Raw genomic sequence first — 72,089 nt, forward strand, 5'->3', positions numbered from 1 at the left:
ACGTGCCGCCGAGCGACTGGGCCCGTGAGCCGTGGCCGCTGAGCCTGCGCGTCCGGAGCCTGTGCTCTGCAACGGGAGAGGCCGCAGCAGTGAGAGGCCCGCGTACCGCAAAAAAAAAAAACAAAACAAAAGGTCCACTTTGGAAGACTATCTGGCAGGTTCTTACGAAGCTAAACGTAGTCTTCATATAATCCAGCAAAAATCCAAATGAGTTGAAAACTGAGGTCCACACAAAAACTTGCACACAAATGTCTACAACAGCTTTACTCACAATCGCCAAAACCTGGAAGCTACCACGGTGTCCTTCAGTAGGCGAGTGGTAAACAAACTTGGTACATCCAAACAATGGAATATTACTCGGCAGTAAAAAGAGATGAGCTATCAAGCTATAAAAAGACATGAAGGAAACGTCAACGCATATTTCTAGTGAAAGAAGCCAGTCTAAAAAGGCTACATACGGTATGATTCCAACTCTGTGAAATTCTGGAAGAGGCAAAACTATAGACAGTACAGAGATTAGTGGTCGCCTGAGGTCCTGGGGGAAGGAAGGGAGAGATTTTTAGGGCAGTGAAATTCTGTGAATGATACTTGATCCTGCACACATGATGTGATGCAACTGTCAAGACATTTACGACTGTACAAAAGGAGAAGTGATTGCTTAAACTATACACTTCAGTTAATCAGAATGTATCAACACTGGTTGGTTGATTGGGACAAATACAGCACACAAATGCAAGATGTTAATAACGGGAAGCCGTACAGAAACGCTCTGTATTATGTGCTTATAATATATTCAGCGTCAAGGACCGTGGTAAGACAGGCAGGAGTGAAATGTGCATCGAGTAGGACTAAGAATGTTCTTCAGGTAAATTAACATGTTGAATATGTGAGGAGGAAGTAGAGGAGGTTAAACCAGGAAGAACCACTCTGACCCTGCCTCCAGCCCGTCAGCGCAGAGCTCAGAGCCTTGGCCGATGGGCAAACTCAATCTGTGTGAACCAAATGTATTAAGAAGCCATACTTTCCCACCGCTAGTCTCCAAGAATTTGTCTCTGCGGTAATAGTGGGAAAAAACTCCTCCTCAACCAGGAGACAAACTCCAACTACCAGTTCTAGGTTTTGGACACTTTCCCTGTGTGGCAAAGAAGAACACACCTGACTGCATATTGAATCTAAACCTTGTGCTCAGTGGCCTGTGCTCGGTCACGCTGGCTCTGCACCTTTTGTAAAAGAAGGTTGCCTAGAGCCTGAAATATATATGGTACATAATAGCCCTTTCTCAATGCTCTACCTCCCAGGCTTGACCTTTAAAGGTGTAACACTTTCCATTTATGTAGAGGTAAAAAGCGTCAGAACGGAAAATAACAATTCTCTTGCCGGAGGTTTAAAGGAACCCTGTGAACAAAGGATTCTGGCACCAAGAAGTCTACAACAACCCCTCCTCTTTTAGCAAAATCGAAGCCTGAATGCTAACTTGGGTACAATGGTTCTTGGGACACGAGTCCACCATCTTCTCAGTCTGCTGGCTTTCTGAATAAAGTCACCATTCCTTGCCCCAAGACCTTGTCTCTGGATTTAGGTCTGCTGTGCGGGGAGCAGTACGCGCTTGGACTCAGTAGCACCTGCATTGCTCCTACACAGACAAAATATAAGATTTCCCCCCTCATATAAGTGTTTCCCGTTAAATAGCCGGCCCTTCCTGTCTTTGGCTGCCCCTCCTTCGAGATGTGTGGGCGCCATCACCCTCCTTGTCACAATGTTGATGCCTGGATCGCTAAACTATAGCAGCACACAGGAGGCTTCTTTCTTCAGCACGTGGAGAACAGAACACGGCGTGCTCGTTCCAGGCACACCTGTGTCCGCTGTGCAACCCAGCAAAGCAGCCAGACCCAGCTTGTCCTCTCCATGTGCATCTCATTTCCTCTCAGTTCCTTTTGTAAGGCCAACTGGCCCGAGGCAGGGGAACACAATCAGATTCACAGGTTGCATCAGACCGAAATTCTCCGGACCACCCGGTTCCAGGAACTGCCCTGGAGACATTCCGGACCACCCAGTTCCAGGAACTGACCTGGGGACTTTGAACCCAGCCCAGCCTTCCCGCCTTTCGAGGGGCGGGACTAACGGTCCCCCAGGATACCCGAAAAGACCACCGAATAAGGAATACCCTGCGCCCTCCCAGATCCACCACACTCCTTTCCCTTCTTCCCCTGTAAAATCTTGCCCAACCCTCGCCGGGGTGCGACTTCTCTGGCCCCTTTCTCTCGGACCAGTGAACCTCGCCCGGGAGCGCTCCCTAATAAGGCTGACTTGAAGCTTTCCTCTGTTTCGCGGTGCCGTTTGTTAAGATCCGACCTTACACCTTTCTCTTCAGACCATTCCCAGAACATCCAATTCATGTTTTTGAAATTCTAAAATATATTAATCATGCAAGTGTAAGTAGATAGGGTAGGGGGACCCCAGAGAAAGGGAACAGGCATGGTTTTCTAGACATAAGAGAAGCCACTTTTGGCCTGAGCCATTTTGTGATCTAAGCCTGGCCACAATGCTTGCCTTTGAACAGGTCTCACTAATGACTGATCTTAAGGGAAGTGAGGGCCAAAGGAAAAGTAGTCAAGAAACAATAGTTCATGGCTTCCCTGGTGGTGCAGTGGTTGAGAGTCCGCCTGCCGATGCGGGGGACACGGGTTCGTGCCCCGGTCTGGGAGGATCCCACATGCCACGGAGCAGCTGGGCCCGTGAGCCATGGCCGCTGAGCCTGCGCGTCTGGAGCCTGTGCTCCGCAACGGGAGAGGCCGTAATGGTAAGAGGCCCGCGTACCGCAAAAAAATTTTTAAATTTTTAAAAAAAGAAACGATAGTTCATCCATAAAAGAGAGTTCCTCCTCAAGGGGTGTACGTAACGATCCGATACAGTCACTGAGTTCTGCGGAAATTACGGCCCCCGCCAGGTACAGGATGGGATGATGACATTGGCGCTCAAAGAGCATGACTTTGATAAACTAAAGCTTGGACTCTGTCAACCTTCGCCCCAGTTCTCCTCTGCTCAAGCCCCTTCATGAATATGCAAGTACCCTTAGCTTAAAACGTCCCCAACTTTGCTGTTTGGGGAGACACCACTTTGGAAAAGATCCCCAGCGTTCTCCTTACTTGCTGCAAGTACAGGAAGTCCCCTACGTATGAAACTTCAAGTTGCGAACTTTCAAAGATGCAGATGTGCGCTCATAGGTCCAATCACTTTAGTTCACGTGTCTGGCATCATCTGTAAACGTTGGGTACCTAGGCTAACTTCGCTGGAGTTACAAACAAATTGGACTCAACGAACAAGCTCTTGGAATGGAACTCATTCGTATGCAGGAGACTTTCTGTAATAAGTCCTTTCTTCTCCCGCTCTTTGGCTTGGTTGTGTCTTTTGACTCAACACCCACCGAGAGGTGAACCCAGTTTTCAGGTAACATGAGTGCTTACATAAAGGGCACTGGACAGTACTTTGGAAAATGTACTCGGGGTTTTCAGAGAATGCAAACACACTCTACATATGGCAATTTCTTAAGCCCATCTTGAAACAAACAAAAACGCTAGAAGCGTAACTACAAATCACTGACAGCATACTTTTGGGAGTGAGAAAGGTGGGTTATACAAGTTATTGAACCCTTCCCATCCAAGAATGTCACATTCTGATGACGGACAGAACACTCTATCTGGAGGACGGGTGAGGAACATGGTCCTCATAACATCTTCAAATAACAATCATGTCAGCTATGCTTTCTGTCAAGAATTACAAAGTAATAATTGCAAGACTAAGTTTTTAAGCAAATGCCTGCAGAAAAATATTCTGTGTAGCTAAGAAGAAGGACCCATTTCTTTAGGATAGAAAACATGCAGGTAGTAAAACTGTCCTGAAATTTTAAACACTTGGATGGAGGGAAGGAATTTTTAAAATGGGAATTTTTCTTAGATGCTTAAGTTCAATAAAAATACCTTAAAATGGATATAAAGATTAGCAGGCACTGAACTAAGCAGTTCACATACGTATGCCGTCTGAAGCTCACCAGAGCCTTAAGGTGGTAATAATATACCTATTTGTCATTTGAATTCTTCCCATTACAAGTAACAGAAAACAGACTTCAACTGGCTGAAGCATAAAGGGAATCTATTCACTCAGGTAAGTGGAAAGACTCAGAGCTGGGCTACCTTCAGGGCTTAAACTATCTCACCAGGGCTTGGACTCTGTCCAAATCTCTGCCACTTCCTGTATAATCCTCGTTCGGAGGTTCACGATGGCCCCCGACAGCTTCAGGCTCTCACCCTGTAATGACAAGATAGCCAGCACAGCTGCAGTTTCACGTCTTTTCTTGTTTCTACATTCAGTAGGAGGAATTAAAGGAATTTTCCAGTAGCTGCCACAAATATACTGAGTCCATCTGATTAGCCCCACGAGGTCCTATGTGCATTCCAGTTACAGTAAGTCCTCTACATACGAACCTTCAAGTTTCGAACTTTCAGAGATGCGAACGTGCGTTCACACGTCCAATCACGTAAGGTAGTTCACGTGTCTGGCGGACGCTGTCACGTGCGTGCAGCCTCTACAAGGGGCTGTGCTTTTGTGTACTTCACTGTACAGGACTGTATGGAGTGGAGCAGTACAGTACCTTTATTTCTAGCCCAGGATGTCCAGAAGCAAGCGTAACAGCAGCGGTGGTGTAGCTGGTACTGCTAAGAAGAGATTCACGACGCAGGAAATGGCAAGGGGATTTTCTTTATTTGAGGAGGCACTGTGAGTTTTTGAGGGACAGGACCCAGACGTAGAACAGCCCACGAAGGTTGCGGCAGCCCTTCAGAATGCAATCCAGTGCTACCGCGTCACCTATGACGAGAAAAACAGAGCTACTACCCAGACATTACTGGATCATTTTTTCAAGAGGGTAGATAGAATTGAATCCAGCAAGGAACCAGAACCTGTGCCATCAACGTCAGGCGTGAGTGACACTGCAGCTCGCCCTCCATCCCCTATGGATGATCCTTCAGCTCTACCGTCTCCCACCTCCTCTCCCTCCTCCAGTCAGTAACTCTTCTTGCCTGTTCACTGGTTGCCAGGCCCTGTGGGTCACCTGTTGTTCTGTACTACTGTCCTTTTCAAGGTATTGTACTAGAAGATTGAAAACATTTTCTTCATTCTTTGTTTTTTATGTATTCTTTATGTGAAAAGTATTATAAACCTATTACAGCACTATATAGCCGATTGTGTTAGTTGAGTACCTAGGCTAGCTCTGTTGCACTTACGCACTGGACTTACGAACACACTCTCAGAATGGATCTCGTTCATGTGTAGGGGACTTACTGTGAGTCACTATGGCCAGGGCACTGAGATTTTCTGATGAGCTGAAGCTGGGCATATGTTCCATCCCAGGACTGAAGCATCCCCAGGACAATTGGTGGAGAAGGGCTCGTGGATACTGAGGGGAGAAGTAAGAAATGTCCCCTTTACACGTAGAACCCAAAAGTAAGATCTACCTATCTGAATCCAAAGCTTTCCCACTCTTTCCTCTGTGCTCTGAGTCACAAAACAAAAGGTCCTGAGGACTAGTGACCCTTACTTGTCTCCTAGACCCATCACCAACTGGAATGTAAATCAAGATTACAATATTTGTCGGAAAAGTTTGAAATATTATGTGAAAGATTATGAACTTCATTATGAATTTAATTTGGCTTTATCAAAAAAGTTTACCTTGTTTTTAGTCTGTTTCAACAAACTTCCAAATAGGAGTGGCCATCTTAGAAAATTTAATTCCATTAGGAAAAAAAATTATCTTCAATAAAGCTTCAGATTATCTTGTTTCATCAGTATATCATTTACTGCAATGTACATCAAAAACTTTAACTTTTAGGCTTTTAACAATCAATGACGTATTTCCAATCAACTTGGTAACTTCTTTAGACCTCACTTTCAGAGAAGTGAAAAAAAGAAAGGACTATTTGCATTTTGTATTTTTTCTCTGTACTTTCAGCTGAACTTCATTTCAATAAAAGTTTAAATAGCACAGCTGAGTCACTGTCTCAACAAACTTCTATTGGCCTCTGCGTTGGGCCACGATGAAGCGTTAGCGACTGGATTTAAGCTTACCTCCGTCAACTAAAAAATTCAAATATAAGAAACAATGGTTTTCGGACACTGGACAACGGGCAGTGCAGGATATGATGCTTAAAGAAGGGAAAAGAAGTGGGCCAGGCGTGTCCAGGCTACACCCGAGGCAGGGCCAGCGGCCTGGCTGCCTGGGCAGCCAAGGCTCCAGGACCCGCAGCAGGGCGCGCTCCGGGCGCCGAAATCCGACGAGCGCTAAGCCAAGGAAAGCACGGAGCCGGGGAACTCGAGGACGCGCCCCACGTGCGTCCGCGCCCCGCACTCCACACTCCGCCCCCGACACTTGCGCGAGCTCGCGCGGCGGCGAGCATGCGCGGCGCGGCCCTGTGCGGCGCACAGCAGATGAGCATGCGCGGTGTAAAAGCACCGCCCGAGCGATAGAGGCTTCTGTACTGTGTTCAGGGCAGAGCCGGTGAGCATGCGCAGTGTGGCTGCACGAAGGGCGGGACCTGCGAGCATGCGCAGTGTGGCAGAGCCGCAGCGGGCTTCCGGAAAGTGGTGCTCAGCGTGGGGCAGGACTGGGCCGTTGAGCATGCGCGCTGGCGTGTGACCGGAGCGGCGGCGGTTGCTAGGCAACGGCGAGCCGCAGAGGCGGAGGGCGTCGGCCGTCGGCCGTCGGCCGCGGTGTGTGTGCAGAGGGCGGGGTCGGTTCCGCTGCAGGTGCGGCCCGGGGTGGAGTAGGGTGGAGGGGTTGGGATGGGTTGGGGAGGGCAGGGGAGGGGGCGCCCTGGAGGCGGGAGCGGCCGGGACTGTCCTGTGCAGCCCCAAAGGTCCTCGGGTCCCCAGGGCAGCCCGCCTACTCCGTGGCCATCCCTTGGGAGAGCCTAGAACGGTCACTGTCTGAGAACCCAACCAGCCCGTTACTGAAAGGGGGTCCACGGTTAACATATACAGTTGACCCTTGAACGAGGATGTGAACTGCGGGGCCCACCTGCAGGCCATACCCGGATTTTCTTCAGTAAATATGTACCGCAGTGCTACACTCTCCCTGGCGGAGGACGGGGGTCGGGTGGAGGCTGATTCTGGGACTTGAGCATCCTGGGGTTTTGGTGAAAATCGGCGGGTCCTGGAACCAGTCCCACGGATACCCAGGGACAGGAGGACTGTCATTCTACAACTGTTTGTGTGCTTCTGGCCAACCTGGGTGGAATCTCATCAAAAATGTAAAACAAGGAATTCCTAAGTTATAAAACCTGGCAACACATGTGTCCAATTGTCTTTTAAAAACTTTCTCTGGTGTTTCTGTGTTTTTAACTAGCATGTTTATAAATTAGCTTAAAGTCACTTAGACAAATCGGTAACAATTTTGCCACCACAGTGGTATCTTTTTACCAAGCCCTACCTCTTTTAACTAATTGTTAACAATGGAATTTACGAAGAAAAAATATTCCTATTAATTTTAGCTCTTAATACTGGGTAAGGATTAAGTTTCTAACCGTAATGCTGCCACAGACTAATTATATAATTTTGGAGGAGTCAGTAATCTCTGCATATGTTTTATCCTTTTAAAATGAAGTTGGACTAAATAGTTGAAAATAGTTTCTAATGTTGAAATTTAACGACACTATAGGACTTACAAGGGGCACAGTTTTTAACAGCTCTTGATGTTAAGCCCAGTGGCTTACAGTGTAGACACTTGAGATAAAATTGTCGACTGCAGATAGCTAGCTATGACCATTAAACAATTTTTAGGATGATGCAAACTATATTCTGCCAGGTTGTAGGCATTTTGAAAGTAGAAGATTCTGTTAGTGATCTTTCAGCATTTTAAATACCTTCTACCATTTCTTCAGCCTGGACTGTTGTGATGAAATATTAGATGGAAACTCCTTCATTCTCCTCTTGATGCCAGAATTGAAGGGGAACGGGGTTGCCGTAGAAGCTGTCACCTCACTGCTAAGGGGTCTTGGGGATCTCACAGACTCCTTTCCACTGTGCTTGCTTTCCTCATTTTGCACTCACCCCTTAGGAAGCTCATTCTGTGGGACTAACTGAATGTAGGTGTTGATCCTGAGATACATGTTTGGGATTAATTTGTCTCTTGTCCTACAATCAAGCCCTCAGCAGTACTCCCTAATTACTCCAGCAGTTTACTGTTCCTCCCTATCCCAATATATTTTGTACTCTTGTCTTCATAAGATATACCCTTGTCTAAAAACTAAAAGGGCCAATTCTAAATTCTTCCACCAGCTTTGTGTGTGTGTGTGTGTGGCTGCGTTGCTGCGCGCAGGCTTTTCCCTAGTTGCGGCGAGCGGGGGCTACTCTTCGTTGCCGTGTGTGGGCTCCTCATTGTGGCGGCTTCTCTTGTTGCAGAGCACAGGCTCTAGGCGTGTGGGCTTCAGTAGTTGTGACACGTGGGCTCAGTAGTTGTGGTTCGTGAGCTCTAGAGCGCAGGCTCAGTAGTTGTGGCACGTGGGCTTAGTTCCACCACTGCATGTGGGATCTTTCCAGACCAGGGCTTGAACCCATGTCCCCTGCATTGGCAGGAGGATTCTTAACCACTGCGCCACCAGGGAAGCGCCTTTCCATCAGCTTTGAAGGGAACTGGATCAAGCATAACTGTTTACAGAGTATCTTCTGTGTAGAAGGACCTATTTTAGATACTTTACAAAGGTTGTCTCATTTAATCCTAACAGTAACCCTGCAAGGAGAGCGTTATTATATCTGTCTTGAGGTGGGGGAACAGACTCAGATATGCTGCGTATCTTGTATAAACAGGTAGAGCAAGATTAGAAGCCATGTATGTCTCTGTTGTGGACAGAGTGAAGTCAGACAGTATTCCTCTTACATCCCAGAGCGTCCACTGTTCCCTTCTCTAAAACATAAACACCTGCTGAGTTCTGGAGGGCCTGTGCTTTCCTTGTACCTGTGGGGTAGCATATTCATTGCCTGCTCTCTGTCCTTCAAATCCCTGTTCTAATCGTATCCCTTTAAGAGGTATTTCACTTACATTCTCTGGTCTTTGTAGTCTGAAATTTTGTTGTATCCACATATAGTAACATTATATTTAGCAACAGATTGTTCTCATTCATATTAATAGGTTCCCTCCAACTGTCAGGAGAACTGCTTGAGGACAGGTGAATCAAGTCACGGCCGCCTTGAGTTCCTCTGGGATCAGAGCACAGAGCTTAGTGCTGTGCTGGTGTGCGCTCACCACCATCAGTTAGACTCTCCATATTCCTCTTCCCCGTAAACTTCATCAGAGATTTTAGGTACACTCTAACGTTGGCTTTCTGTTGGCTTTTCAACGGTAGAAGAATCAAAGGACTGGGATATGAAATGATGATATAATTTGATATAGCCAAGAAACCACTTCTCCTGGGTCAGCATGTTAAAAAATAAGGTACACAATCCTTTTAAAAACATACACATTGTTTTACTCATGAATATATATATATATATTTTTTGTGTGTGTGTGTGTGTGGTACGCGGGCCTCTCACTGTTGTGGCCTCTCCCGTTGCGGAGCACAGGCTCCAGACGCGCAGGCCCAGCAGCCATGGCTCACGGGCCCAGCCGCTCCGCGGCCTGTGGGATCTTCCCAGACCGGGGCATGAGCCCGTGTCCCCTGCATCGGCAGGCGGACTCTCAACCCCTGCGCCCCCAGGGAAGCCCCACTCATGAATATATTTTAATTCAGCTATTTGACAGTATAAAAAATAGTTTGCAAACCTTGCTTCAGTGAGGAACTGTCAGCTGTAGTACTTGGTGTAAGCATCTCTTAGCTGCATGGAAATTGTATTTTGTATAAGTTTTCACTAAAAAAGCATACACTTAAATGCAAGGTTCTGTTTAATGTAACAGAAGTAAGCTTTGCCTGGAGGCTAATTACAGTGAAACAATGTGCTCAGGCATGCGCACAGCTTATATACGTCAGAATGCATTTATGCATATTACGATTAGGCCTTAGTAATTAAGTGAAAAGATGTTACTATGTCGTTAACATAAATGGTGAGACTGGGCTTTGCTCCCCTGACTTGGGTAACGATGGGTGAAGCGTTCTTTACTACTGGATTTGGTCTGGTATGGCATCAAGGTTGAGTGTTAGAGCATAAGCTTTCTTGTGAATGGTACATTAGATGATGTTCTGCATGTAAGGCTTTTTTCCCCACTTCTAGGGTCATTCATCTAAACAGGATAACTTAGCAGTCACTGCAGTGGCTTTACAAGATCACATGTTACATGATCTTCAACTTCGAAATCTTTCAATAGCAGATCATTCTAAGACAAAGGACAAATGGACAAATGTACACTCTTGGACAGAGAACAGATCCAAGTCTCTAAAAAGAAATACAAAAGCAATAATAGATACTGGACTTAAAAAAACCACACAAGGCCCTAAAGCGGAAGATCCAGAAAAAGAATGCGTTCTTGATCCAAAACCACCACCACTAACTTTAGGTAAGCTAATCTTCATTCATATTTTGACTTATTAGACCTAAAGAATCTGGTTGAGATTAATACTACCATTTTCTCTGGTACAGAAATTATTTTAACTTATGATCTTACAGAAAGATATGTCTGTACTGAAGTTTAAAAGTGATAATGGGGCCAATTTGAGTAAGAAAATGAAGACAGTAATGATAAGTAGAGTAAGAATCGTAAAACAGAATAAAGTAGATATCCATTAATCTACAGTGACATAAACAAATAACTGAAGAAATAAATAAGTAATGGGGAAGGCTCTTTCTTACAGTAGAATGACAACTATAAGTATAGTAGACCAGAACTAGAAATAGAAAATCACCATGTGGTAAAGACCACACTGATAACAACCATCTGAGGACACTGGAACTAGCAGGGGAGTCGCGTTGAGACACAGGTTGGGGCACAGCCTCATGGCATTACCCCAGGGACCAACTCACCACAGGAGAAGCGCCAGCACCTTTACCAAGTGACAAAGTCCAACACCAGGCTCTCAGAAAGACGCAGATCCCTCCTAGGGCATTCTCGCCAAAGATGCATCTCCAAGTGTAACTCTGAGGAAACCTTAGATGACCCAGGTGGAAGGACGTTCTACACAGTTCCTGGCCAGTGCTCTGCAAAAGCGTCAAGAGAAGCAAATAAAGACTGAGGTGCTGTCCCAGATCCTGGGAGGCCAAGGGGACAGGCCAGCTGAGCCCTGTGAGTGATCAGGGTCAGAACAAAACGATGTCAGTGAGACAAGAACGACATCCTGCGGGGAGTATAGATTAATCAAGAGCGTTGGATCAACATAAATTGCTAGATTGGACCACTGCACTCAGGTCGTGTAAAATGTGAACATCTGGGGAGGCCGAGTGCAAGGCACATGAGGATTCTTTACACGGTTTTACAACCGTTTACAAGTCCGAGATTATTTTAAACTGCAAAGTTAGGAAAAGAAAAGGTTTTGATTTTTATTTTTAGCAAGGGAGGCTAGGAAGCAAGGTCCAGCTGTGTGCCCAGGAGGAGGGGAACAGGCTGGTGAACATCAGCTAGCTTCTGCCATAGATTCAAAGGATAAAAAGGGTTTATACCTGTGAAGAACAGAGGAAGAATGTTCTTGATGGAGGAGAAGACAGAGGCAGGGCTCTGAGGCAAGAGATCTGGGGCATTTGAGGAGCTGAAATAAGAACAGAGTGGCAGAGCCTGGTGAGCCAGGGTGGAGGAGACCGGGAGAGCAGGGAAGAAACGCGAGGGGTTGGATGAGGAGAGGGGCTTGGGGTTTTAAAATTTTTGTTGTGGTAAAATATACATTACATCTGCCCACTCTCACCACTATTATTCAACATAGTTTTGGAAGTCTTAGCCACAGCAATCGGAGAAGAAAAATAAAACGAATCCAAATCGGAAAAGAAGAAGTAAAGCTGTCACTGTTTGCAGATGACATGATACTATACATAGAGAATCCTAAAGATGCTACTAGAAAACAAATTTGGGAAAGCAGCAGGATACAAAATTAATGCACAGAAATCCCTTGCATTCATATACACTAAGGATGAAACATCTGAGAGTGAAATTATGGAAACTCTACCATTTACCATTGCAATAAAAATAATAAAATACCTAGGAATAAACCTACCTAAGGAGACAAAAGACCTGTATGCAGAAAATTATAAGACATTGATGGAAGACATTAAAGATGATACAAATAGTTGGAGAGATATACCATGTTCTTGGACTGGAAGAATCAACATTGTGAAAATGACTATACTACCCAAAGCAATCTACAGATTCAATGCAATCCCTATCAAATTACCAATGGCATTTTTCACAGACAAAAACAAAAAATTTCACAATTTGTATGGAAACACAAAAGACCCTGAATAGCCAAAGCAATCTTGAGAAAGAAAAATGGAGCTGGAGGAATCAGGCTCCTGGACTTCAGACTATACTACGAAGCTACAGTCATCAAGACAGTATGGTACTGGCACAAAAACAGAAATATATATCAATGGAACAGGATAGAAAGTCCAGAGATAAACCCACGCACATATGGTCACCTTATCTTTGATAAAAGAGGCAAGAATATACAGTGGAGAAAACACAGCCTCTTCAATAAGTGGTGCTGGGAAAACTGGACAGCTACATGTAAAAGAATGAAACTAGAACACTCCCTAACACCATACACAAAAATAAACTCAAAATGGATTAAAGACCTAAATGTAAGGCCAGAAACTATCAAACTCTTAGAGGAAAACATAGGCAGAACACTCTATGACATAAATCACAGCAAGATTCTTTTCAACCCACCTCCTAGAGAAATGGAAATAAAAACAAAAATAAACAAATGGGACCTAATGAAACTTAAAAGCTTTTGCACAGCAAAGGAAACCATAAACAAGATGAAAAGACATCCCTCAGAATGGGAGAAAATATTTGCAAATGAAGCAACTGACAAAGGATTAATCTCCAAAATTTATAAGCAGTTCATGCAGCTCAATAACAAAAAAACAAACAACCCAATCCAAAAATGGGCAGACCTATATATAGACATTTCTCCAAAGAAGATATACAGACTGCCAACAAACACATGAAAGAATGCTCAACATCATTAATCATTAGAGAAATGCAAATCAAAACTACAATAAGGTATCACCTCACACCGGTCAGAAAGGCCATTGTCAAAAAATCTACAAACAATAAATGCTGGAGAGGGTGTGGAGAAAAGGGAACACTCTTGCACTTTTGGTGGGAATGTAAATTGATACAGCCACTATGGAGAACAGTATGGAGGTTCCTTTAAAAAGTACAAATAGAACTACCATACGACCCAGCAATCCCACTACTGGGCATATACCCTGAGAAAACCATAATTCAAAAAGAGTCATGTACCAAAATGTTCATTGCAGCTCTATTTACAATAGCCAGGAGATGGAAACAACCTAAGTGTCCATCATCGGGTGAATGGATAAAGAAGATGTGGCACATATATACAATGGAATATTACTCAGCCATAAAAAGAAACGAAATTGAGCTATTTGTAATGAGGTGGATGGACCTAGAGTCTGTCATACAGAGTGAAGTAAGTCAGAAAGAGACAGACAAATACCATATGCTAACACATATATATGGAATTTAAGAGAAAAATTGTCATGAATAACCTAGGGGTTAGACAGCAATAAAGACACAGACCTACTGGAGAATGGACTTGAGGATATGGGGAGGGGGAAGGGTAAGCTGTGACAAAGCGATAGAGTGGCATGGACATATATACACTACCAAACGTAAGGTAGATAGCTAGTGGGAAGCAGCCGCATAGCACAGGGAGACCAGCTCGGTGCTTTGTGACCACCTAGAGGGGTGGGATAGGGAGGGTGGGAGGGAGGGAGGTGCAAGAGGGAGGAGATATGGGGATATATGTATATGTATAACTGATTCACTTTGTTATAAAGCAGAAACTAACACACCATTGTAAAGCAATTATACTCCAATAAAGATGTTAAAAAAAGAGAGAAAAAAATATACATAACATCAAATTTACCATTTCAACTTTTTTTTTTTTTTTTTTCAGCACACAGTTGAGTAGCATTAAGCGCATTCCCACTGCTGAGCGACCATCGCCGCTGTCCGTCTCCAGGACGTTTTCGTCTTCCCAAACTCTGTCCCCGCCCCCAGCCTTGGGCAACCGCGAATTCACTTTGTGTCTCTACGAATCTGACTACTTCAGGAGCCGCGTATAAGAGCAGTCATTCGATACTTGTGCTTTTGTGCTTATTGCTTTTAGCATAACAACTCCAAGGTCCGTTCATGTCGTAGCACTACCAGAATTTCATTCTTGTTTAGGATGGAATACCATTCCATTGCCTGCATATAGCACATTCGGTTTATCCATTCCATCAATGGACACTTGTTTCTCCCTTTCGGTTACTGTGAATAATGCTGCTGTGAACATTGGTGTAGAAATACCTGCTTGAGTCCCTGCTTTCAGTTCTTTGGCGAATACACCAAGAGGAGGAGTTGCTGGATCATATGGTAATTCTACATTTAATTTTTTGATGAAGCACCATGAAGTTTTCAGTGATGCTGGGTATGGAAAGTAAGTCTGGCTGGGACCTTGCGTCCGAAGGCAGGTGATGGATGGCAGAGGAGCTGAAGGCCTGTGGGCAGGAGCTGAACCACGAAGAGGGAGCCTGAGGTTGCTGCAGTGCCCAGTGGACACTTTATCATTCTCCCCGGAACTGCTAACAGTGCTAGTTCTGTCCTAGACACGGCATCTCACAAAAGAGGCACAGGCTTGGAGAATGTGACAGTGATCTAGTGACTGTCTTCCATGTGCAGGTACAGTTTACAGAAATGATCAAGCAGCCTCGGAACAGTCACCTGAGCAGGGTAGATGTAAATTAGACATCAGGAAGAGAATCCCAATTTGGAGTAAATGAGTCATTCTTTCAGGAGCTCTTATTTTTAAAATCTAATTATTATGCATATTAGTTACTAATGAGGTTGGACCACATGGTCTTTTTTTTTTTAACGTCTTTATTGGAGTATAACTGCTTTACAATGGTGTCTTAGTTTCTGCTTTATAAAAAAGTGAATCAGCTATACGTATATCCCCATATATCCTCCCTCTTGCATGGTCACAAAGCACTGAGCTGATCTCCCTGTGCTATGCAGCTGCTTCCCACTAGCTATCTACTTTACATTTGGTAGTGTATATATGTCCATGCCACTCTCTCACTTCGTCCCAGCTTACCTTTCCCCCTCCCCACGTCCTCAAGTCCATTCTCTACGTCTGCATCTTTATTGCTGTCCTGCCCCTAGGTTCTTCAGAACCTTTTTTTTTTTTTTTCAGATTCCATATATATGTGTTAGCATACGCTATTTGTTTTTCTCTTTCTGACTTACTTCACTCTGTATGACAGACTCTAGGTCCATCCACCTCACTACAAATAACTCAATTTTATTTCTTTTTATGGCTGAGTAATATTCCATTGTATATATGTGCCACATCTTCTTTATCCATTCATCTGTCATGGACACTTAGGTTGCTTCCATGTCCTGGCTACTGTAAATAGAGCTGCAATGAAGATTGTGGTACATGGCTCTTTTTGAATTATGGTTTTCTCAGGGTATATGCCCAGTAGTGGGATTGCTGGGTCGTATGGTAGTTCTATTTTTAGTTTTTTAAGGAACCTCCATACTGTTCTCCATAGTGGCTGTATCAATTTACATTCCCACCAACAGGGCAAGAGGGTTCCCTTTTCTCCACACCCTGTCCAGCATTTATTGTTTCTAGATTTTTTGACGATGGCCATTCTGACCGGTGTGAGGTGATGCCTCATTGTAGGTTTGATTTGCATTTCTCTAATGATTAGTGATGTTGAGCATTCTTTCATGTGTTTGTTGGCAGTCTGTATATCTTCTTTAGAGAAATGTCTATTCAGGTCTTCTGCCCATTTCTGGATTGCGCCGTTTGTTTTTTTGATATTGAGCTGCATGAGCTGCTTATAAATTTTGGAGATTAATCCTTTGTCAGTTGCTTCATTTGCAAATATTTTCTCCCATTCTGAGGGTTGTCTTTTCATCTTGTTTATGGTTTCCTTTGCTGTGCAAAAGCTTTTAAATTTCGTTAGGTCCCATTTGTTCATTTTTTGCTTTTATTTCCCTTACTCTAGGAGGTGGGTCAAAAAGGATCTTGCTGTGATTTATGTCACAGAGTGCTCTGCCTATGTTTTCCTCTAAGAGTTTGATAGTGCCTGCCCTTACATATAGCTCTTTAATCCATTTTGAGTTTATTTTTGTGTATGGTGTTAGGGAGTGTTCTAATTTCTTTTTCTTTTTCTTTTTTTTTTGCGGTACGCAGGCCTCTCACTGTGGTGGCCTCTCCTGTTGCGGAGCACAGGCTCGGAACACGCAGGCTCAGCAGCCATGGCTCACGGTCCCACCCGCTCCACGGCATGTGAGATCTTCCCGGACCAGGGCACGAACCCATGTCCCCTGCACCGGCAGGCGGACTCTCAACCACTGCGCCATCATTCTTTTACATGTAGTTGTCCAGTCTTCCCAGCACAACTTATTGAAGAGGCTGTCTTTTTTCCATTGTATATTCTTGTGTCCTTTATCAAAGATAAGGTGACCATATGTGTGTGGGTTTATCTCTGGGCTTTCTATCCTGTCCCATTGATCTATATTTCTGTTTTTTGTGCCACTACCATACTGTCTTGATGACTGTAGCTTTGTAGTATAGTCTGAAGTCCAGGAGCTTGATCCCTCCAGCTCTATTTTTCTTTCTCAAGATTGCTTTGGCTATGGGTCTTTTGTGTTTCCATACAAATCATGAAATGTTTTGTTCTAGTTCTGTGAAAAATGCCATTGGTAATTTGATAGGGATTGCATTGAATCTGTAGATTGCTTTGGGTAGTAGCAATCTGCTTTTATCATCTTTAATTTAGTTTATCAGTGTCTAATAGTTTTCTGTATACAGGTCTTTTGTCTCCTTAGGTAGGTTTATTCCTAGGTATTTTATTGTTTTTGTTGCATGGTAAATGGGAGTGTTTCCTTAATTTCTCTTTCAGATTTTTCATTATTAGTGTAGAGGAATGCAAGAGATTTCTGTGCATTAATTTTGTATCCTGCTACTTTACCAAATTCATTGATTAGCTCTAGTATTTTTCTGGTAGCATCTTTAGGATTCTCTATGTATAGTGTCATGTCATCTGCAAATAGTGACAGCTTTACTTCTTCTTTTCCGATATAGATTCCTTTTAGTTCTTTTTTCTTTTCTGATTCCTGTGGCTAAAACTTACAAAATTATGTCAAATAATAGTGGTGAGAGTGGACAGCCTTGTCTTGTTCCTGATCTTAGAGGAAATGGTTTCAGTTTTTCACCATTGAGAATGATGTATCATGTATCATTTAAAGCTTGCGTTTCCTTATTTATTTTCATTTTGCATGATCTGTCCTTTGGTGAAAGTGGGGTGTTAAAGTCCCCTACTGTGACTGTGTTACTGCCGATTTTCCCTTTTATAGCTGTTACCATTTGCCTTATGTATTGAGGTGCTTCCATGTTGGGTACATAAATATTTACAATTGTTATATCTTCTTCTTGGATTCCCTTGATCATTATGTAGTGTCCTTCTTTGTCTCTTGTAATAGTCTTTATTTTAAAGGCTATTTTGTCTGATATGAGAATTGCTACCCCAGCATTCTTTTGATTTCCATTTGCATGGAATATCTTTTTCCATCCCCTCATTTTCAGTCTGTATGTGTCCCTAGGTCTAAAGTAGGTCTCTTGTAGACAGCATATATACGGGTCTTGTTTTCGTATGCATTCAGCCAGTCTATGTCTTTTGGTTGGAGCATTTAATCCATTTACATTTAAGGTAGTTATTGATATGTATGTTCCTATTACCATTTTCTTAATTGTTTTGGGTTTGTTATTGTAGATCTCTTCCTTCTCTTGTGTTTCCTGCCTAGAAAAGTTCCTTTTGCATTTGTTGTAAAGCTGGTTTGGTGGTGCTGAATTCCCTTAGCTTTTGCTTGTCTGTAAAGGTTTTGATTTCTCTGTGGAATCTGAATGAGATCCTTGCTGGGTAGAGTAATCTTGGTTGCAGGTTTTTCTCCTTCATCACTTTAAATATGTCCTGCCAGTCCCTTCTGGCTTGCAGAGTTTCTGCTGAAAGATCAGCTGTTAACCTTATGGGAGTTCCCTTGTATGTTATTTGTTGTTTTTCCCTTGCTGCTTTTAATATTTTTTCTTTGTATTTAATTTTTGATGGTTTTATTAATATGTGTCTTGGCATGTTTCTCCTTGGATTTATCGTGTACGGGACTCTCTATGCTTCCTGGACTTGATTGATTATTTTCTTTCCCATATTAGGGAAGTTTTCAACTATAATCTCTTCAAATATTTTCTCAGTCCCTTTCTTTTTCTCTTCTTTCTCTGGGACCCCCATAATTCGAATGTTGGTGCATTTAATGTTGTCCCAGAGGTCTCTAAGATTGTCCTCAATTCTTTTCATTCTTTTTTCTTTATTCTGCTCTGCAGTAGTTATTTCCACTATTTTATCTTCCCCATCACTTGTCCGTGTTCCTGCCTCAGTTATTCTGCTATTGATTCTTTCTAGAGAATTTTTAATTTCATTTATTATGGTGTTCATCATTGTTTGTTTGCTGTTTAGTTCTTCTAGGTCCTTGTTAAATGTTTCTTGCATTTTGTCTATTCTATTTCCAAGATTTTGGATCATCTTTACTATCACTATTCTGAATTCTTTTTCAGGTAGACTGCCTATTTCCTCTTCATTTGTTTGGTCTGGTGGGTTTTTACCTTGCCCCTTCATCTGCTGTGTGTTTCTTTGTCTTCTCATTTTGCTTAACTTACTGTGTTTGGGGTCTCCTTTTCACAGGCTGCAGTTTTGTAGTTCCTATTGTTTTTGGTGTCTGCCTCCAGTGGCTAAGGTTGGTTCAGTGGCTTGTGGAGGCTTCCTGATGGAGGGGACTGGTGCCTGTGTTCTGGTGGATGAGGCTGGATCTTGTCTTTCTGGTGGGCAGGACTGTGTCTGGTGGTGTGTTTTGGGGTGTCTGTGAACTTCTTATGATTTTAGGCAGCTTCTCTGCTAGTGGGTGGGGTTGTGTTCCTGTCTTGCTAGTTGTTTGACATAGGGTGTCCAGCACTGTAGCTTGCTGGTCATTGAGTGGAGATAGGTCTTAGCGTTGAGATGGAGATCTCTGGGAGGTTTTCACCATTTGATATTACGTGAAGCTGGGAGGTCTCTGGTGGATCAATGTCCTGAACTCAGCTCTCCCACCTCAGAGGCTGAGGCCTGACACCTGGCCAGATCACCAAGACCCTGTCAGCCACATGGCTCAGAAGAAAAGGGAGAAAAAAAAAAGTTATCAAAATAAAAAAATTACAAAGTAATTTAAAAAAGAAAAAAAGAAAGAAGAGAGCAGCCAAACCGAAAAACAAATCCACCGATGATAACAAGCACTATAAACTATACTAAAGGGCTTCCCTGGTGGTGCAGTGGTTGAGAGTCCGCCTGCCGATGTAGGGGACACGGGTTTGTGCCCCGGTCCAGGAGGATCCCACATGCCACAGAGCGGCTGGGCCCGTGAGCCATGGCTGCTGGGCCTGTGCGTCCGGAGCCTGTGCTCCGCAACGGGAGGGGCCACAACAGTGAGAGGCCCACGTACCGCAAAAAAAAAAGTGATATCAGTCCGGCCTACCTTATAGAATCATGAAAATGAAATAGATATGGGGAATTCTTTGTAAATAAAAGCCTAAAGCATAAATGTAAGATAGTATTCTCCTTGACTTCTGTGCACCCGTAAAAAAGCAGCATTCTAAATATGGTGGGATAAAGTATGCAATGGAAATGTTTTGCTTTAATATTTGCAAAATAATGTCATTAAAATTATGCATGAGTTACCATATTCTAAAACAGATTTAACTCGTATTTCATATTGTTTTAACTTCAGCACAGAAGTCGGGCCTCTTTGAGCCTCCCCCTTTGCCACTGTCATCAGATGAATGGGAAAAAGCGAAGCAAAGATCCATCCTGCAAGGGGAGTCCATGCAGCTGTGCCCAATATGCAAAGAAGAATTCGAACTTCGCCCGCAGGTGTTTAGCGTGAGCTTCGATAAGCAGGCCCGTGGGGCATTCTCTAGTGACTGGACTCTGAACTGGGGCTAAGGGAGTCCATGCTTCATTTTCCAGTCTCTTCCTCCTATGTGACCCTCAAAGACTTACATTTTGTTTCCATTAATTAAAGTATGTGTGTGAGAAAGAGCTAAACACCCTCATTAAACAGACTTATTTACTGAATACTGTTAGTTCTCAAGTACAGAGTTTGTACAAAAGGAATGTTCCCATTCCACTGGCTGTGAGCAGCTGGGGGTGAGTGGGGACGCTGCCGGCAAGGCACCGAGGGCAGAAGGGTGGGGAACTTTTAAGTTGTTTTGTGACTTGAAACCATGAAAGAAAAACCAAGCCTGAATATCTCCAAAGAACCTGTGGAAGGATCTTTAAGTAAAATCTTTTAACAATCTTTATTCATGAAAGTTTACCATAGTAAGATTGATGATAATATGCAGAATATACAATCAATCTATGTCATAGGGGTTTTTTCTATACATACTTTGTCTGCCTAATTAAATTTTAATCTCCTGAAGGTTAGGGACTCTGCTATTCTTAGATTTATTTTTTTGAGCTAATGGCCGCCGTGTAGTGGTTTCTCGCATGCATATAGCATTATGCTTCCTACACAGAGGCACTGGGAACTTTGCTTTAAAAAATACAGCAAATACAGTTAAAGGCAGGCTTAAAATTCACAGCCTAGGAACCCCAGCTTTACTTACTACACTGGCACATAAACCCTCAAACTTAATTTGCTTTAGTAAGTTTCACTGTTAATGAGTTAGTTCACAGTCTTACAATTTTGTTCTTTACTAATTTGAACTCACACGTTATTTTAAACATACTTATTATGTTCTAGTTCTCTATCAGAACCTAATCTTACGTATATGAAAGTTGGATATTTCAGAAAGATATTAGCCCTTAAAGCACAGAAATACCTCTAGGATGATTTAGCATTTTAGTAGCAAAAGAGCTAATAAAGCCACAAGGAATCTTTCTGGCCCCAGCAACCTCTTTCTTAATTATGCTATAAATATCTAGCCTGACTGTGGTATGAAGCATGAAAGTTTGAAGTTGAATATCTTAAGGGGGAATCAGGATGCAACATGCCCTCCATTTCTTCCATGTTGTTTTTTATAAATTTCTCACTGTAGCATTTTTGGTTATAGACACGTGTTCACCTTGCGTTTCTATTTATTGTTCTCATGTTTAGCTTTTTCCTCAGTCATAAACAATAGTCGGCATTTTCCCGACATTTAATGATTTGAGAAGGCTTCGGTTAATCTCATGTGTCTCTGAGGTAGGCATTATACCCCTTTAACAGATGAGGACATAAACAATTCACGTGATCCACAGTAGGCCAGCTCAGGAAGTGTGCTTGGGACAGCTAGAATCTAATCTGAACTTCTGGGACATTTTTAGTGTATTCACCAAGGCTGAATCGTTTATTTTTGTTATCTCAGAGAGTGTTTGCCAATAACAAATATTTATGGACATTTAAAAGTATATATATATATATTTATATATATAAATATATATTTTTGTTTGTTTGTTTGTTTTTTGCGGTACACGGGCCTCTCACTGCTGTGGCCTCTCCCGTTGCGGAGCACAGGCTCCGGACGCGCAGGCTCAGCGGCCATGGCTCACGGGCCTAGCCACTCCGCGGCATGTGGGATCCTCCCGGACGGGGGCACGAACCCGTGTCCCCTGCATCGGCAGGCGGACTCTCAACCACTGCGCCACCAGGGAAGCCCTAAAAGTATATTTTAAATATACAGAGTAAAATATTATTCAACATAGATCATCAAATGTCTGTTGATAGATGAAACACTCTGAAAGATGATTCTACTGACAATGAGCAATTGACTGCACGAAAGGCTGCTGTTAGATTCAAGGCTGGTAATTAAAAAGGACCCTCATTACTGAGTTTTTCCAATTTAGGGTTATTGGTGGCACGCAGTAAGTTTCAAGGAAAGGTTTTAAAACTTTCTCAGTTCTGTTTGTTCTGATATTTCTTCCATTCTTCCCATTAAAGAAGAAAAGTGTAGACCAAACGAAGGCACGGTCGGGGCAGGGGGGTCACTTTGAAACTGGAAAGTTTCACCAGGATCACGTGGCCCTGGGAAGGTGGAAGCCTGCACTGCTGGTGAAACGCCTCTGCCGCCTGTCTCCGTCCCACACATTCGGAGAGAGGCCGCGGGCGCCTGAGTCGCTTCGTGCTGGCTGTCCTGGTCTCACCCCTCCCTGGCCTTTCCTTCCAGAAGAGCCAGCTACCTTTTTCTTCGTTCAGTCCAAGCTCCTCTGTCACAGCCCAGAATGTCATCACTTGGTGGAGAATTTGGGTCACAGGAAGGTGGAATTTTCTGGAGACCACACTTTCCCTGAATTTAAAAAAGAAAAAGTGATTCATATGTCTCTAGGGTGTATTGCTAATTAAATTCAAGAGTGCAGTTGAGTTGAACAAAGCCCTAAGGAAAGATATTTGTTTTCCCTTCTCTGCTCCCCGCTCCCCGCCCCCCAGCCTGGGTCCTCACCAGCGTGCACTCTCTCTTTGGATCTGCCCAGAAATACTTCTCTTCTGTAATTGTTTCCGTTTTAAATATACACTCATTCTACAGCAAACTTCACGTGTTCGTTTGATGTTTCAGATTGTTAAGTTAGTTTTTCTTGTTGAGATTATATACCTGTGCTATGCTAAACTTAAACGCTAAATATTGTAAATATCAAAGTTGTTAATCTGCTTTGTAAATTTGTCAAAGAAACAACACAGCCTACTTTTTAAATAGTCAGAATTTTTCTTTTAATTAATGCATTTATGCTGCTTCTCTTTTTAAACTAATTTAAACTTCAAACATCTCTTTGTCTTCTCGTGAACAGGTGCTGCTTTCATGTTCCCATGTGTTCCACAGGGTGAGTAACCCGCGTCTGTCCCACCCTGAAGTGCTCGCAGCATCCTTGTAGCTCAGAGGGGTGGAGCCTCGTCTCTCTCACGTAAAGGCTCCTCAAAGGAACCATTAATTTTATCCATAATCACCATTTATGCTTAGAAATATGACTTTAGGCTAGAGTACAATTCATCCTGTTTTGAAAATGGTGAATTTTCTGTGGCAAAAGAGCCACAGATGTTTGTATGAGAGAGTGTGGCTGGTAAGGTACGTCAGAGTGGGTGACCGCTCTCGTCCTCGGAGTTCACTGCACAGTCGCCCGTATGCAGGGACCATCCGCCTTCACGTGAGGTGTTCCCAGAAGTTTTTGATGTATCTGCATGTATATTCTTATAAAATACCATTTTTGGAGCAAGTTTCAGGAGCAAGGTGTTAACATCTGGTGAAACTTCTTCCCTTCATAATCTGGACTGTCTCATAATTATGAGAGAAAAGAACACTATAATTACATTAGAAGTAAAAATGTTGTTTATAAGTAATTACTCGTAAAATTTTAAGCGAAATGTTTTTCTTCAGGCATGCCTTCAGGCTTTTGAAAAGTTTGGAAATAAAAAAACCTGTCCTCTCTGTAGAAAGAGCCAGTATCAAACCAGAGTGATTCACGACGGGGCCCGACTCTTCAGAATAAAGTGTGCGACCAGGTGAGGGGTCCCCGAGCCGCAGGAACGTGCCTGCCCATCTGAGAGGGTGCTCGGAGGCCTTTGGAAGCTGCTGGGGGGTCTTCCCTGTGGCCTGGCCGCGTCCCGGGGCTCGCACGGCGGGGCTGATGGGGTTCTGTGCTCCAGGATCCAGGCCTTCTGGAGGGGACACGTGGTCAGGAAGTGGTACCGGGAGCTGAGGAGGACGGTGCCGCCCACGGACACCAAGTTGAGGAGAAAGTTCTTTGAAGCAAAGGTGGGTGTGGCCCTCGACGCTCCGGGCCGGGTCCCTGCCAGTGACTCATGGGTCATGGAGGCCAGCGAGGCCATGAAACCCTGAGCCTTACTTCAGTTTGGGGCTTTTTACAAATGGTTGAGATGCGGGCACCTTAAACTGGCTTTCTAACCCAGTCGGTCCATACTTTCAGATTTCCTCTTCTAGTCAAATCATAAATTCATAAAATTGGAATAAGGTTAAATTCAAAGCAACTTCTGTTTGGCCATTTTATGACAGTTGTTTAAATAAACATCCCCTGAGAAATGGAAGGGAACTTAAAAAAAGAAACAAAGGCCCGCAGTGCTACCATTTTATTGAGGACCTCCTGGGGTCACCAAATGTGAGCGTTTTAGAAATAAATAACTTGTTTCCACCCTTTCTTTTAACCATTCTTATCTGTACTTTTTGGCTTGTTTGACAACTTTCTGTTATGTGCCTCATACAAAATGGCCGGGCCCAGAGGAAGGAGCGGCTACCCGGGCCGCAGTCCCGGGTCTTCCCTCCCCAGCTCAGCGGCTTCAGGCCAACAGCTGCAGCTGTGGCCTCAGAGTCCGCGCCTGTGATGTGAAGGCAGTAACCCCTCCCTGCAGAGCTGCTCCAGCCCCGACCCATAGCACACAGTAGGCACCGGAAAATTTGTATTTATTACAAATGTTAACATATTGTTCAAGTTAGTCTTTAAGCTGTTTTAGATTGTGCTATAGTCCACGTTTCTTTAGGATAGCACTGTATGAGAGTATGCTATTCTGATGATGTGACCCTCAAATCACTAAGATAAAACTCACAGTCACACTTCCCTGTTACACTTATTTGTGGAAGCATCACTCACACATTTATTTCGATCTTTTCTAAAAGTACCTATTTTGGGGGCTGCACTCCCACGTGGAACAATGAGTGATAGAAAATTACCCTTCACTGTGTGCGGGATCCCCTTTCTTCCGCTGTATGACTTCCACGGGCGTGTGAAGCGTAAGGACCTTGGCCCCGTGCAGCTGCCATCAACACATCAACCCCGTGCTGTCGTCGGACCCCCGGCCTGACCTCAGGCCGCCGGGCTGCTGTCTGTGCGTCTCCTTCTCTGGCATCTTGCAACTTCGCCCACCTTCTGTGTGCCGGGGTGGGAGGTGTGAGGGGCTTCTTCACAGTGTCCCAGGACTGCGCGGGAATGGTAAGAGCAAGAGGATTTAGGCTCGACTCTAAAGCAGTGCGATAATAGATTTTTTTTTCTAATACCCTTCCTGATCGCTTAGGTAACTGTTCCAAGCAAGGTGGCTATCAGTATGTGCGAAAGAAAATCAGAATCATGGCTTATGTGATGTCTGTGCCTTGGACTTATCAAGAAAATATACTTGATTTGCCCTCAGGAATAGGAGACCATTAAAGGCAGTATGTGAGCAAATGGCCTTAAAATACTGTGGATCTCGATGACGGAGGTTGAACAGTGGCTTCTGTGGCGCCGGCCGGCTGGAGAGGCCCACGATGCTGTCCCCTGTCCTGGCTCCAGGAGGCGCCCCTCTGGCAGGGTGGGCAGGTCCTGCAGCCGCTCTGGCCTTTGGAGAAGTCGGAGGCAGAAGCAGGGGGGTGAGAGGCTGTGATCAAGAATCTGGGATTCTACCTTGTTTTCTCCTAGTCATTCACACCCCTTCCAGCAGGACAGGGTGCGGTTGACATCTGGGACAGGGGATGGGGTCCTGTTCTGTTGCACTTCTGTTTAGGAAATGACTCTTGCAATTTGATGATTTTTCCTACCTTTTCCAACTTGATGGAACTCACACGCTGAGCTATAGGCATGATCTAGGAAGCGTTAATCCACGACTTTAAAATGCCAGTGTGCTTTAATGGAATTTGAAAGATGATTGAACTAGGTCACTGAATTTCATTTTACCCAGGATTCTATAGATATATCCAGACTGTATAGATGCACACAAATGATAGTTTGAGAACTATGTCAGTAAATTACTATAAGCTATTGGGTGAACAACTGTCGAGGAACTGGATTTTCACACAATCTCAAAGAATCATCCCACACATCAGTGAGAATTTATGAAAAGAATGAGAAGTCTGTACACTGGAAAGGTCTGGTAGACATCTTCACAGCCCAGTGACTGCCACTAGCTGCACAGAGTGACCCACGGGTCCCTAATGTGCACGGGGAGCGCCGGGACCGAACACTGCCTTTGCACTTTCATACCAAAGCTGCTTCACCTGAACCCAGTCGTGAGGACACATGCAACCAGGCAAATCCAAAGTGAGGAATATTCTGCGAAACAGCTGACTTCAATTGTAAAGTGTTATAAAGAAAAGAAGAGGAATGTTCTAGAACAAAGATGTCTGAGAGATATAACATTTAAATGTAACAAGAGGTCTTTGGTTGAATCTTGGATCAAAACTAAACGTAAAACCAGTGCTATAATTGGGATATGTGGGGATATGAACATAGACCATATATTATACAGTAGTCATGTGTCAGTTGTGTGTTCACTGCAGTGTCACTGTCAGGTACAGTGTCCTGGTTCTCAGGAGTCACATGCTGAAGGATTTGGGGTGAAGAATTGTGATGTCTGCATCTAACCCTTAAATAGATCACACACCCACATATACACATGTACATCCGAAGAGAGAATACAAATGCAGTGAAATGTTAACAATTAAAATGTAAAGATAGGGCTTCCCTGGTGGTGCAGTGGTTGAGAGTCTGCCTGCCGACGCAGGGGACACGGGTTCGTGCCCTGGTCCGGGAAGATCTCACATGCTGCGGAGTGGCTAGGGCCGTGAGCCACGGCCGTTGAGCCTGCGCGTCCAGAGCCTGTGCTCCGCAACGGGAGAGGCCACAACAGTGAGAGGCCCACATACCGCAAAAAAAAAAAAAAAAAAAAGTAAAGATAAACTCTATATGAAATGTAGAACTAGTGTACAGTTTCTAAATCCCAAGGAGTTGGGCTTGAGTCAGGCATGAGAAGGAAGTGGGGGGGGGGGGTTGGCGGGGAGGAGGAGAGGGTATAAACAAAAATGGAATTCACTCCTTACACCAGAATATATTCCATACAGAACAAAGAGTTAAACATGAAAACTTAAACAGAGTAATTTTAGAAGAAGGCATTATAAAGTAAATTCCTCATCTGGGAGTGAGAAGGACCTCTCTGGTAGGATCTGTAAAACAATAAACACACACACACAAACCATAACAGAACGGATTGGTAACTACATGAAACTTCAAAACATGTGTACAGGGAGAAACAATGGAAAGACCAATGACAAATCAGGAAAACATATTTGCAATTCAAAGGACTAGAAGCAAATTTCCTTAATGTGTGACAAGCAGCTTACAGGACTACGGACACGTGATTACTCTATAAAAAGACGCTCAACCTTACTCATAATTAGAGGAAACTAAACTAAAGCAAGAATAAGAACCTATTTCACCTATTAGATTGGCAAGAATAGAAAATTTTGATGATAATTATCTAGAGCTGATAAGAAGGAGGGGGAAATAGTCTTATAAGCCATCGGTAGAACTAAGAATGTACCATCCTGCTGGCTGACAGTTGTTCCCTTTGATCCCTTCTCTAGAAATTTACCCCCCAGATATGCTCATAATGTTTTCTAAGATACATTCATGAGTATGTTAACTATAGCAATGATTATAAAAGAGGAAGAACGATAAACAACCCAAGAGCCTGCCACCAAGGAAGCATGCATACAATGATTTCTTCACAGCAATGATGAAGACCAAAGTGGATATATATGTGGTGATATAGAAAGATTTCCTACAGGGACTTCCCTTGCGGTCCAGTGGTTAGGGCTCCACGTTTCCACTGCAGGGGGCACGGGTTCTATCCCTGGTCAGGGAAATAAAATCCCGAATGCCACACAGCACGGCCAAAAAAAAAAAAAAAAAAAAATATTCCGTACAAGTCAGGAAAAGGCAACAAGAAAGGATAATGAGTAGAAAACGTAAGATGATAGGATAACAGTTACAACGAACAACGATTGAGATAAATTTCTGTATTAACAGATTCTTGAATTACATTGAAAAAAATCTGCTAGTAGCTGCTTATGGGAGATTTGAACCAAATGAAACAAAAATGTTCTACACAAAGACATGCTCAAGAATAAATGAGGAATGCACAAACAAAAGAAATAAAATAGAAAATCACAATAAAATAAATGAATTTTAAAGTGTATTTGGGAATCTAGAATCTAACATACAGTGTTCTGGTGTTCATGACACTGCTATTCTGTGGTACATAGCTAAAGCTGTACTTAGAGGACGGTAGTGCCAAATACATTTATTATTGAACAAGAAAGATGAAAGAATAATGAACCAACCATTCAAATCTTTAACTGTAGGAAGTAGAAAGTATAAAAATAAAATAAGTAATTTATTAGGATAAAAGTAAAACTCGTAAATGAAGCCAATAGCTGGTACTTTGGAAAAGAGAAACTATAAGATAAACAGCTCATCAGAGTTTAAAACACATTAACAGTGAGGTGGATGGACCTAGAATCTGTCATACAGAGTGAAGTAAGCCAGAAAGAGAAAAACCAATACCGTGTGCTAACACATATACATGGAATCTAAAAAAAAGAAAAAATGGTTCTGATGAACCTAGGGGCAGGACAGGAATAAAGACGCAGATGTACAGAATGGACTTGAGGACACGGGGAGGCGGAAGGGTAAGCTGGGACGAAGTGAGAGAGTGGCATTGACATATATACACTACCAAATGTAAAACAGATAGCTAGTGGGAAGCAGCCACATAGCACAGGGAGATCAGCTTGGTGCTTTGTGACCACCTAGAGGGGTGGGATAGGGAGGGTGGGAGGGAGAGGCAAGAGAGAGGGGATATGGGGACATATGTATACGTATAGCTGATTCACTTTGTTATACAGCAGAAACTAACACAACATTGTAAAGCAATTACACTCCAATAAAGCTGTTAAAAAAGAAAAAAAAAGCTCTTCCAAAAAAAAAAAAACAAAACAGGTACAACTACAAGGTAAAGTCTCACCAGGGTTAAAACAAATTAGATAAAGCAGAATGCAGATACACAGAGTGGGAAGCATAATCACATATGTGAAAATGATCTCTAAATTATAAAAGACTATTGTATACAGCTTTGTGCTGTTAAATCTGAAAATATAATTGAAATTACCTCCTATAAAAATAGCAAACATAGAAAGAAATATAAAATATAAAAATGACTGAGAAAGGGGCTTCCCTGGTGGCGCAGTGGTTACGAGTTCATCTGCCAATGCAGGGGACTCTGGTGGGTACGAGCCCTGGTCCGGGAAGATTCCCCCATGCCTTGGAGCACCTAAGCCCATGAGCCACAACTACTGAGCCTGCACTCTAGAGCCTGTGAGCCACAACTACTGAAGCTCACACACCTAGAGCTCATGCTTCACAACAAGAGAAGCCACCACAATGAGAAGTCCATGCACCGCAACGAAGAGCAGCCCCTGCTCGCTGCAACTAGAGAAAGCCCGCGCGCAGCAATGAAGACCTAACGCAGCCAAAAATAAAATAAATAAATTTTAAGAAAATGACGGAGAAAAATGATATTAAAGCATCTCAATCTTTACTGAAAATATATTAAATTTAACAGCCATTCCTAATAATGACAGCGAACTAGAACTAAATGAAATTTCCTTGTCTCAATAAAGACTATATATCAGAAACTAAAAACACATTATTTTAGACAGTGAAACCCTAAAGATGCAAAATAGGTTACCCACAATCACACTTTGGCCATTCCTTGCCAATGCAATAATACAAGAAAACAAAAATACAATGTGTGTGCATTATATAATCCATATTTACTGTCTATGCACATGGATTTTAAATCTATAAAATCATTTGAAAAATTATTAGAACTAAACCATTAGATGTTCAAATCCAAGATAAATATGCAATAATAATTGCATCCTGTATAGCAACAATAATCAGATATAAAATGCAATGGAAAAGGATCCCTTTCATAATAGTTAATACCTAAAAATAAACTTACAAGAAATATATAAATACTGATAAGGAAAAGTTTTTCTGAGGATGACATTGGCAATATGGCCAAATAAGCTGTCCCTCACTTGTATTCCCCCTAACCAGCAACATAGCTTGGCATTCATCCACGGACAAAACTGCCTTAGTGGGAGCCGTGGGATCCAGCTCCATAAGCCAAGGGACCCAGGAGGAGTCTCACCCACCCAAGCGTCGGGTCACAGGCTGTGGACCCTGAAGTGGCCCTTGAACCTGCTCCAAGCTGCCCCAGCCCCTCTCGCCTGCAGCCTGGGTGCCCCTGGAGATCACTGCCTTAGACAATCACCTACCAACAAGAAAGCCTTTGTGGAAGCCCATGTTTCCAAAGGCAAAGTTCCAGCACACTGTTGGAACAACAACAACAACAAAAAATACAAGTTTGGACACATTGGAGAGGGAAAGAAGAATACCCTGACTTTACCCACGTCACCCTCTCCCCAAGGAAGCACAGCTCAGGGCCAAGTGATTTCTCCCACAGGGGAAAATGAGGGCATGTGAGTAAGTGCCTGGCTTCCCCAGCCATGTGGGACACTGCCAAAGAGGCTCACCTTTCCCTCACCCCATCCAGAGTACTGGATCATGAGCCACATGACTGGGGATGGAAAAGACTGGGGAAGCAGTAAACAGGACTCTCAGAGGACATTAAAGGGATATGGATCCTACCAACAGTGTTGAGGACTCCATCAAGAAGCCCACTCAGGAGCCATTGGGGATGCCTCTCCTGTAGATCCCTCTCCTGGCCCCAGCACTCCACATGCCTCGCCCACATCATGTGGCTGGCTCCCTGGGTGCACCCCTGATAGTGAGAGCCAGCTTTGGCAGATAGCTAGTGAGCATGTGCAGAAAGCCAGCCCAGGTCTGCAGGCAGGGAGGCACCACCGACTTGAGCTCCAGCCTCACCTTGGGAAAGCAAAGGAGGCTGTCAGCACCTAGCCTGATGTGTTGCAGGATTGAGAGAAGGCACACATGCTTGGAATTCTGCCACAGAGGGAGCAAGGAGCGTGGAGCAGGCATATCCATGGACCGTCTGAGAAGCCTCAGTATCCCAGCAGGGCTGGTGGAAGGGATTTCTCTCCTGAAGTCAGTCAGTAACGACTGGGGGAGGTGACTGCTTCCTCAGATGCAAAGACAGCAACACAGGACTTCAAGGAACATGAAAATCAAGGAAATATGACACCACCAAAGGATCACACTAATCTTCCAATAACTGACCTCAAAGACATGGAGATCTGTGATTTACGTGATAAAGAATTCAAAATAAATGTTTTGAGGAAGCTCGTTGAGCTACAAGAAAATACAGAAAAACCATTCAACGAAATCAGGAAAACAATACAGGAACAAAATGAGACGTTTAACAGAGGGACAGAAAAAATTAAAAAGAACCAAGCAAATTCTGGAGCTGAAGTATACAATGAATGAAATGAAAAATTCAATAGAAAGCATCAACATTAGAATGGATCAACCAGAAGAATAAGCCTGTGAATTAGAAGACAAAACCTTTGAAATTATTCAGTAAGAGGAGAACAAAGAAAAAAGAAAGAAAAAGAGTGAAGAAAGCATATGTGATCTTTGGGATACAGCAGAAGAAACAATTTGTAAATTATTAGAGTCCCAGGAGAAGAGAGGGAGAAGGAGGCAGAAAGGATATAAAGAAATAATGGCTGAGAACTTCCCAGATGGGGGAGAGATTTAGATATCCAAGTGTATGAAGCTCATAGGTCACCAAACAAACTCAATTTAAAGAGATCTTCTCCAAGACACATTCCAATAAAACTCAAAAATCAAAGACAAAGAGAGAATCTTAAAAGCAGCAAGAGACAATAAGCTTGTAACTAACTTAACAAGAAAATGCCCATAGGCTAACAGTGGATTTCTCAGCAGAAACCTCATGGGCCAGAAGATGCCCAAGTGCTAAAAGGAAAACACTGCCAACCAAGAATACTCTATCTGGCAAAGATGTCCTTCAGAAATGAAGGAGAGATTAAAGACTTTCCCAGACAAACAAAAGCTGAGGGAGTTCGTCACTAGACCTGCCTCACGAGAAACGCTGAAAGTTTTTCAAGCTTAAAAGAAAGGATGCTAATTAGTAACATGAAAACATATGAATATATACATCATACTTGTAAAAGAAAGTACATAGTCAAATTCAGAATATTCTAATATTGTAGTATTGTGGTGTATTAACCACTTAATTCTCTTATAAAGGTTAAAGGACAAAAGTATTAAAAATAACTATAGCTACAATAATTTGTTAATGAATATACGCTATAAAAAAGATGTAAATTGTGACATCAAAAACACAAAAGGGGGGAGTAAAAGGGTAAAATTTTTGTATGCAATCAAAGTTATCAGTGTGAAATACACTTATACCTATACGATGTTTTATGTAAGCCTCATGGTAACCACAAAGCAAAACCCTACAGTAGATACTAAGATCAAGAGAAAGGATGAGTGCGTACCACTCTGGAAAGTCATCAATTCACAACGGAACGCAGCAAGTGAGGAAGAAAGGAACAAGGGAACTACAAAACAGCCAGAAGACAATAAGGTGGCATTAGTAAGTCCTTACCTATCAGTAATTACTCTTAGTGCAAATGAATTAATTTCTCCAATCAAAAGGCATAGAATGACTGGATAGACAAAAAACAAAACTCATATGCTGCCGACAAGAGACTCACTCCACCATTAAGGGCACAAATAGGCTCAAAGTGCAGGGACAGAAAAAGATATTCTACTCACGTGGAACCCAAAAGAGAGCAGGGGTAGCTATGCTTCTGTTAGACAAAATGGACTTTAAAGCTGTAACAGACAGAAAAGGTCATTATATAATGATAAAGTGATTAATTCATCAAGAGGATATAACAAAAATTAACTCAAAATGCATTAAAGACTTAAACCTAAAGCCTGAAACCACAAAACTCCTAGAAGAAAGCACAGGGGCAGGGAATTCCCTGCCAGTCCCGTGGTTAAGACTTCGCCTTCCAATGCAGGGGACGTGGGTTCGATTCCTGGTCAGGGAACTAAGATCCCACACCGCGGGGCAAATAAGCCCGCATGCCACAACTACTGAGCTCACACGCCTCAACGAGAGAGCCCGTGTGCCGCAAACTACAGAGCCCACGTGCTCTGGAGCCCTCGTGCCACAACTAGAGAGAAACTTGCGCACCACAACTAAGAGCTTGCGTGCTACAACTAAGACCCGATACAGCCAAAAAAAGAAAAATAAATAAATTAAATAAAATAAATATTTAAAAAAAGAAAGAAAGCACAGGGGAAAATCTTGACAATGGTCTCGGCAATGATTTTTTGGATATAACACCAGAAACACAAGCAACGAAAGCAAAAATAAATAAAGGGACTACATCAAACTTAATAGCTTCTGCACATCACTGGAAACAGTCTACAAAATGAAAAAAGACAACTTACAAATTGGGAGAAAATATTTGCAAATCATATACCTCATAAGGGGTTTTTATCCAAAATATATAAAGGACACATACAACTCAATAGCCAAAAAACCCAAATGTCTGATTAAGAAACTGGGCAGAGGAGGTGAATAGGCATTTTTCTGAAGACATAACAAATGGCCAACAGGTACATGAAAAAGGTCTTCAGTATCACTAATCATCAGGGAAATGCAAATCAACACCACAATGAGATATCACCTCACACCTCTTAGAATGACTGTCATCAAAAAGACAACAAATACCAAGTGTTGGGGATGTGGAGAAAAGGGAGCCCTCCTGCACTGTTGGTGGGAATGTAAATTGGTGCAGCCTCTCTGGAGAACAGTATGGAGGTTCCTCAAAAAGTGAAAAGTAGGGCTACCATATGACCCAGCAATTCCACTCCTGGGCATCTGTCCTTCCAAAGGAGATGAAACCAAGATCTCACAGAGATTTCTGCACTTCCATGTTCATGGCAGCATTAGGTACAGCAGCCAAGACACGGAAACAACCTAAGCGTCAGTCAACAGATAAATGGATAAGAAGATGTGGTACATCTACGATGGAATTCAGCCAAGAGAAAGAAAGAAATCCTACCATTTGCAACATGAATGAACCCTGAGGACGTTATGCTAAATGAAATAAATCAGACAGAGAAAGACAAATATGGTATGATTCCGCTTATGTGTAGAATCTTAAAAAGTCGAACTCACAGAAACAGAGCAGATGGTGGTGGCCAGGGGCTTGGGGAGAGGGGTGGGGGGAATGGGGAGATGCCGGTCAGAGAGCAAGCTTCCAGTTAGGAGATGTCCTAATGCACAGCATGGTGACTACAGTTAACAGTATGGTATTATAGCCTTGAAAGTTGCCAAGAGATCTGAAACGTTCTCACCACAAAAAAGAAATGGTAACTGTGTGAGATGATGGGGGTGTTAACGAACCTTCCGGTGGTCATCGTTTCCCAGCATATAAATGCATCAAATCATCACATTGTACACCTTAAACTTACACCATGTTGTACGTCTGTTATATCCCAATAAGGTTGTAATGAGGTAGAACATCCTTGTTAAATATCAAAATATATATAAAATTTTGGTAACTAAGATTCTTGTGAAATGTTAGATGAACAGGTGATGAACCAGCAGAAAGTCACCCACCTCAGTGCACAGGGATTCTAAGTCTACAGTAAAGGACACACATGAGATCAGTGAAGAAAAAGATTGAGAAAACCAATTAATTTATGCATTCATGTGAAGGAGAAAAATAGACATTACTTCATACCTTATCCTCAAAAAAGTTCCACATGGATTAATTATGTAAATACCTTGTAAGGGAATGAATAAAATCAGTAGAATACAACACAGATGTCGTACTGGGCACTGAGCTCTGCCCGTGCTCTGGCAGGGGGAATGGCCCGGTGACCCCAGTGTGAGGTAGAAGCTTCGACGCTGACGCTGCAGGTGGAGCGAGGGGTCAGCGGCCCCCACCTCGCCAGGCCGCTGTGCAGAAAAGCACTGGACACACTGACGGTCGATGAGGCAAAGTGACCGCCTTCACTTGGATTTTTAGTAACAGTGGAGCATTGGCTTATACATACATTAAGACACATATATTCTTTAGGGGTTTCGGCTATTTTCTTGTGGTTTTTAAAAGATGTAATCCTGTGAGTAGAATAAGTATTTCACAGTGCAATACTAGAACAGCCTGATGACAAAGAATGTTAGACGTGAAACCACCATGCACCCTGAGTTAGTAAAGAAAGAAATCGTCACCCAGAGGTGCCTTTAGGAAAGACTTTTATCTAGTTTAATAGTGTACCCTATTTTACAAAAGAATTAAAGAGCGTTCTTCTAATGATAGAAACTGAATTTATTCAGTTCATCAAGGAACAAACGTGTGTTTCAGTAAAAAAATAAAGTTTGAACTGATCATTTTCCTTTAAATACCTGTAAAAATACTTTAACTTAAGCTTGTCAGTATAATGAGGCTTTAAAGTCTAGAAATCACAGGTGAAGATATTTAAAATAAAAATATAACTCTTGGTCCTGGATTCTCATTATATTCATCTTTACAGTTTTTCAGAGCTAAACATGTACCCTGAAGCCCAGCCTCAGAAGAATTGGGGTCTGTAGGTTTCCTAGTAATAGATGCAGTGAAAGATAAATTCCAAAGCCAAAGTGAACAGTGAGTTTATCAAGGCTCCTTGGGGCGGGAGACTAGCTCTGTGACAGGGACATTCCAGGAGTGCCAGGTTTCCTGCACAGGCCTGCCTTTCAGCTCTGCAGTTTGACACCCGTGTCTTCACCCCGTCACCCTCCTCACAACCTAAATGTGCACAGAACTTAGGTCAGTGTACTATGAGGGATCCAGTGTTTGAATTTCAGAAATTGGAGCGTCTACAAAGCAAAATGTGCAGTGACCACAGTATCAGATATGGTAAAATTTTTCATTACCTGTGGAACAACAGTTCTTGAATCTGGGGTGTCGTGCAACCGCCAGCCACATTTCTAAGCTGTATCTCCATACTCACCACTGGTGACAGTTAAAGTAATGCAAATTCGTCTTCCGTTTAGTCTACACGATTGACATTGCCAATTTCATGTGATACATCCCGCTGCCCAAGGCAGATAGATAAATGTCGGATCTGCCACCTCATTGGCCAGTGAGACCAAGACATTGCAGCAGCTTTTGCCTTCTCCCCCAGCAGCCTGCTGCAATTCTGTACTCCAGTGGTCTCCGGACCTTTGGAGTCTACCGATGGTCAAAGAGAGACTCGGGGCTCCGACAAGGTCACTGCCAACTTTCAAAACCTTTCTGTTTTGCCAAGTAAGAGTTAAAACCAAGCATCATCCACCATCAGAATCATCTCATAAAAGGAGGACTATTTTTCAACACCAGGAAAGTTGGAAATACTTGACCACACACTAAAGGATATGCCTTTACACTGAACCATTTAGCTTTAAGAAATTTCACTCCACTGAATTCACTTGTTTTCTTTTCTGGCAGACGGGGGAAAACTTCTTTGTCATACTTGGGAACCACTGGTTTAATTACCTTCAGGGAAAAGAAGTCTAATCCACAGAAAAGAAAGGCAAAGAGGGATAATAATGGGATATTTTTAGGCACAATAAATGAGGAAGTGCTTGTTTCCTTTAAAGTTTCAAGATCTCACCAAGATGGATATGTTTTTAATACTCTAGATTAGATTAGCTCAGGCCATTCTATTTTTATAAATTAATCTATCTTACTTGCAAAAGAACTGTGGCCTTGCATTTTCACTCTTCTGTTGCAGAGGGGATTAATGAAGTCTTTTCTTACCTTAGTCTTCCTGCATCTACTGGGTCTCAACTAAGTAGAATACAGAGGTCATCTTTCTACAAATAGTCATGCTTCCATATGCTGAGGATTTCTCTCCGCAGATCTGCCTCGCTTTGAAATATCACTGGCACATTCCTAACAAGACTGAAGCAGAGCAAAGTGAAGTTGTGTCACACTGTAGGTTCTTTTAAATAGATGACAGTCCCGTGGTTAAGAACCGTGCGGGTCAAATGTTGAGTTTTGTACCCACAAGTAAGTGTCAGGAAGTAACCTTGAGTCAGCAGCGCCTTTGTCATGGAGGGCGCTGGGGCCGTAGGGATGATCCAGGAGGCCTGGTGCACTCTTGCGTCGTCTGGTGAACTCAGATCAAAGCCGCCTGGAGAGGTCACTAGAGCTGCTGTGCTCATACCTGTCACCAGTGTGTACAGAAAGCCCAAGTGTTGCCCAGAATGCAGTGGTTGGTCCTTGAATGCCTTTGATCCTTATCTAGAAATTCTGCTAGCATATGTCATATAATTGAGGTATGGCCTTTTATTGCTGCAATTAAAACTTTTCAAATGCATTATACTATCTCAACCCAAGCTAAAAGTCCTGACCATTGTTTAAAAAGTGAGGTTAGGGATTTGTCAGATGCTGTGGTTGACTTTAGGGGCTGCCGCTCCCACACCCTCCCGCAGGAGATTTCTCTTACTTTTTTTCATTTACATCTCGCCAAACAGCATAATGGTCTTAAAGTTTGTTTAGTCCTTTGGCTTCCTTTATCACATAGAGATGGCAAACATTCTGTTGCTAACTTGAAGTGGCTCCAAGCAGCAAGACGGGGAGGATATTAAACCAGTAAAAGCTTATCAACTGATTCATTGATATGCTGTAAATTCCAGGCTTTTCACTTTGCTTTTGAGGGCGGCCGTAAGTCAACACATTAGTAAGCAATTGCTGACATCAAGATGGATGCTGAGAGGGGCCTCCTGGGCAGACAGAGTTCACCTGGGCACTTTTGTTAGTATATTTTTTTTACTGTTTAGCCAGGATGTACTTGTAAATGACCAGTAATTGCTTTATATATCAATAACCTGAATTTGTAATTACTTAATTTATCAAATATCTGAAATGTGAGACTTAAAAAGAAAAATATAAGAAGATATTCATTTTTTAATTGAAAAATTTATGCATTTTGTCCACAGAATTAATATTAACCACTAGTTTGAAAACTAGACCTCGATCGTCTTTGCGTGTGTGGTGCTTGCCTTTTCAATCACTGAAGGCCTCTGACCCGTGTGACAGTGAGGCAGTAAACAGGAGAAGAAGGATGCTAATCACACAGGAATCTGACATTTAAGAAATATTTCATAATAGCTACACTCAGGACATTGCTCTGACCTGGCCACGATAGGTAGTCCGTAAATATATAATGATTTAAGTTTTTAAAATATTACCCTTGCTAACTTTCCAATACTTGCAGCACAAGAATAAAGACAGTCACATCAGTTCACTTTTAGAAATTTGCCATAAATATATACTGAAGGATTTTCGGTATGTTTATTAACAAGCTAACGTCAATGTTATAAATAGAAGCCAAACACTGATGTCTCACTGAATCTTGACACGGCGGGTTCCTTCAGCATCATTCCACGCAGACACTGTCCTTTTTTAAATCCCCACAAAGGAACTTGTACTGCAGTCCTTTAGAATATGCACATTAGGGCATGTATGTGTCTCCATTTCTAATCTATTGCAAACTTAAAGTCGACATTTTTTATTGAACGCTAAGGGCCTCGCCAAGATGAATCTAAGGAACGAGGAGATAAGAAACACACACAGGAAAAAGGTATGAGCACCCAGCCGGTGACAAGTGTCAAGCGAAGGGGCCAAAAGTGCTCTCTGGGCGTCCGGAGAGAGCGCACGTCCAGCCCAGGCGCGGGGGACGCACGGCCGTGCAGAGGTCGCAGAGACGGAGGAGCATGACGGTCATTCGTGGGCTGAGTGAGTCTGGCCAGACCGGAAGATCCCTACGGCAAAGTAGTGCCTTTCCTGAGGAGAGGCGGGGGCGAGGCTGGGGAGAAGCTGGCATCAGCGATGGAAGGCGAGGTGCGGACGGCAGTGTCCCCTGCAGGCGGTGAGGGTGAAGGAGCAGCCGGGGGCGCCTGGCCTACGCCTGCCTGCTCCTCCTCTGCCCCTGCACCTCGCTGTCAGACCCTCTCTTCCGCACCCTCTCCCGGCCCCACCCCGCCTTCCTGCTGGGTTGGGCGCCCTGTCGTTAAAGGAACAAGATGTGCCCCGGCCCGGCCCGGCCCAGGCTCCTCTGGGACCCATCTATGCTTTCTACCCCTCACCGTGCCACAGCTAAGCGGCAGGGTAAAGGCAAAATTACTTAGCTTAGGTTGAATAACCTGCATTTTAAGTCTTTAACCACCACTGCATATAAAGGGGATTGTTATTTTTCTCATTTACGACATGCTTTCCATTTAAGCCGAGGAAGAAAGCATGGTCGTTAACGAGTGTGAAAGTGATGCCAGGTGTGGCGGACAGGAAACTACAAACGAGCGCACCTGCGTCCGGCACTGACCCTGCACCTCGCCCGTTCAGAACGTGGTTCCAGGTGGGGAGCGGCTGTTTTCAAGCGGCCTCTGCAGACCCGAGCATCGCCCCGGAGCCCCTGCCTGCTTCCCCACCAGACTCACGGCCTCCTCTGGGTGCGCCCCAGCTTCCTGGAGGGAAAGAGGCAGGAAACACTCTTTGACAACGGTATCAGTTTCAACCAGCCGTGTCATGGAGAAAACCCCCGAAGAGACGACGGGGCAGGGAGCAGACTAAGGTCGGAGGCCAGCGCGGCCGGCCGGGCGCATCAAGACCCGCCCTCCACAGAGGCACTGGCTGCATCTGCGAAACTGACGAGCCCGTTTCTTCAGCAAGTGTTTCTGCTGTGTCCCCCGTGGTTGGCGTACAGAGCGACCCACAGACAAACAGAGGCGGGAACCCGGGGACCCAGGGAGAATTCTGCACGGTGGGCCGGCCTTGAGCGCAGCACTCCCAGCGCCTGAGCTGCCGGTGAGAAGGAGTGGAGGCGGCCTGCAGCGCAGGGAGGCGACATCAGGGACTGTCCCCACTGGGGCCACGCGGGACCCAGCGGCGTGCACACCAGCTCCAACTCAAGCCGTGAGAACTCACTCAACGTGTAGGAAGAGCACCACAGAGATACCTCGCCACACACGTGACAACATTAACATATATATACAGAGAGGGGTATATAAATACTCGTGGCCTCCACATTTACTCCGTTGCTCTTTTAAGTGACCTTTGAAAGCTCACGGGGACACCTCACACTTGGGAGTTGGGTGGTTACGTCTCCAGGAATGATGACTAAAGCTGTGTTAAATAACTCTGACTCAAAAATTAATCGGGAAACTTCTATGATGGCAGTCCTCAAGCATGAGCGAGCATCAGAAGCCCATGGGGGTTGTGAAACCACAACCTGCAGGTTCTGACCCAGGAGGGCGGGGCTGGCCCGGGAGTTGGCATTGCTAACAAGTCATGCGGGTCCAGGGACCTCACCTGAGAAGATGCATCGCGATCCTTTCACACCAACCTGTCTGCTCCAAGTAGCACTTCTGTTCAGAACTAATTTGAGAACATACCTCATAATCTGAGATACTCTGGAATAGAACGTGATCCCTTTTTATTGTGAGGTATAATTCTGGAGGAAGAAAAGACCTTACCTTACAGGTCTAAATGGGAAATATCTCACACTTCAAGAAAACCCAATTTACAGAAAACTTGAGTTATAAAACACTTATTGGAAGGCAGCTGTATGCATTTCCAAGTAATTCTTCCTTTATAAAGTATAGGGAACTCTTCTACTTTCAATAATTTATTTGGAGATTACAGGTATTTGAAAGGCTGAGGAACAGAGAAAATGAAACACTGCCAGCTGGAGCCCATAAGCTAGGGTCCAGCTGCCAGGCAAGTGTAATTAGAATCAGCAAGAAACAGAACTGGATTCATAGATGGAAAAGCATCTTCCTCCAGACCTCCAAGTACGGCTGAAAATCAACTGCAATGCAAAACCCCAAAACACAGGTGCCTGGACTCAAAGCCCGTGGGCCACCTGCCGTGTTACAGCACGGCCTTTCCCTGAAGCCCAGCACACATCCTGGTTAACACCCAGGGACCAAAGCTGGGCAGGCTCACTCACCACAGCCGCTGCCCGCTGCCCGCGCAGGCTCGAGTCTTGTTGCAGGACAGATGGGAATTGGAAGGGAACACCAGGTCCGTGAAGGCAACTTCTAATGGAGGTGACTTACACAGACATGGCATCCCGCCAGGTTATCCACATAAAAACAAATGAACAGACAAACCGCGCACACGGGATGTCCAATAGAGTAGGATACTTGAAATGGGAAAGTCCCCCACGTCCACGGAGAACACGTTCCACGCATCACACACCTAAATGACTGCGAGGTTCGATGGGCTGAGTTCCTTTCATCCTGCCCGGTTCCGTGAAAGAGCCGCAATCTCTCAACCAGGACACTGCTAATTGCTGAAACAAATAAGCCCCTAATTTCAACGACTGAAAATAGAAGCTTCAGTGACCTGAGTCACAGCATGCCACCCTGTGAGACACAGATACTGTCCCCCCACCATCCTTTTGCCCTACCATCCCCTGGGCCTCAGAGACCTGTGTGTCCAGCCCGGAGACCCCATTCCCATTGGAAACGCTGTGTCACGTGGCCCCACCTAGCACAGGGGGAATGGGGAATGTGGTTTCTGGATGGGACGCCAACTTCTGCAGACCGCTCTGTGCTGGGGAAGGACGAGCAAGACAGCCATCAGGTGACAGACACCACTGCCACACCCTTTAAACAACAGATCACCCCTACCACTTACATCAGTCTTCAAACGTTTAGCAAAGGAGCTATCGGAGTGGCCCTGGCTTGGCTACCTCTCCATGCCCAGACATCATGGTCACTCCTTTCTAGTGTATGTCTTTCTGAGCCACCAGGCCACGCTGTCCAGTGCAGGGAGCCACAAGCCACCCGTGGCCGTCCAGTCCAGACAGAGATGTGATGTGCGTGCACAACATGCTCGGATTTCAAAGCCTTTCAGGAAGGAAAGAATATAAAGATCTCAGTAGCTTATTCAACTGATACATTTTGAAGTGATAAATATTTTGGATACGTTGGGTTACGTAAAATATTAAATTTAATTCCACCCATTTAGATACTTTTCTTAATGTGGCTCCTATAAATTTTAAGATTGGACATGGCTCACGTGACATTTCTTGCAGACGGTGTCGATCTAGACTAGCTGGTGAAGTCTTACATTTTAGAAAGTTCTAAAAACAATTATACTAAAAGGGTTTTTTCCCAAGTATATCATACAGCGCTTTGAGAAGACCAGGGAGAGAAAAAAAATAAGACCAAATACATCCCTATCCCCAAATCTCTTTAATAAAAACCATTTACTCCTGTGCCCCAGCTGTTCACAGGCCTTTTTCTTTTCTTTAGCTTTTTATTGGAGTATAGTTGACTTACAATGTTGTGTTAGTTTCAGGTGTAAAGCAAAGTGAATCAGTTATACATATACATATATCCACGCTTTTTAAGGTTCTTTTCCCGTATGGGTCATTACAGAGCACTGAGCAGAGTTCCCTGTGCTACACAGCGGGTCCTTATTAGTTACCTATTTTATATATAGTAGTGTGTATACGTCAATCCCAGTCTTCCAATTTATCCCTCTCCCCTCACCCCCTGGTAACCATAAGTTTGTTTTCTAAATCTGTGACTCTATTTCCGTTTTGTAGATAAATTCATACGGAGTGAAGTAAGTCAGGCAGAGAAAGACAAATATCATATGACAGCGCTTGTATGTGGAATTAAAAAGAAAAGGGAGGGGGTACAAATGAACTTGCCCAGTCTTTTCTCATAAGATTCCCTCAACAGCGAACGTAACTTGCCCAAGGTCACTCAGCTAGTAACTGAGAATCTGGATTTGAAGCCACAGTGATAATCCAGGTCTTTACAATGTAACTGAAATCCATGAAACTCTTTTTCCTTCCCAGCCCATCTAAGGAGACCGACTTCTGGAATCTTGAAGCCCTTTGGAATCCCAGTATCACTCACCTATCTAGGCACCCCTGCTAATGTGTATGTTCCTGAAAGATCCTGCAGGACTTACGGGAAAATGGGCAAAAGCCATCTAAAACCTGCGCAACTGTAACCAAAACACTAACAAAAACCCTAAAAAGTTTAAGACGTTAAATTTCTAATAAACCAGTAACTATACGACCCTGTCTTTTTTAAAAAGGGGTGGATGGCATCTTGATGGAAGGGTATACACAGAAGACTTAAAGATTCCTAATTTGGGAGACTACAATTCACAGAGATCAGAGAGACTCACACAGTAAATATTTCCAAAGGCCAGACTGAGTCCAGAGTAGGGAGGCTGGAGGCTATCACAGTTTCACTACTTTGCAGTGAGCAACTGTTACCACTTAACGGACCAAAAATGCACACATTTTGGTCCATCTGGGGGAAGTCACACATGAGTCCACATACCTCCCACGTGATCTAGGCATGTTGCATTTTACGAATCACAGGTGAGGGACCTTGCGCCGCAAATGCGTGCATTCATCCTGGCAATTCTGGTTTGCTGCCATCAGGAGGCAACAGCATGCCACAGCCAACAACTAACTCATTTGTCCTGAGATCACTGTGCTTTTCTAAATCTTTTTGTATCAAAATATAGACTTTTATAAAAGGACTGAGCTTGGCGGAACATTAGAGACTGTATTTAAGGCTAATACTTCTAAAGCAGAACAAAAGTTTGAGATAAAATGTAACACGCCGTCTCCATATTTACGCTAGCAGTGAAAACAGGATTTTAAGGTAAATCCTAAAGATGTGTTCTGTAGCAAGGGGACATACAATTGTCCATAAACTGATTAACTCAGCTTATTTTTTAAGGTCCTTAGGCAAGGGGTGGGGTTCAAAATTATGATTTTAGAGCTTGGTGAGAAAAGCAGAATGAGTAACCGGTTTGAAAGAAAGAGATAATCTTTCTCTTGGAAAGATTACTTTCTAAATGTTATATTTTAAAACGTTCACAATCTGCAACCACAGGGGAAGATGCTGTGGAGCAAGGGGAAGCGAAGCAGCTCTCATTAGCGGTGGCCTGGTGGTGGCCCCAGGAAAGCGGCACTGTGCAGTGACCATCCCCGTGAAGACTAGAGTAACTGGCGCCGGACCGGGATGACCATGTGACTACTTGTGCAAAATTCTAATCCTTTCTCCTCTCAACTTCTCATCAACGTATTCCCTGCTAACAAGCAAGGCTTACAACCAGGTGCCCCGTTCTGGTAAAATCTCTGCACCAATTCTCTGGACTTGGAGTGATTAAGGAAATCGCCGTCTGTCTATTTCCCCAAGAAATACTATTCAGAGGCAGGCCCTTAGGGAAATTAGCAGGAAGGGTGGTCGAAACTCAAGAAGGGGCTTCCCTTCAACCTACCTCCAGAACTTATCGCTGCCTGTGAGTAAGTGTGCCCCCGCCGTGTCCCCAGTTCACAGAAATCAGCCACCGCCTGCTGTGCTCTTACCACACGGACATCGACGAGCTCTTCTCAGAGATCGACCGCTGCCTGGCCCTCAACCGCAGCGTGCTGTAGCAGCTGGAGTACACGTGTGGCCACGAGCTCCCGGAAGAGGACTGGGGGAAGATCCAGACACAGGTAGGCTGTGCCCGGGACAGGGCAGCCAGCGGCTCCGCAGTGCTGCTTGCGGGGGGACCCACCAGGAGGGGGGGGCCCGGCCTGTGCCCACAGCACGTGGGGCCCCAGGACCTTCACCACCCACTCTGGGGTGAGCGCCAAGGCCCTTGAGTGTGAAATTCCGCTTTGATGATGGCATTTTGTGAAAGCACCGAGGGAAAAGGCCTCCCCACAGCTCCTCCCCCGCCCCCCGGAGCTTCCCCGCAGGTCCCAGCCTGCCCTCCTCTTGCATCTGTAGGAGCCGTGAAAGAACGACACTCCAAATCCCACAGAGGAAACACTTGCTTAGAAAATCACAAAAAGAGGAAAATGTATAAAGAAGTTTAGCAGCTACATAGGATCAAGAATTTTGAAAAAGACTACTCTTCCTTGCCTAATTAAAAGCAACTCTGTATCATTAATATTCAGCATTTTATAAACTATTTGTGTTTCAAGACGGGTTACCCAGGTGGGTTACTACCCGTTCCATTCCTCACAAGACTAGCGGAGTACGTATATAATTAATGTCATTTTAACACAATGAAGTGTCTTCATTTCTAGAAGATCCACGTCTGTCAGTATACAGATCTCACTCAAATTACGGAACTTCCTATTATGATGAAACTAACAACCTGCGTGACCAACTCCCGCGTCCTTCTGTGTGGCAGGCCCTGCTGCGGACAGCCCCGAGCGCTCGTCTGCCTCAGCCCGCTCTCCGTGGGCAGCCAGGCTCACCCGGCGCCCTCGTCACGGCACACGGTTCTCCTGTCCTGCTCACACGTGTTTCACCACACGTGTCTCCTTGCTCTGGAGGAGTTCTCCTTGGGGGACAGTTCTCCCTTCCACGTGTGTCCTCTCTGCCGCTCTTGCTGTCCAAAGAAAATTCTTGAATGTTGAATTCACAGGAATAAAATGATATAATTCGGGGGAAAGGTTTACCTTAATTTTGGTGGTTGTACTTAGGAAAGCTAACGATATTTTAAAAGCTGACAACCCATCCAATTTTAGTCTTTATAAAAAGAAAACTTCAGATTCATGAGTTTAATCAGTTGAAGTAAGTGAGGCACGGACTAAAAACTTCTGTCTCAGAGGTTCTGTAATTTGCTGATTTGCTCTGCGTCTAGTGGGCCAGCTGGAATTGCTCGTAACAGTAAAGGGACTCCCTTCTGACACAGTAGCCTGGCTCACTGGCCCATTTCCACAGCGGTTCTGATTGGCCCGCAGGGGGGCTGCCGGTAGGGTTACAATACTCTGTCTTCCCAGGCCTGGCCCCCGCGCGGCTGGGTACTTACCTACAGCTAGTGTCGACCACAAGCTAGTAACCTAAAGGTCCTCTGCTGCTCCTAACTCTTGCTTTACTGTTGTACTTCAGCACTTTGAATATATAAACCCAAGATATGAAAATAAAATATTCAGTGGTTTCAACATCAGAAAATAGTAAATCACATAGTAATGACTTAGAGCCACATATACTTAGTTCATACGTGAAGAAATCCACGAAATCTTCCTGGGAGCCTGGTCACTTACAAGAATGAAGCGCAGTTGTGATGGTGAGGTGCCCCAGCTGCTGGAACAGATGAGGCCCAAGCCTCAGGGACGGACAAAGCGGCCTGTTCTTTTGAACCGCAGCCCTTCGGCAGCAGGTGAGGGCTGAGGGGCTTCTCTAAGTGGACCCTGGCTCGTGGCCCGTGGCTTGTGGCTCTGCCCGGGCTCCCCAGTGACTCTCCCATGTGCTGAGGCAGAGACGTTTGTGGCCACGCCGGGGCACCTGGCACACAAGACTGCAGCCTCAGCTAACTGCAGGCAAGGAGACAGGAAGCCCAGCCTGGGAGGAAAAAGACAGACAGGTTGCCAAGGCCAGGAGCAGGCCTGCCAAGGGTGCAGAAAAGCCCCAGTGTCGTGTGGGAGGAAATACTAAATGTATGTTCCTATTTATTTTTTACCCCATCCTTTTAAAACACTCATCTGATATGTCTTATTTATATATAGCCATACACATGTACGTCATTTAAATGAGTAAATCCACATATATTGGAGTGTGCTCACTTTTCAATGGTGGAGTTATAGGGGGCATGGACGTCAGGTTGGCTGGTTATCAGGGAAACTATCACAGTGGAGCTGCTCTGACCTGATGTGACTTTTACAAAACTTGGAGACTAACTGGGAGAATGATTTAAAGAGTGAGCGAACACTTCTGTTGCGAGACAGCAGAGGGAGGCTGGATCCCAGGCCTCACTTTTCCGTTCAGAAGGCCCACGAGGCAGAGCACAGCCATGCGGTGAAGGCTGGGTCAGGCGGATTCCAGGCCCTAAACCTGGAATCTGTGGGGAGAGTCCAGGGATGCCCAGGTCACTCAGTGATAGTAAGAGGCCCCTCAGGGCCATGTGTGACCATGTCCCTGCACTCCTGTCCCTGGGCACGATGGCTGGGTGTGGCTGCCCAGACCCCCGGCAGTCCTGCCTGCTTTCGGAACCCATTTCTCAAGCCTTCCCACTGAATCTGTGAGCTGTCAAAAGTCCTTCCAGCAAACTCTTTTCCTGCTTAAGTGAGCACAGCCCGTCTCTGCTCTTTGCAACCAAGTACTCTACTGACTAGGCCTTAGTTAATTGTAGGCAGCGGGCACACAGGGAAAATCAGTGAGGATGGAAATCTGGGATTGGTCATCACTGGGGAACATGGCAGTGAAAACCCCATGAGTGTTCAGGGGTGAGTCTCACACAGCTGCGAAAGTCGATGGCACATCAGGTAATTCTCTTATTGACAAGTCTTCTGGAACAGCATGCCCAACAAAGCCTTGGGGAGACCAAGTTACAACCACAGAACAGTTAAAAAAAAAAAAAAAAAAGCACTTCAGTGGAGTAGCTGCTTCTCTGGACAGTTTGAAGACGACAGCACATTCTCAGGTCAAGCCACGAACACCACGCGGACTTTTCTACGATTACATCACAGCCTCTTCAGGTCTCATTTGAAAATGGGTCGTTGTCCAAGAAAGAGGTGGGGCCCTAAGAAGCATAAGTTTGGTGGAGGACTCACTTGGGAGAGGGAAAGTCTGTGATGCTATTTAAATCCATGTATAATCCATAAATTTCTGGAGTTATTTACAAATACCATTTTTACCTTTCCAAGTGGTTATTTAGTTTATTATCATTTTGATTAGTAAATCCCGGTTTTGTTTCATTTTATCAGGGAGTATGATTTTACTGTCCCATTGCTGTAAAAATGCTGTAAAAATGCTTAGGACAAGCAGCATTGATTACTTATCTGTTGGATGGGGGCTGCCTGCTCTGTGGTGGGCTCAGCTGGGCTTGGCTGCAAACTGTGCCTTAGATCCAGATGTGTTTCCTGAGCTTGGTGAATTTGGTTTCTGGCACCTGCAACCAAAGAGCTCTGATGAGCACAAGATAGCACAAACTAAGGTGGAACCAGAGAAGAGAAAGAAACAAGAGGACTTCCCTGGCGGTCCAGTGCTTGAGACTCCGTGCTTCCACTGCAGGGGGCACAGGTTCGATCCCTGGTCGGGGAGCTAGCGTCCTGCATGCCGCATGGTGCAGCCAAAAAAAAAAAAAAAAAAGAAAGAAACGAGTGGTAGCAAAAGAAGGCAAGAAGGAGGCTGAGCTCCACTGGATGAACACCCCGCACACCTGAGCTAGCAGTGGCCCCAAACAGGAAAACCATGTGTTATGCGATTCCTCCCGTCCATGAGTTAAAGAGAGTTCAGGAAGAAAATGGCTGCCCTCTCTCTCTCTTTAGGAAAAGTGCCTCCTCTCTCTCATTTTTTGACTTGGTAACTGGGGTGGCTGTGGAGTACGGCTCGGATCTCCTTTCAAGAACACCGGCCGTGGGGAGCCAGCTGGCTGACGTTCTCCAGCCGCTGCCCCTCGACGTCAGACTCAGAGCTCAAGCCAAGGCCACGCGCCCCCCAGGCTGCTCCCGAGCACTCGGGGTCCAGACAACTCACACCAACAGTCCTCCCATCTCACAGACCACCACTCCCCATGCTCGCCTCAGACAGGACTTTTCCCACAGGAAGGCGGCTGTATGACATCATAAGCAGATGGTGTTCACTTTGAGGTCCCAGGATGCAGTGGTGAGTTTCATGGGACAGATCTTGTAAAGTATTCCTCATACAGGCTGATGACCTCACACCAGGGTCAACGTGTACTGATACACCTCAACGGACAACAGGGTGTGGACAGGTAACTTCCTCCCGGGGAGGCTGAGAGCCTGCAGAAGACACGCGAAGACGAAGCCCCGAGTCCACCCTGAAGTGAGTGCTAACAGCTCCGGAGTGCCTACTTAAGTCACATAGGGATCTCAGCTCTTATTCTAGTGGCGCAAACTCAGATGCCTTCTGCGGCCGAGCAATAACAGATAAGCGGGAAAGCAGCTGGTTATGGATTAGGATCCATGATCCTGAAACATGGAACTTAACGTTGCCAGATTATCTCATTTTTAAAGACACTATCTCTCACTCAAAAGACATTGAGGCTTTTGACTCTGATGACAATATGGTACTGGCATAAAAAGACAAATAGATCAGTGGAACAGAATAGAGAGCCCAGCAATAAACCCACGCATATATGATCGAGAGCCAAGAATATACAATGAAGAAAGGAAAGTCTCTTTAATAAATGGTGCTGGGAAAACTGGACAGCTACACGCAAAAGAGTGATGCTGGACCCCAGTCTTAAACTATATACAAAAATCAACTCAAAATGGACTTAAGGACTTGAACGTAAGACCTGAAACCATAAAACTTCTAGAATACACAGGTGGTAAGCTCCTTGACATAAATCTCAGCAATTGTTTTTTGGATCTGACACCAAAAGCAATACAACAAAAGCAAAAATAAATAAACAGAAAATATAAAATAAACAAGCTTCTGCAAAACAAATAATCAACAAAATTAAAAGGCAACAACCTACAGAATGGGAGAAAATATCTGCAAATCATATATCTGTTAAGGGGTTAATATCCAAAAATACACAAAGAACTTATACAGCTCAATAGCAAAAAAACCCCCAAATAGTCTGATTAGAAAACGGACAGAAGATCTGAATAAACATTTTTCCAAATAAGACATACAGGTGGCCAACAGGTACATGAAAAGATGCTCAACATCAGTAATCAACAGGAAAACACAAATCAAAGCCACAATGAGATATCACCTCACAACTGCTAGAACGACTACTATCAAAAAGACAAGAAACAAGTGCTGGTGAGGGTGTGGAGAAAAGGGAGCCCTCCTGCACCGTTCGTGGGAATGTAAATTGGCACAGCCACCATGGAGAGCAGTATGGAGGTTCCTCAAAAAACTAAAAATAGAACTACCAAATGATTTAGCAATTCCACTTCTGGGTATGTATCCAGAAGAAATGAAATCAGGATCTCCAAGAGATGTCTGCATCCCCATATTCACTGCAGCATTATTTACAATAACCAAGTCATGAAGACAATTTTAAGCGTCCATCAATGGACGGTTAGAGAACATGTGGTATGTAAAATATTATTCCTCTGTAAAAAGGAAATTCTGCCATTTGTGACAACATGGATGGAACTTTAAAGCCATCACACTAAGTGAAATAAGAGAAAGACAAATACCATATGATCTCACTTGTATGTGGAATCTGAAAAACCAAAAACCAAACTCATAGATACAGAGGACAAATTGGCGGTGGCCAGTGGAAGAGGGGTGGAGGTGGTGAGCAAAATGGGTGAAGGGGGTCAAAAGGTACAAACTCACAGTTATAAAATAAGTCCTGGGGATGTAACGTGCAGCATGGGGACGAGAGTTAACAACACTCTACTGGAACCGTCAAATGCTTACTTTATGCTTTCTGCAGGGAGTGTGGATGTACATCTAACTTACCTAAAATGGTGTAAGACTTTTTAAAAACTTTATCCCTGGTTCTCATGGTAGTGTTAGGGGATGAAGTTTTCTGTAAGCCCCAATACCCAGTTGTAATATTGAATTCATGAGCCCAGGCCAATAACCTATCTCTGCCCAGAGAGTGAAAGGCCTAAGAAGATTAAAGATTACACTTTGGCAAAATTCATTGTTACATGATACTTCTGAAATTTTGAAATAATCTAGATGTACAAAAACGTTATAACAATAGAATTCCCATGTAGCCTTCACCCAGCTTCCCCTCATGTTAACATACCATAGTAAAATTGTCTAAACCAGAAACTAACACTGATACAACAGTGTTAACTAATCTACAAATTTGATCAACTGTCTCTGAGTTGTTTTGTGAACAAGAATTTTCTTTGCCAACAAGAATGCTAATGTCTAAAAGAACGTACCTTCCGAAGTATAAGCCAAGTGTATACAAGAGCTCCACGAAATGAAGAGTACGTCTTAAGTATTCATAATTCCGAACACAAGGTTAGTGTTTGCTACATTAAAAGAGGCGAATAATCTTCAAAACAGTTTATGAGATATACTAATTAGTTTCAGGTTATAGAATTTAGAAATAAGCTTGATTTTATGGACAATTGATTTATAGAAAAGGCACTGAAATCACACATATTGTTTACTATATTGCCACAACTGACTCCTCATCTGGGGAAACAATAAAGCTGATCAAGGATCAGCTGGAACTGCATTCAGGTGCTCACGTCGGACCTGACTGCGGTGGCCTGAGTGCAAGATGAGTTGCCATCTCCTAGGGAGCCCCAGGAGGGCAGGCAGGGCAGCTGTGCACCCCTCGGGCACCCAAGCTCTTGTGACTGTCCATCTTCAAGGTAAGTAAGTTCATGGTGGGAAGTGGCTCAGAGTCCCAGTCATAATTCCCTGTCACATCCACGGTGCTTCTCCTGGCGGACTCACTTCTTGGAGTCACCTTTCCGGGGGCCCTACACAGCAATCTCCCTAATCACCCCTGAGCCATGTGGCCACAGCTACCCACCGCAGGGGGCTGGGTGCACTGCCACCTTACAGAAAACCGGACTTGTGTTGCTTAGTATGAAGGAGAACAGTTGTGTGCCAGTGACGGTCTGCACAGCCACTATCTCATTCCTTTCACCAAAATAAACTCCAGATAAAGGAATGCCTGATTACCAAAAAAACAAAGGCTTAAATAAAAGTAGTTATGTTTGAGGTGATGAAAATGTTCTGGAATTAGATGGTGGTGATGTTTGTGAATATACTTAATGTTAAAAGAGAAAAACCACAGGCCCAAAATGGTCACTTGTGTCACTTGTGCTAAAGCCCATGATACCTGACCTAACTGCAGTTTCAGCCTTCACCAGAAATGTAGTCTTGATCAACCAGTCTGGAGTCTTCTAGTCTTCACCAAGGAGGTAGTCTGCCACGTGGGCCCTCTCCACCCCCAGAAGAAGAAGAGGCAATCTGCATGATGAAACCCTTGCTGTTCCCTTCCCCCCAAATGATGTCTTGAACTAAAAATATTCCTTCCTTTTCTTTGGCTAATAGCTCCCTTGTCCCACCCTTCTCCCTGTAAAAACCTTCTGTTTTGTACAACCCCTGGGAGCTCCTTCTAGGTGCTAGATGGGATGCTGCCCTAATCATAAGCCACCTAATAAGGCCAATTAGATCCTCAATTTACTTGGTTGAATTTTGTTTTTTGAACACTAAGCACCAGTGAACTGTATACTGACAGTGAATTTTATGGTGCACGGACAAGCCCCCCAAGATGGCTGCACTCTTGCTCTCTGGACATCCCCTGCTGGACCAGTCCCTGCCTCACCTACACCCTACTCACCTGGCTGACCTACCCCCTTCATCACAGAACCTGATCAGTAACTGCCTACATGCTTGTCCCCGGCCCCAGCTACTGACCGTCCTAATCTTCCCATCCACTAGGATAGTGGATCTTCCACTAGGATAGTCTCCCTGGTAACCAGCCAACCTGACGTCCATCCCCCGTAACCATCACCCCTGCCCCGCCCCACAGCCGGAGGTGCCGCTGCAGGACTTTGCTTCAGAGGTAAGATCCTGGGTCCAATAAACCACTGATGTCTCTGTTGCCACCACCAGGCTCTTTCTTTGGTCTCGTGACTGGGCAATTACAGGGCTTGCAGGCCTGTAGGATGCAGCTCAACATGTGATATGTGAGCTACATCTTAATTAAAGGAGTTAGAGACAAAAACGGGTAAATTTTTTTCCCTTGGAGTAGGGACTCTTGGAGTAGGGAAGTCCTAAGTACGATATCAAAAAACTTATGGGAAATTGTCAATTTTGACTACTTCAAAATTTTAGATTTCCATGTAGCAGAAAACAATGTGAACAAGTTAGAAAAACAAATAACCAGGAAAAATATTTACAATACAACAGAAAGACAAATATTTACTGCTGTAATGGAAAGGTTTTATAAAACAATAAGAAATACCAAAAGTGGGCTAAGTATATTTAGTAACTCATAAAAGCAGAAATACAAAGAGTTGCTAAAATTCTTCTTAAAGTTTCCCCCACTAGTTATTAAAAGTGTGAGAAAAACAGTATTTGCCCATCAAGTTGCCACTAATGTAAAAGACTGGCAAAATCCAGTGTTAGCTAGACACACACATGCTGCTGCTGAGAGCATGTTGATATAGTCTTTCTCTTGGAAGTGTGCATTCTCTTTGATCCACTTTCATTTCTAGGAACTATGTGACATTGTGACTTATAATAAAAAATACACATGTGGTCCTCCTCCATTTCTGGAACAGAGCTCTGAAGACCCTTGGAATTTCCTAAGTGATAAGAGGATAAGGGTATCTTTTTATATTCATAACAAGCCCCTTTCAACCACACCTGCGCTTATGTGAATGAGGTGACTTTTTTTTTCTACTTGAAGTAGAGTTCATTTACAATGTTGTGTTTGTTTCAGGTGTACAGTGATTCGGTTATACATATATGTATTTATCTATATTCTTTTTTTTCTGATTCTTTTCCATTATAGTTTGCTACAAGATATTGAGTATACTTCTCTGTGCTGTACAGTAGATCCTTGCTGTTTACTTTATATATGGTAGTGTGTATCTGTTAATCCCATACTCCCAATTTGTCTCCCCACTCTTCCTCTTTGGTACCCATAAGTTTGTTTTCTATGTCTGAATTTGTTTTATAAATAAGTTCATTTGTACCACTTTTTAGATTCCACATATAAGTGATATCATATGATAGTTGCCTTTCTCTGTCTGACTTACTGCATTATTTCATTCTTTTTTATGGCTGAGTAACATTCCGTTGTGTACATGTTCTTTATGCATTCATCTGTCAATGGACATTTAGGTTGTTTCCATGTCTTGGCTACTGTAACTAGTGCTGCTATGAACATTGGGGTGCATGTAAATTTTCTAATTAGAGTTTTCTCCAGATACATGCCCAGGAGTGGGACTGCAGGATCATACAGTAACTCTATCTTCAGATTTTTTAAGGAACCTCCACACTGTTTTCCATAGTGGCTGCACCAATTCCCACCACTGTGTAGGAGGGTTCCCTTTTCTCCACACTGAATGAGGTGACTTCTGGAAACTCCCCAAGGATGGCCAGGGGAACCAACCAACTAATTAGGGGTCAGACCCACCCTCCTGACCTCTGGGGAGTGGAAAGGGGCTGGAGGGTGAGCTCATCGCTAGTGGCCAATCATTTAATCCATCACACCTATATAGTGAAGCCTCCACACACACGAAGACCGCTAACTGAAGAGACTCCGAGAGCTTCCGGGTCGGTGAACGCATGGAGGCTCGAGGAGAGTGGGGCACCCCGAGAGGGTGGGGAAGCTCAGTGCCCCTTCCCCGAATCTGGCCTGTGCCTCTCTTCCATCCGGCTGTTCCTGACTTGTATCCTTTATGGGAAACAGGTAATCTAGCAAGTCAACTGTTTTCCAGCATTCTGTGACCTGCTCTAGCAAACTACTGAACTGGAGGAGGGGGTCTTTGGGACCCTCTGATGTACAGCGGGTTGTTCAGAAGCACAGGTGACAGCCTGGGCTTGGGATCAGCATCTGAACCGGGGGACGGGGCGGGTAGGCAGCCAGTCTTATTGGGACTGAGCCCCTAACATGTGGGTGTGCACTAAATTTCATGAAGATAGTGTCAGAATTGAATTGAATTGTAGGACATCCATGTAGTTATCCACAAAGAATCGGAGAAATACTTGGTGTAGAAAAAAACCCCACACATTTGGTGGCTACAAGTGAAACAGTGAGAGTACGAGAAAGAGGAGCTTTTCATTATAAACTTCTAAGGAGATGATAAAACAGTGTGCTAAGATACAAGTAGAAAGCTATTTGTTAGTATTTACAGTAGTCAGAAATTGGAAATAATCTAGACACCCATCCCTAAGGAGTTGATTAAAATATGGTCCATGGGGCTTCCCTGGTGGCGCAGTGGTTGAGAGTCCGCCTGCCGATGCAGGGGACGCGGGTTCGTGCCCTGGTCCGGGAAGATCCCACGTGCCGCGGAGCGGCTAGGCCCGTGAGCCATGGCCACTGAGCCTGCGTGTCCGGAGCCTGTGCTCCGCAACGGGAGAGGCCACAACAGTGACAGGCCCGCGTACCGAAAAAAAAAAAAAAAAAAAAAATATATATATATATATATATATGGTCCATACACATCAAGAGGAATACTATATAGCCATTCAATGGAATGATGTAAACCTACATCTATTGGGAGGAAGAAAAGCTCATGAACAAAGGGGGTTCCATATACATACGACAATCCTGTGGTGGCATGTGGTTCGTCACAGAGCAACCACATGGAATTACAATGACAATTTAAACGCTGAAACTTGACTTAGATCAGGCAAATCAGCAGAAACACTGTAACGGTCCAATATCATTGCGCAACCCCCCACCTTTCCTGGCTGAGCTGCGAGGCTTGTGGGACCTCAGATCCCCGACCAGGGATGGAACCCAGGCCTCGGCAGGGAAAGCACTGTGTCCTAACCACTGGACCGCCAGGGAATTCCTCACTGCCTTTTGTAGACAGAGACTTGGCTTCTATTTCGAAGACAAAGCCTCATAAGGAAACTGTAAGTAATTTAATGTTTGATACATCTAGACTTTCAAGCTTATCCAAATGAACATGAGGATGTGGAGACTCAAAAGTGCTTTCCTGTTTCTTACAAGTTTTTAACATAGCCTGTACGATTCCAAAATCCTCATCATAATTTAAGAAATGATGATTTTAGGCAACTCCAGTAGATGAAAAATTTCCACAAGAATAAGTGAGGACTCACTTAGAAAAGCCCCATATGGACCAGATAAATGCTGAATGGCCTTTACGGAGCTGGTCTCAGTTGTTCCTGTACAGCCCCCACTAGCAAAAATGTTAAAATCTTATTTTACTCCTTTATAGGATCTGCTACAACTAATTGTGACATTATCTTAAAAGTGTCAAGCAACTATAAGAGAACATTTAAATAAATTATTTAAAATAACAGCTAATACTTATCAAGTACCTAACATTTCAGGCCCTGTGTCAGTGGCTGTGGCATGTCGGCCACAGCCTGGTGCACATGTAACACATACATAGATACACATACACAGATACACATGCACTGATACACAGATACACATACACAGATAACACATACATAGATACAGAGCCACCTGGCGTTTCCACTCCATGGTACACAGGTGTGATTCCCCCCCTTTCAGATTGGTAGATAACTATGGCTACTGTTTCCTCGCGCTTTTTCACAACCGCAGGTCCTGCCCCTTTTACCTGTTGAGGAAAGGAATGCAGAAATCATGAGGAAACCGAAGCTCTGGTCGGCCCACACGGGGCTCAAGGCTGCCAGTTCCAGGCTTGTGCTCGCTGAGCACCAGTGGCTCACAGCGGCTCTGCCTAAACCCCTCCCAAATGCAGAGCTCGCTGGACTGCGGGAAACCTGCAGGGCTGCGACCTGTGACACGTGGAGCAGAGCCATCATCTTTAAAAAACTTTTCCTGAACCGTTTTCTTCCTTCCAAGGCAATCAAGCCGCATTCTTAAAGCCCAAGTGTCTCACACGCGCTCTCTACCTGGTTCAGTGTCCTCACCAAGCACCACGAAGAGAGGTAACAATTTTAAACAAGTCCCTTTGTTCGGTCTCAGAGGCTCTGATCTTAGACAGGGCTCTGTCAACTAGTCTCAGGGCCTCCTGTGTGAAAACAGGTGCCTTCTTTCCATCGGCTGTAAGTGGTAAATAAAGTCTATCTGAGAAGCAATGTTTATACAGTGGTTAAGCGTAAGGACTCAGGAGCCAGCTGGCACGGGATTCGAATCCTGTGTCCTGTGGGTCCCCGGGCAGGTTACTTAACCTCTCTGTGCTTTAGCTTCCTCATCTGCAAAGTGGGAATATTAACAGTACCTACTTCACAGGATTGTCAGGAGGATTAAATAAGTTACGTATTTAAATAAACATGCATATACGCACACATATAAAATGCTTAGGACAATACCTGGCACAGGCAAGCACTATTTAAGTGGCTACTGCTATTATTATTATTGCTGTTATTACCAATTTAAAGCAGTTAAGTCCCTTTTGCAAGCTATATACATAAAATTGGTCTCATTTTAGAACCACATCTTAGATATCTACTTATGTTATCTGCATTACTAAATGTTTAGCTGCAGAACTGAGAAAGAATCAAGTCTGCTTGAGTTTCTAAGGCCTAGAAATATGGACCCTGGGACTATGCCACACTTCTGCAACTCCCCACCAGCACTAAGACAAGCGGAGAGACACACGATGTTCAAACACTTGACTCAATATCCCGGCGTTGGAAAATTCTGAACCACCCGACTGGAGTCACTAAGAAACCAAAACCCCCAAACCAGGAAGAGGTGAGACTCAGTGATACCGACCTGCGTTCACAGACAGCTCTTCAACTCCCTAGTTGTGTGACCTCAGCAAACCTCACCCTTCGTGTGTTTGGGCCCCTTCTCTGTAGAATGGAGGCGTGTATTTCCCCATTTCCCAGGTCTCCGGGCTGCTGACAGCAAGAACACCACACCGCCTCCTCCCTCACCCCACGCCCCCTTCACCTCCTTGACCTCGAGGTCTGATGAGATGCCACAGTGAGGACTAAAAAGAGAAAAGAAGTGAATCACTGCTGAGACTGAAGTCGAGAGAGGATGAGAGAGAGTGGAGGTGATGAGAAACTCTCTGAATAGGCACAGGCCGGGGAGGGACAGGTGCTAGCATCGGCAATAATACCTCTGTCACCCCATCCTCAAGCCCACTGTTAAGCCGACAGAGAAAAACTGTAGAAGATTTCCAGAGGGCTGTGAAGGGAAGGCTGCAGAACCAATACGCCAACTCCAGAAGTGTCCCAAATCCTCGATCCTCAGTGTCACTGTTTGTAAGCAGTACATTCTTTTAATAATAGCTTTTCAAAGGGAAAGACATTACATCCTTCACATAGTATTCTTAGAAACTGAAAAAACTTTCTTCCTCAGATTCACAGCCCACATTTGAATCTCAGCGTCCTCACACTGAGACACTGAAGATCCTTGTTTCTCTCTGGTCCTCAGAAGACATGCACAGCTGCTGCTGCCCTGCTTTCTGTAATCCATGCTTGCGAGAACCTGACTTCTTCACACCTTTAGAAGAGCACAGCACCAAAGTCATATCCAGGATGACTGGGTTTTGTGTGAATTTCTTGTTTGATTACATTTGAACTCGAAAACATTTTTCCTAATTGAATTGCAAAGAATTGGAAGTTAAATAACTTATCTTGAAAACTAGCTCCCAGCACTACTCCTTTAAGACATATGGATCAATCACTTAGTGTTGAAATTTTATAATCCAGTTTTTAGAGTCTGAGCGATTTCTACCGATTTTAATTACATTCTTTTCAGTGGAACAAGTAATTTGCATATGCAATCCTTTTGTTTCAGTGGTATTTGCAATAATGAATTTTACCTGAACAATATTCAAAAGCCAAAAAAATGCTTTGTATTCTTTCAGCCAGGAAATGACTTGGTGGTTTGCGTCAAGTATTTTTTTAAAAATACCAACAAAACAGAATAGAAAAAGCCAGCATGCATCACACACAGTAAAAGTAGGTACTGTTTTGTTAAATTTTTGTTTGTCTATAGAAGTATGTATGTGTGTGTTAGTTACAATGTAGACTGGATTTCTTACTCTGGTCAGAAGTCTGAAAGCCACTGCCGTAGAGGCTTCTGTTTGTCAGTGAATGAACCACATGCTAAAGGCCTTTGCCTTCCAAGCACTCTGGATTAAGCTGCTCACACCACAATCAGGTATATGGCTCAGTCCTTCAATGGAAGAAATTAGAGAAATCAAACCTAAATAAGTCAAAGAAATAACATACATGATTTCAATTATTGATGCTACATTTAAGTTTGCAAGAAATTGATCCATCAAAAACTCCCCAACAAAAAGGAGAGAAAATATCCACTCCTCCCTCAATTCAACATTCCATAATAGTTATTGCCCTTTATAAAACTGAAATGAAAATAACCTATATACGCCCTTAAGTTTTAGCCATGATGGTATTTAAGATTAAAAATAAAAAACACATTTGAGTACTTGTAAACCAAAATATGAAATCACTTTTTGTAAAACTTTAATTTCTGAGACATTTAAAAAGTCACACTAATAGTATCTCATAGAAACAAGACTGATAACCTGTAAACAAAACACTCTGTACACAAAAATAATTTGCCAGTGCATCCAAACATTATTTTTAAAGTAACATCATACCAATTTTTTAAAAGTTTAAAAAGTCAGTACTGCATGTATCCTCATACTTTAAAAAAAATTATTTTAAGAACTCTGCCTTTATATACTAAATACTGTGCTAACAACATAGAAAGCCACCTAGGGCTTTCACGCGATGTAAGCCTGTGTTGCTGGCAAATAAGGCGGTTACAGGGGCCACAGGGAGGCCGACTGCTCCAGAAAACCAGGCAGAAGCCGGTGCCCCGAAGGTCAGGTATATATGCACCTTTGACACACCCGAGACTGAGAACCACCAGGAAGGTTTCATTCTCATCCACTGTCAACCCCTCAGCGTGGCACTGAAGGTGCTAACCTGTGTGTGTGTGTGTGTGTGTGTGTGTGTGTAATTTTCACATAAAGTCTCATATTTACAGCAGGTCTATTTTTACACAGAATGTATATAAAGCTAAACAAATTTTAAATCTAAGAAATATCTTGGAAAATCAGTAAAAATCATTACAAACATTATAATCTGTAAAATTTATAACTTCAAAATAATTTATTTACATACTGTAGAACCAATGAATGGTAAGAATTGGCCCAGTCTCCTCAAGAAACTCTGTGATTGCAGTGCCTAATGCCCTTTTAAAATAGATCCTAGTGGTGAGAAAAAATAAAAGGAGCATTTGATTTAACGCAGTCAGTGATGTACCCCACCCACTTAGAAGGAAGGCAGTTTCAGGCCCGTCTGACCGCCGGCACCGGGACCTCGGACCCGAGGCCTCGTGCTCGCCCTCCACTGCACTCACAACTGCAGTAACAGGAAGCTCACGGGTGCCTGTCTGTCCTTACCGGTCCTCCAGTGCTCGGCCTCAGTGCGCCGCAGCCACCTCTGCCACAGGTGCACATGCCAGCCTCCAGCGTGCATGCAGGAGAAACGCCTGCATTTACAGTAAGTGTCTCCCTCAAGAGGAAGACTGCGCTTGTGACCAGGAATGCACCAGGTGTTGCTAGAGCCTCGGGTGGCTGTCATTACGTGCAGACCGAGGATGTGACAACCTATATTTGCTTCCACAGAAGGCATCTGGCACCCAAGGTTCAAAACCGTCCCTCTGCTCCACACAGCAGTGAAGAAGCATCCAATAAGAGCTTCAGGAATTTATAAATACATTTCACTCCTTACTAATCCAAACCTGGCTTAAGTCCTCTTGATGGAAAGAAACTTTCAAATGAACAAAGAGTTGATACAGACATTGAAAAGTTTAATATTTTACTCAAAAATTTTCAGACATCTTACAAATACCCAGAAGCTCTTCCTCTGGATGTGTGCCCTGAAATTAGTGTAAGTTAAAAGTGATATTCTTTTATTTAAAGGAATTCCTTTCTCTTCTCCCCTTGACCTGGTCTGCTCAAAGCAAGCAAGTTTCAGTAAAAATCAAAACTTGCAATTAACACTTAAATAGGTATAATTACCAGTAAAATTAGAAAGCAGCCAATTTTTATTCATTTTCTCAGTATGTGGATCTTATGCTGAGAAATTCACCCATACTAGACTGGTGGTATTTACTGAGTGTTGTTTAGAATCACAAAATGTTCTTTTATTTTAAAACTAAGCTGCATTTTAACAGGAAGAGAAGCTCAGAAGGAAATGCAGAGGTATAAATAAAGGAGAAGTATACACAATGGAGCTCTGGGTTACTTTCTCTTATTACATCGGATCTAAGTGGAAATTTTTGATGTCAAAATATATATAGCCTGTTTTTCATAAATTTCTCCCCAAAAACCCTTTAAATTCAACAATTTGAGAAAACTGTTCTTTTACTTTTGTCTGAACACAACCTGTTGCCAAACACAGCGCATATGAACATATGTGCTTACAGAGGCTGCGTGATATGAACTGTGTGCAAGTGGACCCACCTGCTATTTTTGCATGCACAATTTCTGGTACTCGATCCTAGTGGATGGTAACACGGAGTATAATGTTATAGCTTTTATTCAGTGGACTTAAGTCAAGAACCCATCCCAAGAATTATTTACAATTTAATAACTGAATGATCATCAGACCACGATACACGGCGAAACTTTTCTTACATCATGAATGCTGATGCTGTGTGTTTTGGGCGTTAAATGGTAACATTCGTAAGTCTGATGTTTAAATTGGCATGTACAGAAGTGATCAAAGCCTGAAGACCGTGGCGACAGAAGGGGTGTCTACCACAGAGCATTTATAGTTCATAATGGACACAGGGAATTAAGGGATTTCTGAAAAAAATGTTTAAAAAAAACTGAGTGTACATATAGCCTATAAGGCAAAATCTAAGTTACAAGTGTATTCAACACTGGCAACTATGTTATGAGAGGTAATATTGAATTATATACACATAAACTGTCAGAGAAGTATGATTACATAATACTTCCTACCATAGCTTATTCCACTGGACAGTAGGAGGTATTCCTGTGGCATCCTACCAAGGCTCAGGTTTTAAAAGAATTTTGTATTTTTCCCTTGACTCAAAGTCCAATCAATATCATTCTGTAACATAAATCAGAACTATGCTTTTGTTTTTTCTTTAAGGAAGTGAAAAATATAATCTGCAACCATTTACAGTTCCAATGTACCCACTGCAATATCATCCATAAACTTTCATTTTTTGCAGAAATTTCACATCTAAGTACCAAGGATGCCGTTTCATGTAGGGCATGAATGGAATTCGTTTTGAATGGAATATATAACAAGATTGAAGTGAATCCTTAGAAAGCCCCAAAGTTGGCCTTTTCTAACACTCTCATATGGGCGCATAACTGATGCAAGCAAACATGGCCCCAGAAGACGTGCCGCCCTGAGGAGGCTGCACCTGGCTGGGAACTACAAGGGCCGCCCCAAAGGTAAATAAAAAGAAGACCTGCAACAGCCGAGCTCTTAGATTATGAAAACGACACTGACAGGCCCAGGCCGTAAACGTGGACCACAGTCAGCAGGAAACATCCCTGACTGACGGGAATGTCACAAGTTTGGGGTGCTCAGGCTCTTGATTGCAGAGCGGTGCTGTGGGTCTCACAGTGCTTTCTGATGCCCATTTGCAGAAGGCTTTGTGGTTTCTGAATCCCTTGAAGTATCTGATAAGTGAAGTTTATGAAGCCCTGCAGGAAAATGAAGAAGATGTAAGAACTAATGCATTGTTGAGAGGTCGGGCAGAGTGTGCTGTGCTCCTGAGGGAACTGTGCCTCTCTGGCTACGCTCCCTGTAGGATGAAAGGGCCCTTCTCCCCACCGGCAGCGCCTGGGCCTGAGCTGAAGACAGCTGCCCAGGAGGCAGTCGGGCCTCCCCTAGTTCAGGGCAGCCTGGGAGTCCTTCCTTCATCCAACATCCCACGGGGCCGGCTGAGGCTTCCGGTGAGATGCAGCGGCCACTGCCCTCTGCACAGCTCCTGCCCCCGCCCCGCCCTCCACCTTGGTCCCAAGAGCAACTTCTAATAAACCTCCTCCTGCAAGCTTATCCCCACACCCTAGTGCCCTTCCCAGGGAACAACCTGAAACGAGGATGACCCCATTTTTGTTTTAAAAGACACCCATACATACACACTCACAGGGAAATGCAGGGAAAGACACACCAAAACATAAAGCATGCAAGTAAAAAGAAAAGCAACAGAAGACACTACCAAGAAGAAAGAAATGGCAACAGAACAAACTGACCATAAAGAAGATTTCACTACTCAAAGATATTTCAGAGTAAAAGATTGTTACTACCTTTCAAGTTACATTACTTTCCCTCTGTATCACACAGCAATTATTTACATAGTATACCTGACACATAGGACAACACTGCACCCTCACAGGCAGAAAAGCGAGAAGAAATTTTAAGAGTTTAAGTGGCATTAAAGCTCTGAGCACTTTAACAAAATGAAGCATAAAGACAGTCACGAGCACATAAGCAACACATCCGTGGAAAAGATTTTGAGGAAACAATTTTTATGAGGCTCAGATATTTGTAAAAATATACCTGGATAAGATGATTTTTCCCCTAAAATTTCAGACGGTTGTCTACCTGACCGGTAAGCAATTTTATATCCCTCGTAAGCCAACATAGCACTCCAAATTTTTAAATTTCTATCATTGCATATCTTAATGAAAGAAAAGGTAAAACTCAGCCTGTCTATGATGCATGACTGGGAAAGGAAAAATAAATCAATCCAACACACACAAAAAAACAGTTCTTGCTTTTTTGTTCAGCAACGGCCAAGCCACTGAGTGACAGAAGGCACCTACAACTGCTGGACGCGAGAAAGCGTGTTAACACAGGCCGGCTGCAGAAGGACGTGGGCAAAGAGAGCAGCGACCGAGTGACCAACGCCCTCCCTGGAACAGAACCCCTTTAGGATCGATTATTTCAATGAGTTACTTCTCAAACCTGGGTGTAGCAAAGGTTATGCATTCAGGAAAACTACAATGTCTCTCTTCTGCAAAAACAATCACCTCCACCACCATCATGGTAGCTACATTCTGAGTGTCTGCCACGTGCCAGGTACTCTATGAGATAGATGTTATGATTCTCAACACACAGCAGCAGAGAGAAAAATCCCTCCCACCCCACCTCCCACACACACAAAAGAAGAAGAAGAAAAGAAAAAAGAAAGGATATAGTTAAATTTTATATTTTATAATCAAATTATGATTCCCAGTGAAATCATATTTAAGATCTCAGGTCACTCACACATGACATACACTTAATGAGGATCATTTTCTAGGTATAAGGCATTGCCTCCTTAGAGCATTCCAAAGAGTAACAGAAAACATTAGGGGAAAAAAAACTGTATCTATTAGATGTTTTACACAACTCTTGATGATTTCACTGCCTCTTACGGCCAAAGAGCCAACACAACATTTACAACTTTTACCTTAGGTTAAATTACATTTTACTGTTTTAATAAAGACTTCCTTAGCAAGATGGTATCCAGAATACCCAACTCAAACTTACTGCAATTTATTCATAACCATCGCATTTTCACGAATGTAAGTAGGAATTTATCTGAGATTATGGCTAACTAATATTGCTGATGCTACAACAGGCTTAAAAATGAAATTTTAACTCTAAAAATTTGGCTGAGAGGACTGTGTGATTCTGACTTCACCTTTAGATTTTAATCTGACCAGCATTAAGGAACCTAGGCAGTAAAATCCATAGATTATCTGGTGCTTCAGCTGAAATGAGATGTAACTTCCCCTTTCAGGCCAATACCTCATCAACCACCCCCTCCCACGATAAATGTCCAGTAAAACAGACATGAAGAGATCATCTGAAATCCTTCTTCCTTCCCAAAGGTCATCCTTTCAAGCATCACGGCTGGAAAGGCTTGGTGGTATGCAAAGCTTTATTGCTGTTCATAAGGTTTAAAGTATCTGAAAACAGAATCTTAACGAATCAATTATTACGTTGCCTTTTGCAATAGCTAAAAGCCACAAAAGAGTACGGAGTATAAGCATTCAAATGATGTCAGTTCAGGTAAACGGCTACTGTCAGGACTTTCTACAATAAATCAGTACCTTTCCCTTCTTTTATAAAATTACACACCCTAAGCCCAAGAGGGCTTATACATCAAGACAGCTTATATTGTCCTGGTATTCCTAAAATACAAAACCTGAAATATGTTTAGTACTAATGTTGAAGCAGGCACGAAAAATACATTCATAGGTTACATTTGTACCCTTTATAGCTTAGCCAAACCTATGAGTTTTTAATACTGTCACAATGCATATGACTCATAGAGTACATAATGAATGCCCTCTCTCTTATTAATGTCAAGAACACTAATATTTTTATTCTGAATTATTATCCGACTAACTGAAGAGAATTATAATTGTGGGTCAGCCTGATACCTATAAAATCCAATCCTGAAAAAAACCTTTCACTAAAAAATAGTCCGAGGTATCAACACCCAAATATGTCTTTAGCACGTGATCACCCTCAGCTCACCACACCCGCCCGCATCATCACAGTCAAAGAGTTAATGTTTACTGAGCTCTACCATGTGCTAGGATTATGCTTAGGCCCTCAAAAGAACGATTTCAGTTAATATTCACAACAGTCCTAAAAGAAGAAGATATTATCACCATTTTACAGATGAGAAAGATGAGACTTAATGAAGTAATTTTACACAAGAGCATAACCAGTAAGCAGTGGGTCAGGAATGTGACCTCTAAGGATTTACACATTTGGAAAAATGAAGAGATGAAGACTTAAAATTAGCTGAAATGTCAAAATTATTAATAAGTAGAAAAAGACAAAAATACCCATAAACCTGAGAATTACCTAGGGCCTTGAAAAGTTCTTCTCGTACAGCAGAGGTGAATTTTCTGACCAGACACAATGTTGTCATAATAGCAAAAAGCAAATTGTAGGATAACACAATATAGAAATTTCCCAGCCAATTAAACCTTCCAAAGTCTCCAAGTAGATCAAATCTAGTGATTCCTGTTAAAAATAAATAAAATAGCCCTTAATAAAATCAGGTACAATAAATTTATATATACATAACAAAATAAAGTACAAATCAGACGGATCAAATTCCATGGACTTTCTCATTTCTGTTGGTGGGATCCTAGGTAAAACGCACAGCTGTTACCTGGTGGGAAAACCCCAGTCAACCCAAAGCGACTCTGCCCACATATCGCAGCCTCTTGGAAGCGATGAGCAATGGCGCTGACATGAGTCACTTGCTCAGAGGTTTCGCCTACATCCACAAGAAACCCACCGTGCCACTCGTGTGGGGCGGGTGGGTGCTGCCTGCTCCCCTGAACTTGGAAACCAGGGTCATGATGGAAGAGACACCTGACAAACCCTCTCACCTCCCCCACCCTTGTCCCCTCTTCATGCAGGCTCCTGTTCACATGTCACCTCCTCCGAGAGGCCACCTGATTCCCCTTCCCCAGACAGCGGACCTGCCAAGGCCCTCCACCCTGATTATGTTTCTTCACAGCACACACTACCCGAAATGCTTCTTTTCTTTTGGGTTTTTTTTTTTTTTTTTTTTTTTTTTTTGCGGTAAGCGGGCCTCTCACTGTTGTGGCCTCTCCCGTTGCGGAGCACAGGCTCTGGACGCGCAGGCTCAGCAGCCATGGCTCACAGGCCCAGCCGCTCCGCAGCATGTGGGATCTTCCCAGACCGGGGCACCAACCTGCGTCCCCTGCATCGGCAGGCGGACTCTTAACCACTGCGTCACCAGGGAAGCCCTCCTTTGTGGTTTATTTATTGCCTACTTTCGCCACTAGAATGTAAGTTCTACAAGGACAGGGACTGTGTCATTTTCATTCTTATAATTCCAATGCCCAGAGCAATGCCTTGCACATGCTTAAAACTTATTACATAACAAATAAACAGATAGAGTGATTCCTTTCCAAGGGAAAAAACACACACACACATTATTCATCTGAGTTGGATGCTACAGGCTTGCGCAGGGAAATGGCCAACGCTGGAAATACAGTGTAATTATGTCGTATAGGTTGGAAATGCAGTGCAGTTGTATCATATATGCATTGAAGTTACTTAAATTCACCTATACATATTTAAAAAACAAGTCTTTTTATTGAAAAAAAATCTGAATAGTCATTCTGTTCAGTGAGCTCGTGTCCTAGGCCCAGTACTTATTGGAAAGAATATGTGAATGGTAGGGTTTTTCTGACTACTGGTAAATGAATGAATAAATAAGTAAAACAGCATTCAAGTGGTCAGTCAACTGAGAGATGATGGGATTGTTGACACTCTTTAAGGAAGAAACTGAAGAGCTACTCGGGGCCATATAAAATTTTAACCACAAAGGACTGTATAGACAAAATCATATACCTTTAATTTTATGGGTGATCTAAGAATTTCAAGAATAACTTTGACTAAACTCAATTTCATCTTATCAGCTGACTTTTAAACTTAACTCACATCCCCACTCAATGCAGTCCCATCACCTATTACACAGACAGACTCCACAAAAGCAGCTTATGGAGACAGCAGAAAAACAGCCGGTTTCAAATAGCAGCTCTTTTGTAACCACATCTATCCAGGGCCAATGTAGTTGAATTTGAGAGACAATAATCTATCATAATATTTTAAAGAAGTATAAGGTTAGTGAAAACATACAATAAAATATCTTTTAAAAGAAGGTAAAGGGGACCCAGACCCTAGTAGAGTATGCAGCACAGGTCACACCATGAGATCACGGCAACCATTCTGGCGGCAGTTCATCAGACTAAAGACTTAATAAGACTTCAATCTATTAAAAAGAATATGGGACTTCCCTGGTGGCACAGTGGTTAAGAATACGCCTGCCAGTACTGGGGACATGGGTTCAAGCCCTGGTCTGGGAAGATCCCACATGCCGCGGAGCAACTAAGTCTGTGCGCCACAACTACTGAGCCTGCACTCTAGAACCCGCGAGCCACAACCACTAAAGCCCGCGTGCCTAGAGCCTGTGCTCCGCAACGAGAAGCCACTGCAGTGAGAAGCCCGCGCTCCGCAACAGAGTAGCCCCCGCTCGCCACAACTAGAGAAAGCCCACGCGCAGCAACGAAGACCCAATGCAGCCAAAATTAATTAATTGAAAAAAGAATATGTATCTAATCATATATATTATTTTTCAAATGAAGTATCACTTAATTTTTTTTTTACATCTTTATTGGAGTACACAATTGCTTTACAACGGTGTGTTAGTTTCTGCTTTATAACAAAGTGAATCAGTTAGTACCACTTAATTTAAACTAGGCAGTTATCTGTAAACAAGGTACAGTCCTCCCAAAAAGAAATTTTGTGGTTTCATGGCCCAGGGATCCCAGATAAGCATATTTGATTTTATGCATTTTTTAGAAAACATTTATTTATTTATTTTTGGCTGCATTGGGTCTTCATTGCTCAGCACGGGCTTTCTCTAGTTTCAGCGAGCAGGGGCTACTCTTTGTTGAGGTGCCCACAGGCTTCTCATTGCGCTGGCTTCTCTTGTTGTGGAGCATGGGCTCTAGGCGCGCAGGCTTCAGTAGTTGTGGATCGCGGGCTCTAGAGCGCAGGCCCAGTAGTTGTGGTACGTGGGATTAGTTGCACCGTGGCATGCAGGATCTTCCCGGACCAGGGCTCCAACCCGTGTCCCCTGCATTGGCAGGTGGATTCTTAACCACTGCACCACCAGAGAAACCCAGCATATTTGATCTTCAGGGCCAAAGACTCCCGAGAATCTGGTGAGAGCCACGGAATTTTTCACAAGAAAAACACACATACGTGAGGGGGGCATGCGTGCGCACACATGTGTGCGCACACACACACACACACAAAATTGTGCATATCATGAAGCTCATATTTATGGAGGAACTGACAAATAACAGAATAAAAACCCTCACCCAGATGTGCTATAAGAGTCTTATCCAGTCTCAAAAATTTTTGATCATATACCACCAAAAGCAAAAATAAAATTAGAGTACATATACCCATTATATGTGTATTTTAATTATCTATAAACTATTGATATATATGTACTACTCACTGACACATACATTATTTTACACACAAAACAAAAGCTTTAAAAATTATAACAATAAAAATAAATACAAGTTCTAATAGTTTCTTCACACAGCCCAATGACTTACTTTGTGAATGGACGGGAAACCAACTCCACTTTGGCAACCACTGTTGTATGCTAAATAGCAATTTGGCACCGCCCAGAACTTGGCCTGTGCCGTGCTGGGACAGCACCACTGCATGAGAGTGAGGTCGGGGGCAGAAAGCATTCGCAGAGTGAGAATGGAAGGTATGTTATGAACAACAGAAAAATACTTTCACTAGAACTTCTTAGTGGACTCAACTTGGTATCTCGAGAATCAGGGTCAAGACCCAGTGAGAAACACCAGGCGAAGCGCAATCTCTCTCATTAGATGTTCCGGTCCAAAGATACCTCAGGTTGGCCTCACAGACAGAAATCCAGGAGTCTGTTGCTAGAGTACGCGTGAGGCAGCAGACAAAATACTAGAGATTATAGGGACGAGCTCTAAAGACCTTGCTGTTTCAAATTCAATGTTTTAAAAATCTAACTAATATCGACTGAGTAAAAGATTACTCTGGTACCACACAGTTCTTCACTTCTGAAAATCTTCTATTAGACAAGAAGCCTTAAATAATCACTTTTCTAAAGTGTCTGAGAGGATTGTGTCACAGCAGTAATTAAACTGTACAATGTACTGTTTATTTTAATTCTTTTCTTCCAGTTTTATTGAGATGTAATTTACATACCTCACTACGTAAGTTTAATGTGTGCAGCATGACGGGACTCACATACAAAGGAAATGTTTATTACAATAAGTTTAGTGAACATTCATCACCTCAAACAGATAAAAACTTAGAAAGTTAAAAAGAACTTTTCCCACGTGATGAGAACTCTCAGGATTTACCCCTTAACAACCTGCCTCCACAGCACACAGCAGTGTTAACTCTAGGTATCATGTTGCATATCATACCCCTAGTACTCATTTATCTTGTAACTGGAAGTCTGTACCCTTTGACGGCCTTCATCCAGTTCCCCTTCCACCCACCTCCCGTCCCTGCTAACCACAAATCTGATCTTTTTTTCCTATGAGTTTGTTTTTGAAGTATGATCGACCTAAAACACTATGCAAGTTCCTGTTACACGACATAGTGATTCAATACTTCTATACATTTCAAAATGATCACGATGTCTAGTTACATAGTTATTGACTATATTCCCCACACCATACATTTCAGACCATGACTTTTGCAACTCTAATCTCCTCACCTATTTCTTTCCTCCCCTTACCGCCCTCCCTCTGGAAACCACCTGCTCTCTGTATCTATAACTCTGTTTCCGTTTTGCTATGTTTGTTCATTTGTTTTGTTTCTTAGATTTCATATTATCAGTGGAATCTTACAGTATTTGTCTTTCTCTGCCTGACTTATTTCACCAAGCGTAATACTCTCTAGGTCTACCCATGTTGTCATAAATGGTTATATTTCAATCTTTTTTATGTTTGAGTAACATTCCAGTGTGTGTGTGTGTGTGTGTGTGTGTGTGTGTGTGTGTGTGTGGTGTGGTGTGTGGATATACACACACACACATCTTTACCCATTCATCTATTGATGGGCACTTTGGTTGCTTCCATATCTTAGCTATTATAAATAATGCTGCAATGAACATAGGGGTGCATACATATTTTCTAATTAGTGTTTTCATTTTCTTCAGATAAATACCCAGGAGTGGGATTGCAGGATCCAATGGTAACTCTATCTTTAGTTTTTTAAGGAACCTCCCTACTGTTCTCCATAGTAGCTGCACCAATTTACATTCCCATCAACAGTGCAGGAGGGTTCCTTTTTCTCCATACCCTCTCCAGCATTTATTATTTGTAGACTTTTTTTTTTTTTTTTTGCAGTACACAGGCCTCACAACGCGGGCCTCTCAGTGTTGTGGCCTCTCCTGCTGCGGAGCACAGGCTCTGGACTCACAGGCTCAGCAGCCATGGCTCACTGGCCCAGCCGCTCCGTGGCATGTGGGATCTTCCCGGACCGGGACACAAACCCGTGTCCCCTGCATCGGCAGGCAGACCCTCAACCACTGCGCCACCTGGGGAGTCCCTATTTGTAGACTTTTTGATGATGGCCATTCTGACCAGCGTGAGGTAATATCTTGTTGTAGTTTTGAGTTGCATTTCTCTAATAATTAGCAATGTTGAGCATCTTTTCATGTGTCTTTTGGCCACTTGTATTTCCTATTTGGAGAAATGTCTATTTAGATCTTCTGCCCATTTTTTGATTGGGTTGTTTGTTTTTCTGATATTGAGCCTTTGTATATTTTGGATATTAACTCCTTATCGGATATATCATTTGCAAATATCTTCTCCCATTCAGTAGGCAGCCTTTTCATTTTGTTGACAGTTTCTTTCATCGTGCAAAAGATTTTTAGTTTGAGGTAGTCCCAGTTGTTTATTTTGCTTTTGTTTCCCTTGCCTGAGGAGACAGATCCCAAAAACATATTGCTAAGGCTGATGTCAAAGAGCATACTGCCTATGTTTTCTTCTAGAACTTTTATGATTTCAGGTCTTACACTTAAATAATCTGTTTTGAATTTATTTTTGCGCATGATGTGAGAGAGTGGTCCAGTTTGATTCTTTTGCATACAGCCTTCCAGTTTTTACAACACCATTTATTGAAGAGGCTGTCTTCTCCCCCACTGTACATTCTTGCCTCCTTTGTCATAGATTAATTGACATAGCTGCATGGGTTAACTTCTGGGCTCTCTATTCTGTTCCATTGATCTATGTGTCTGTTTTTGCGCCAGTACCATGCTGTTTTGATGACTGTAGCTTTGTAGTATAGTTTAAAATCAGAAAGCATTGATACCTCCAGCTTCATTCTTCCTTCTCAAAATTGTTTTGGCAATTCAGTATCTTTTGTAGTTCCATACAAATTTTAGAAGTATTTGTTCTAGTTCTGTGAAAAATGTCATTGGTATTTTGATTGTACTGAATCTGTAGATTGCTTTGGGTAGTATGGTCATTTTAACAATGTTAATTCTTCCAATCCATGAACACAGTATTTCTCTTCACCTGTTGTGTTGCTTTCAATTTCTTTCATCAGTGTTTTCTGAGTACAGGTCTTTGCCCCCTTATTTAGATATATTCCTAGCTATTTTACTCTTTTTTGGTGCAATGGTAAATGAGATTAATTTCTCTTTCTGATAGTTTGTTGTTAGTGTATAGAAATGCAACAGATTTCTGTATATTAATTTTGCATCCTGCAACTTTATGGAATTCATTGATGGGGTCTCATAGTTTTTTGGTGGTGTCTGTAGGATTCTCTAAGTATAGTATCATGTCATCAGCAAACAGTGACAGTTTTACTT

At 43.4% G+C, this 72,089-nt stretch overlaps 2 protein-coding genes across 3 annotated transcripts in view; one reads left to right on the plus strand and one right to left on the minus strand.

Moving 5' to 3' along the window:
• The first annotated feature begins 9,466 nt into the window (after positions 1 to 9,466).
• Positions 9,467 to 45,483, plus strand: RNF32 (ring finger protein 32). Its single transcript, XM_065884174.1, is given in 8 exon segments — positions 9,467 to 9,481; positions 10,255 to 10,537; positions 20,021 to 20,163; positions 23,056 to 23,088; positions 23,640 to 23,764; positions 23,909 to 24,017; positions 44,401 to 44,589; positions 45,271 to 45,483. Coding segments are annotated over 8 exon segments (1,110 nt in total).
• Positions 45,484 to 62,263: 16,780 nt separating this feature from the next.
• The window catches only part of LMBR1 (limb development membrane protein 1), a 135,906-nt gene continuing 126,080 nt past the window's right edge, over positions 62,264 to 72,089 (minus strand). The window contains exons 18-19 of one of the 2 annotated variants that reach the window (XM_065883484.1): positions 65,516 to 65,677; positions 62,264 to 62,349 (exon numbers count right to left, since the gene is read on the minus strand). In XM_065883484.1, the coding sequence (XP_065739556.1) occupies positions 62,264 to 62,349; positions 65,516 to 65,677 (248 nt within the window). The remainder of the gene's footprint in view (positions 62,350 to 65,515; positions 65,678 to 72,089) is intronic. The other variant, XM_065883485.1, reaches the window with a different exon arrangement.

Source organism: Phocoena phocoena, chromosome 9 (genome assembly GCF_963924675.1).
Source record: "Phocoena phocoena chromosome 9, mPhoPho1.1, whole genome shotgun sequence".
Lineage (NCBI taxonomy): Eukaryota > Metazoa > Chordata > Mammalia > Artiodactyla > Phocoenidae > Phocoena > Phocoena phocoena.